The sequence below is a fragment of the Salvelinus namaycush genome, chromosome 1 (assembly GCF_016432855.1).
Source record: "Salvelinus namaycush isolate Seneca chromosome 1, SaNama_1.0, whole genome shotgun sequence".
NCBI lineage: Eukaryota > Metazoa > Chordata > Actinopteri > Salmoniformes > Salmonidae > Salvelinus > Salvelinus namaycush.
In genome coordinates, this window is record NC_052307.1 from 74181993 (window position 1) to 74242840 (window position 60848).

The following is a 60848-nucleotide window of genomic DNA, read 5'->3' on the forward strand; positions in this document are numbered from 1 at the left end:
TTTTTAAATGTGTATCACAATTTATTTAATAAAAACATATGTATCTTGATGAAAGTGGCTATTTTAGGCCTCTTTTAGACCTACAGTATCTGTGAATGGTACATGATACAGTCAGACAACATCTTGGTGTCATTATACTCCTTATAGTGTGCTCTAATCTGATTCTAGACCAAATTTCACACATAACAATACGTTTTTTTGTATTTATTTTTTTACCTTTATTTAACTAGGCAAGTCAGTTACAATGACGGCCTACACCGGCCAAACCCGGACGACGCTGGGCCAATTGTGTGCCGCCCTATTGGAATTCAGTACATTAATCAATAATAACCCTGAAAAGAGTCGACTCAAAAATAACAAGTAGTAGAAGTAATATAAGAGGTAGTGTGCATCGTAATAATGGACTGGATACAAGTATAAAGCGGGTAGTGGAATCAATAGTATATATTAGAACAACAGGGTTGACTGTGTGTGTGTGTGTGTGTGTGTGTGTGTGTGTGTGTGTGTGTGTGTGTGTGTGTGTGTGTGTGTGTGTGTGTGTGTGTGTGTGTGTGTGTGTGTGTGTGTGTGTGTGTGTGTGTGTGTGTGTGTGTGTGTGTGCGTGTGTGTGTAAGTTTGTGTATAAGGGTTGTATGTGTGGGTATTCAGTGCAAGCAATTTCTAAGATACATATAGTCTCTCCGGTGCAAATAGTCTCTAAGCTGCAGGTCTGTGCAGGGAGACAGCTAAGTTTAGCTTTTCAGAAATCTGATGGCCTGGTAGTAGAAGCTGTCTCAGATCCTGTTGGTCCGAGACCCGATACTCTGATACCATTTCCCAGATGGTAACAGAGTGAACAGTCTGTGGCTCGGGTGACTGAAGTCCTTGACGATCTTTCGGGCCTTCCTCAGACACGCCTGGTGTAGATGTCCTGGAGGGCAGGGAGCTCTCCCCCAGTTATGCAGTGGGCCAGCCGCACCACTCTCTGTGGGGCCTTTCGGTTGAGGGCGGTGCAGTTGCCGTTCCAGGCGGTGATGCAGCCAGTCAAGATGCTCTCGATTGTGCAGCTGTAGAACTTATTTAGGATTCAACGGCCCATGCCACATTTCTTCAGGCACCTAGGGTTGAAGAGGCTCTGCTGCACCTTTTTCACCACAATGGTGGTGTGATTGGTCCATGTCTGGTTCTCTGTGATGTGCACACAGAGGAACTGTAAGGTTTTTACCCTCTCCCAGCAGCCCTGTCAATGACAATAGGAGCATGCTCCTCCCCCTGTTTCCTGTAGTCTTGTAGTCCTTGGTTTTGCTGACGTGGAGTGAGAGGCTGTTTCTAACCTCCTCCCTGTATTCTGTCTCGTCGCCGTCGACGATCAGGCTCACCACTTTCGTGTTGTCAGCAAACTTAATGATGTTGTTGCAAACGTAATGTGTGGCCACGCAGTTGTGGGTGTACATGTTTATGTGTAACTCTGTGTTGTTGTTTTTGTCGCACTGCTTTGCTTTATCTTGGCCAGGTCACAGTTGTAAATGAGAACTTGTTCTCAACTGGCCTGCCTGGTTAAATAAAGGTGAAATAAAATAAATCCAATAAACATGGCGTTTACCCTGTAGAACCACGACTGCGTGACCTCACACAGTTCCAACTCCATCATCAAGTTTGCTGACGACACAACAGTAGTAGGCCTGATTACCAACAACGACGAGATGGCCTACAGGGAGGAGGTAGGCACTCTGACAGTGTGGTGCCAGGTAAACAACCTCTCCCTCAACGTCAGCAAAACAAAGGAATTGATCGTGGACTTCAGTAGGAACTAGGCTGGGCATACCCCCATCCTCATCAACGGGGCCATTGAGACAGTTCCTCTGCGTACACATCTCCGAGGAGCTAAAATGGTCAAACCACACGGACACTATGGTGAAGAAGGAACGACAGTGACTCTTCAACTTCAGGAGGCTGAAGAAATGTGGCCTGTCCCCGAGGGCCCTCACAGTGTTCTACAGGAGCACCATCGAGAGCATGCTGTCAGGCTTTATCCCAGCCTGATCCGACAACTCCACCTCAACTCCACCTCTATACACTGATTGTGCAAAACATTAGGAACACCTGCTCCTTTCATGACATACACTGACTAGGTGAATCCAGGTGAAAGTTATGATCCCTTATTCATTTCACCTAAATCCACTTCAATCAGTGTAGATGAAGGGGACTTAGAGTAGGATTTTTAAGCCTTGAGACAATTGAGACATGGATTGTGTATGTGTGCCATTCAGAGGGTGAATGGGCAAGACAAAACATGTAAGTGCCTTTGAACAGGGTATGGTAGTAGGTGCCAGGCGTACCAGTTTGAATGTGTAAAGAACTGCACAGCTCATGCTCACCAGTTTCCCATGTGTATCAAGAATGTTCCACCAACCAAAGGACATCCAGCCAACTTGACACAACTGTGGGAAGCATTCCCTGTGGAATGCTTTTGTCACCTCGTAGAGTCCATGCCCCGACAAATTGAGGCTGTTCTGAGGGCAAAAGGGGGTGCAACTCAATATTAGGAAGGTGTTCCTAATGTTTTGTACACTCAGCGTACAACAGACTATTACAGGTGGCTATATAAAAGTATAAACAAATACGCTACCAGCTTTAGATCTCTTGGACTTGAATCATTTCCCATTATAACCAATTTCCCTAAAACAAATATGTAGTTTGTTACATCGTTGTTTCAATGATGAGACAGTCTAAGTAAATCATTAGATCTGAAGGCAAAAATGTACCAAATCCCATGGTTTTTAAGAGATCCTATAGAATGTTGTTTGTTTGATACAGTCATTTTCAATGAACATGTGAACATTCCAACTTGTCTCAACATTCCTTTATCAGCCTGCGAACATTCTATTGCATAGACTCCCATACAACAAAATATATAAAGATGTGAAAAACATAGAACAATTGAATGCCATCAAACCTTTGACACCCGAAAGTGGACACATTTTTGGTCTGGCCCATTGACTATTCGCTGTAGATATATGAGCCTAAAAGGGAACACACCATGTCCTATTGTAAAATCTTGGTGAACAAAATGTATACATTGGTCTCATATGTCCATCTTTTCTGTAATGTATAGACAAAGGTTTTAGGCTTTAGGTTTTTAATAGAAGTCTGTGGTTTTAGGAGATCAATAATCATGAGGTAAAGGAGACGAGGAGAGGAAGGAAGTAATTTAAGAATGTTGAAACACGCCCCTAAGCATCACGGAAGTGCGTGCAAGTAATGTCATATGACTTGTTCAGAACGAGAAATAAAATGTTGCTAATCCGTGAATAAAAGTGGACCTAAACGGTGAATGATATCCAAAGCAAACACGGTAATATTGACCCTATGTATTTTTTTTAACATATTTTAGTTTTTGTCATTGATCATCGGTTTGCAGGTAATAACTTTGTGAGAGAGCATATCGTACCGTCGTTAGCTAACGTTACAGCTTAAGTATTCGTCACGAGTGGTGACTAACGTTAGCTAGGATGGCTAACGTGAACTAGACATAGACATTCGACAAAGTAGCCAAATAAAATGAATGCAAACTGGTGTTAGCTGACGGTTCTCATCAACCCCACCTCACCTCTTTAGTTACTAAAGAGATAAACAAGCACACGCTGAATGATGGCTAACCAATTTCAGAATCATCTTACTTCCTTCCTTCCTTTAACAGGAGGATATTTAATACCAGCCTATTAGCTGCATACTAGCCTTCGTCTTCTTGTTTCCACAGAAATGGATGAGATAAGAATATCTCCTGATTACAACTGGTTCAGAAGCACAGTGCCACTGAAAAAAGTAAGCAAAAACACCATATCCCACTCCACAATAGCCTAGCTAGCTTTATCACTACAGTTGATTCAGTTGCTGGCCATTCGCATAGCCCGTATGAACTCAATACAGTAAGATTTAATTGAACAGTTATACTATATATCTTCAGTTTGTTGACATTTACGAGTCCAACACCACAGTCTTCTTAAATATCCCTTTCATTGACGTGATCCCATCTAGAAACACAGTTCTTTGTTATAGAATTTGCTATAATATTACATGGAATGTTTTGCATTTATGGGTTGTACGTTCATGTTTCACCTCTGTATCATCTCTCTAGATTATAGTGGACGACGATGACAGCAAGGTGTGGTCCTTGTATGACGCAGGCCCAAAGAGCATCAGGTGTCCCATCATATTCCTTCCCCCTGTGAGTGGGACAGCAGAGGTGTTCTTCCAGCAGGTCTTAGCCCTGACAGGCTGGGGCTACAGAGTCATCTCAGTGAGTCACTGTGAAAGAACACCTTTATGGCTTGTAATATCTTCAATTCATTAAGATATTCATCATCCACAGTCAAATGACCAAGGTACTTCTTTTGGAATATTAGATACACTAGACTGAGTCCACTCTACAGGTTATGTGATGCTTATTTATTCAGTGTAGAGGCAACCAGTGCAAAGCAAACATTTTGGCTGTTAGGCCATCCTCCGTGTTTGGAATTTAAAATAAAAAGCCTTTTATATAAAGAACTTTGGACAAACTGTATTGGGACTGTATGGTGAGAATTTAGAATTGATCAGTGATGGATGAAAGACCACGTCTAACGAATGCTGGTATTTTGATATTTGACCTACACTGTTAATATAACTAATATAACAGTAAGACAAGCAAAACTGAGGAGTGTAATTAAGTCTAATGCTTTTATAAGCATCTTTATGAGGCTGGTATATAGTTTTAATTGCTCTATAGGTTCATAAAGGTGTTTTCAGATTTTTTTTGACCAAATAGTAAGAGAGAATGACAGTGGGGAAAGATAGAGGGAGGTTGTGTGAAAGGGCAGTAGGCTGGATTTGATCCCATGCCGATACTAAAGACGCGTGCTGGAGGCTTTACTTCTAGACCAGCCAGGGTACAATACAAGTCTGATGTAGGAGTAGAAATCTTTCACTAGGCTATATTCCAAGTGATTTTTATTTGACCCAGGCACCATTGAATGTCATGACAGTAACATCACACTGAGTGGCATAGAGTTGATTCTGGTTGCTTGTCTGTAGCTACTAGGTTCATCTAGTGCTTTTAGCTGTTAGAGATTTGGTTTTGTTTCGTTTTAGAACTGTATGCAAAAACAAGGATAAAACACATCCGAAGCGAAGAAGTTTACCCAACACAGGAGCATTTTGATCTGGATTAAATGTTTTAAAACTAGCCCCAGGGGTTCTGGATATATTCTACAAGTTAAGGTTTATGAAAATGACTTGTTTTTTCTCTCTCGCTCAGCTGCAGTATCCTGTGTATTGGGATCTCTTGGAGTTCTGTGATGGATTTCGGAAGCTTCTCGATCACTTGCAATTGGACAAGGTTTGTATTACCATGGAAAACTTGTAACGCTAGTCTTTTATGGTTTTACAATGGTATGACCTGGAATTATGCAAAACCGACAGCTATAATGCGTTTTTAATATAATAATATATGCCATTTAGCAGACGCTTTTCTCCAAAGTGACTTAGTCATGCGTGCATACTGCATACATTTTACGTATGGTTGGCACCGAGAATCAAACCCACAACCCTGGTGGTGCAAGCACCATGATCTACCAACTGAGCCATACAGGACCATATTATTACTATATTAATGTTATTATTACACAATACATTATTACTTGTTATAAACATGTATGAGCCTTTATAATTGTCTTATTATAATTTATGTAGCAAATGTTCAATATAGTCATGATCATTGTGAGACATAAGGGACTTCCATTATAAGGCGTGTCATAAGCATGTATTCTAAGTGCATCGTAATGCATTAAGGCTTTAAGTAAAGTGTCAGACTATTTCTATTGTTATAGGTCCATCTATTTGGTGCTTCTCTGGGCGGCTTCCTGGCCCAGAAGTTTGCCGAGCACACACACAAGTCTCCCAGAGTCCACTCTCTGATCCTGTGCAACTCCTTCAGTGACACCTCCATCTTCAACCAGACATTGACAGCCAACAGGTACAGTCCTGGGTTGTATTCCTTAAGGAACACTGTAGCAAAATGAAAACAAGCATTTCTTATTGGACAAGTCCAAGTAGTCCTGCCCTGTTTGTCTGTTTTGTTCGATTTGGTGCCTAATGAATAAGACCCTGTTTTACCCTTACCGTGCTGTGGAGGAAGAACAGGGTCGTGTTCAGTGGACTAACGTTGTGGAGCGGTGCAGATAGAAATGAATAGAGCTGACACGATTCCTTTCTCTACATGTCAGAAAGGCAACATTTTACCCTGCTGAACGCGACCCAGGTGTTTGTCAAAACGCAAAACATAGCCTTTGTTTATGGTCTGTCATTACAAATGTAATATGTGTGATGTGTAGGCCTCCGTAGTTCATTAAAGTTACATGTTTGCCAGTCTTGTCTTTTTTGGTTTAGCCTTACCATTTAGCTTTGAGCCGCAGAAGTTTCGCTATTCTCTACCTGTTGATCCCTGTTCTGAGTCATTCATACAGGGACGCCATGTTATTTCTTGCCTTCCAGTTTTTGGTTGATGCCCGCCTTCATGTTGAAGAAGATTGTCCTGGGGAACTTCGCTAAAGGACCTGTCGACCCCAAGATGGCCGACGCAATCGACTTTATGGTCGACAGAGTAAGTTCCAGACCTCCACTAAAGGGGTAATCTGAAATTGTTTTGGTAAACAGCTGAGGGATTGTCTAGAGAAATGTAACCACTCAAATTCACAGCAGAGATGCATATTTTGGGTTTTGATGAGGTATGACAGTTACCACCTCTCTCTCTCTCTCTCTCTCTCTCACCCCCCCTTCTCTCTCTTTCGCTCTCTCTCTCTCCCCCTCCCTAGCTGGAGAGCCTGAACCAGGGTGACCTAGCCTCCAGACTAACACTCAACTGTCAGAACTCCTACGTGGAGCCTCACAAGATAAAGGACCTGGCCGTCACCATTATGGATGTAGGAGGAACTGCTGCTCATTTGCAGCATTTTATTTCCATTCTTGTTTACTGTACATCTCACTTTACATATCAGTAGGGATTGGCTGTTTTATGGCTTGTGGGTGGGTCATTGGAGCTGTAACCTGGATGTGTTCTGTGCTTATGCATATGTATGCGACTGTGTATGTGTGTAACTGTGTGTGTGCTACTTGTTTGTGTGCGTGTTTCATTTGGTTTAAAGGTGTTCGACCAGAGTGCCCTGTCACACGAGGCGAAAGAGGAAATGTATAAGCTGTATCCAAATGCCAGACGGGCTCACCTCAAAACGGGTGGAAACTTCCCCTACCTGTGTAGGAGTGCTGAGGTCAACCTATACATACAGGTGAGCACATCAGAGTTGAAAAGACACACTAACTGTACCATTTAAACCACCAGATATGATAAATATTACACAATATATGTCATGTCAGGGGATATATATGTGATGTGACTTTCCCCTTACATTGTATTAGGAACAGAAATTCATAAGAAAGTGATGTCTGTCATCAAAACCTCTTTTGTAGCACAGATGCGGCTGGTTGGCCTGGAGAGGAAGCCGTGGTATTATCTCACCACTTTAGTATGTTTATCTTGTATATTTCAGACTCAGCTGGTGATGATAGTGTCAACTGTTCTACTCTCATACCGCTCTCACCTCAACCTGTTTGGATAATGTGCTATTTTATTTTTTGCCAATATTTGCTGCTGCGCATGTTGTGTATTTTGTGGAATTGCTTTAGTGCGACATTGTTGTAATTTCTCAGCTCTTGTCATTTTATTTTCTCTGGAAATGTGAAGAGTTGATCCCGGCTACCGGTGTTTATTTTTAAAATTGTATTTAACTTGGCAGGTCATTAAAGTCATGACAGAAAGAGAGGTAATCCCACACTGTTGAATGTTCTAACAATTCTCAGACACGTATATCTAGTAGTGTAGCCTCGTTAATGTATTAAACATGTGAGTTTGTGATGAATCCAGCAGTGCAGGCTCCTGCACATTTCTTATTGCCATTTCATTGTGTTACTACTATGGTGCTATTTCTATAGAAACAACCTTAAACAGTCATAGGCCACAAGCATCACTATGTACCAGATAGTTACCAATTGTGCTGACTTCTTTGATGTAAGTCAAGTATCCATTGTTGGTACATACATACTACTGTAGTTAGTTAATACCAATGTACATACCAATGTAAATACCAAGTACTAGCTGGAAATCAGGCTGTAAAATAAAGATTTTTGTATGTATCTACAACCACCAGATAGACAACAATTTTGAATAGCACCACTAAACATAGTCAAACACTTGAATCCACAGCTTCCTCTCCAGGCTAACCCAACCAGCTGCATCTGTGCTACAAAAGAGGTTTTGATCACTGACATCCCTTGTTAATCCCTAGTGTCAAGTGTTTGACTATGTTTTAAGTGGTGCTTTTCAAGATTGTCTGTCTGGTGTTTGGAGATGCAGCCAAAAATATTTATTTCCAGCTAGTACTTGGTATGTACATTGGTATTAACTAACTACAGTAGTAACTATGTACCAACAATGGATACTTGACTTGCATCAAAGAAGTCAGCACAATTGGTAACTATCTGTTACCAAATGGTACATAGTGATGCTTGTGGCCTATGACCATTTAACTTCTCTAGGGTAGGGGGCAGCATTGGGAATTTTGGATGAAAAGCTGCCCAAAATGAAACTGCCTGCTACTCAGCCATAAAAGCTAGAATATGCATATAATTAGTAGATTTAGATAGAAAACACTCTGAGATTTCTAGAACTGTTTGAATGATGTCTGTGAGTATAACAGAACTCATATGGCAGGAAAAAACCTGAGAAAAAATCCAACCAGGAAGTGGGAAATCTGAGGTTTGTAGTTCTTCAACTCATGGCCTATCGAATATACAGTGTCTATGGGGTCATATTGCACTTCCTAAGGCTTCCACTAGATGTCAAGAGTCTTTAGAATCTTGTTTGAGGCTTCTACTGTGAAGTGGGGGCGAATGAGAGGGGATTGAGTAAGGTCTCTACCAGAGTGCCATGAGCTGACCACGCGCGTTCACGTGAGAGTTAGCTTGCGTTCCATTGCAATTCTAAAGACAAAGGAATTCTCCGGTTGGAACATTATTGAAGATTTATGTTAAAAACATCCTAAAGATTGGTTCTATACATCGTTTGATATGTTTCTACAGACTGTAACGGAACTTTTTGACTTTTTGTCTGCAGCTAGTGATCGCGCCTCATGAATTTTGATTACTGGGCTAAACGCGTGAACAAAAAGGAGATATTTGGACATAAATGATGGACTATCGAACAAATCAAACATTTATTGTGGAACTCGGATTCCCGGGAGTGCATTCTGTACTCAGATTATAGCATGGTGTGCTTTTTCCGTAAAGATTTTTTGAAATCTGACAGAGCTGTTGCATTAAGGAGAAGTGGATCTAAAATTCCATGCATAACAGTTGTATCTTTTAGCAATGTTTATTATGAGTATTTCTGTAAATTGATGTGTCTCTCTGCAAAATCACTGGATGTTTTGCAACTACTGAACATAACGCGCCAATGTAAACTCAGATTTTTTTTATATAAATATGAACTTTACTGAACAAAACATACATGTTTTGTGTAACATGAAGTCCTATGAGTGTCATCTGATGAAGATCATCAAAGGTTAGTGATTAATTTTATCTCTATTTCTGCTTTTTGTGACTCCTCTCTTTGGCTGGAGAAATGGCTGTGTTTTTCTGTGACTTGGCTCTGACCTAACATAATCGTTTGGTGTGCTTTCGTTGTAAAGCCTTTTTCAAATCGGACACTGTGGCTGGATTTACAACAAGTGTATCTTTAAAATGGTGTAAAATACTTGTATGTTTGAGGAATTTTAATTACGTGATTTCTGTTTTGAATTTGGTGCCCTGCAGTTTCACTGGCTGTTGACGAGGTGGGACGCGTCCCACATACCCTAGTGATTAAGGTTGTTTCTATAGAAATAGCACCATAGTAGTAACACAATGAAATGGCAATAAGAAATGTGCAGGACCCTGCACTGCTGGATTCATCACAAACTCACATGTTTAATACATTAACGAGGCTATACTACTAGATGTACGTGTCTGAGAATTGTTAGAACATTCAACAGTGTGGGGTTACCTCTCCTTCTGTCATGACTTTACTTATTGTACCTGCAAGTTAGCCTTGTACCAACATCCTGATCTCAAGCTTACATTCTGTAAGGGTGGTCATATGAGGCTTCCTGCAAGTAACTTCATATGGACTATTTCTGAACATGTTCTCTCTGTCTCGATCCCTCTCCTCAGATTCACCTGCGGCAGTTCCACGGGACGCGGTACGCCGCCATCAACTCGGACATGGTGAGTGCAGAGGAGCTGGAGGTACAGAAGAGCCACCTGGTGAATAGCGCCAACGACCAATGACGAGACTGTTACCCAGCACCTTCTCCTCTCTCCCAGCTCGGACCGACAGGCCAGAACCATAGAATTGGATTGGCTGATTCTGATTCTGTGGGGCAGAACTATGGGAACTACGTTTCCCTGACCAGCAAAACAGCCAAGAAAATGTCAACCATAGAAATTAGAATGACTCAATTCTATTTCTGTATTTCTATGATCTCAACCATCATCACCACCGTCGCCACGACTGGTCACACACGGATCTATGGATCCACTTGTTAAGAAAGGTCATCTCTTCACCTGATCTCCTTTCTGTTTTTTCTACGATATTGAATACAATCAATCCACAAGTTGAACTGATACTATTTTTACTTTACAGTTAAAAAGACATTTTAATTATCACTGTTACTGTAAATAGAGCGTAATTGGCTACGTTGCTTTGAGAGAAGAAACGCCATACGATGCCATGTTATGAACCTTTTGCCTTATGTGATATAAATCTCATGCATTTAATTGATGTTGCACTTTTGAATTCCATGTTTTTCCTTCTATGTTTATGGTTAACTGCCAACCGTGGCGATACTCAGTAAGCTAGAAAACCTGCACTGATTAGATATACAGCTGAGGATGTTAGTCGGAAGAAATGATGTATAATGTTATATTTCATTTGTAATTGAATAAAGCCTTGAAAACATGCCATGTGGGTTTTTGTGTCATTTCAACCAACTTTCTATGCATTTATATAGGTTGTTATATGCTGTTATGAATGCCTACGTCATATTTGTGCTGGAATGATGTAAAGCACAATAAATGCATTATGCACAAGATGTCATGTTGATAGCACATTTTCCATAATGCTGGGGGTTGGTCTATTGCAGGGATCATCAACTACATCCAGCCACGGGATGATTTATATTTTTTTGAGCGGATGGTCATGGGGGCCGGAACATACACTACCGTTCAAAAGTTTGGGGCTTAGAAATGTCCATGTTTTTGAAAAAAGCACTTTTTTTGTGTCCATTTAAAATAACATCAAATGGATCAGAAATTCGGTGTAGACATTGTTACAGTTATAAATGACTTTTGTAGCTGGAAACTGCTGATTTTTGTAATCTACATAGGTGTACAGAGGCCCATTATCAGCAACCATCACTCCTGTGTTCCAATGGCACGTTGTGTTAGCTAATCCAAGTTTATAATTTTAAAAGGCTAATTGATCATTAGAAAACCCTTTTGCAATTATGTTAGCACAGCTGAAAACTGTTGTGCTGATTAAAGAAGCAATAAAACTGTCCTTTAGACTAGTTGAGTATCTGGAGCATCAGCATTTGTGGGTTTGATTACAGGCTAAAAATGGCCAGAAACAAAGAACTTTCTTCTGAAACTCGTCAGTCTATTTTTCTTCTGAGAAATGACGTCTATTCCATGCGAGAAATTGCCAAGAAACTGAAGATCTGGTACAACGCTGTGTACTACTCCCTTCACAGAACAGCGCAAACTGGCTCTAACCAGAATATAAAGAGGAGTGGGAGGCCTCGGTGTACAACTCAGCAAGAGGACAAGTACATTAGAGTGTATAGTTTGAGAAACAGACACCTCACAAGTCCTCAACTGGCAGCTTTATTAAATAGTACCCTCAAAACACCAGTCTCAACGTTAACAGTGAAGAGGCGACTCTGGGATGCTGGCCTTCTAGGCAGAGTTCCTCTGTCCAGTGTCTGTTCTTTTGCCCATCTTAATATTTTCTTTTTTTTTATTGGCCAGTCTGAGATATGGCTTTTTCTTTGCAACTCTGCTTAGCTGGCCAGCATCCCGGAGTCGCCTCATTAACAATGTCTACACTGTATTTCTGATCAATTTGATGCTATTTTAATGGACAAAAAATTATATTTTCTTTCAAAAACAAGGACATTTCTAAGCGACCCGAAACCTTTGAACGGTAGTGTAATTACAAATAATTTGTAAACTGCAAATGAACTGCAAGAAGCCCAAACAGATATAATATTGGAATATAACGTACTTTCAAACCTTGCTTATCACGTGTCTAGTATTCGTGGAAATAATTGGGAACAGATTTACCAAATTAAAATCAATTGAAGCTGATTTCTTGGTGTTTTACAGTTTGTTATATTCAACAACAAAAAAACATTGTTCAGAAAACTTGGGAGGCCAAAGAAAACCACAGAATTTGGCCCGCAGGCTGCCAGGTGGGGAACCCTGGTCTAGTGGTAGTGCTGCTGCCCCCAGGACCACATGACAGTGAAGGCAGCAGTTTGATCCCCTGTTCCACCACTCACTCTCCACTATAGCCCTGTCATCTATTTCATCTGTTTTAATACGTCAATAAATCTTCAAAAGACACTTCAAATATATATTTTTAAAGAAAGTTTCACAAAAATATTTCTGTATAGAAAGTCAATTAACAAATTCATACCTCATCACAGTTGTTGATCATCAATTGTTTAATTGACTTAAATGTACAAGCCAAACAGTGATCAACTAAATAACAGTCCATTCCAGTGCATTGTCCATCAATACAAGAAAATAGAAAACAGTTAAGCATTTGTTAAAAATAGATCTTTACACAATATGTATGGCATTTTATGGTAAAAATCTACCATGTGGTAGAACCACCCCCTATTTTAGTTATTGAGCTGCATAGTCATGAACAGTTGTAATTTAGTAGACTGAGTTGGCATTGCAGTCCGGTACAGAAGAGAGCAATGTGGAATACTTCACAACACAGCTGAAAGCAGTATAAAACAAGTGGTCTATCGCTAGTAAAACATTGAAAAAAGCATTAAATTACTATGGCAGATGTAGAGAGAAAACATTTTCTACTTCTCAGGTATGAAAAAATTTAAAAAATTAAATGGTAGAATATTTGTTTTCTTTTCAGGCATGAAAAAGCTAGTGATTGTTAATTTATTATGCCCTCTTTGCCTTTTCGGCTAAACAACAAGTGGTTAAATGCATGGTGCCTAGATAGTTATACCTTGCCTTGAATATGGAAATATAATGGCTTAGTAGAACATTTATTTTCATTGCACCTGCACCAGTAGAGCAACAATTGTACGCATTTACAGTGCACCCCCCCACACACAAAAAAACTCTTAACATTTAATTCAGTTGAACTCAGAGAAAAACACTGACTGCTAGAGTTCTCTGTATGACAGACAAACATGGATCCTTGACTGATCCAGGGTTCGAATTACAGGTTGCTGGGCACCATAACATATTAGATATACACTGCTCAAAAAAATAAAGGGAACACTTAAACAACACAATGTAACTCCAAGTCAATCACACTTCTGTGAAATCAAACTGTCCACTTAGGAAGCAACACTGATTGACAATAAATTTCACATGCTGTTGTGCAAATGGAATAGACAAAAGGTGGAAATTATAGGCAATTAGCAAGACACCCCCAATAAAGGAGTGGTATTGCAGGTGGTGACCACAGACCACTTCTCAGTTCCTATGCTTCCTGGCTGATGTTTTGGTCACTTTTGAATGCTGGCGGTGCTTTCACTCTAGTGGTAGCATGAGTCTACAACCCACACAAGTGGCTCAGGTAGTGCAGCTCATCCAGGATGGCACATCAATGCGAGCTGTGGCAAGAAGGTTTGCTGTGTCTGTCAGCGTAGTGTCCAGAGCATGGAGGCGCTACCAGGAGACAGGCCAGTACATCAGGAGACGTGGAGGAGGCCGTAGGAGGGCAACAACCCAGCAGCAGGACCGCTACCTCCGCCTTTGTGCAAGGAGGAGCAGGTGGAGCACTGCCAGAGCCCTGCAAAATGACCTCCAGCAGGCCACAAATGTGCATGTGTCTGCTCAAACGGTCAGAAACAGACTCCATGAGGGTGGTATGAGGGCCCGACGTCCACAGGTGGGGGTTGTGCTTACAGCCCAACACCGTGCAGGACGTTTGGCATTTGCCAGAGAACACCAAGATTGGCAAATTCGCCACTGGCGCCCTGTGCTCTTCACAGATGAAAGCAGGTTCACACTGAGCACATGAGCACATGTGACAGACGTGACAGAGTCTGGAGACGCCGTGGAGAACGTTCTGCTGCCTGCAACATCCTCCAGCATGACCGGTTTGGCGGTGGGTCAGTCATGGTGTGGGGTGGCATTTCTTTGGGGGGCCGCACAGCCCTCCATGTGCTCGCCAGAGGTAGCCTGACTGCCATTAGGTACTGAGATGAGATCCTCAGACCCCTTGTAAGACCATATGCTGGTGCGGTTGGCCCTGGGTTCCTCCTAATGCAAGACAATGCTAGACCTCATGTGGCTGGAGTGTGTCAGCAGTTTCTGCAAGAGGAAGGCATTGATGCTATGGACTGGCCCGCCCGTTCCCCAGACCTGAATCCAATTGAGCACATCTGGGACATCATGTCTCGCTCCATCCACCAACGCCATGTTGCACCACAGACTGTCCAGGAGTTGGCGGATGCTTTAGTCCAGGTCTGGGAGGAGATCCCTCAGGAGACCATCCGCCACCTCATCAGGAGCATGCCCAGGCGTTGTAGGGAGGTCATACAGGCACGTGGAGGCCACACACACTACTGAGCCTCATTTTGACTTGTTTTAATGACATTACATCAAAGTTGGATCAGCCTGTAGTGTGGTTTTCCACTTTAATGTTGAGTGTGACTCCAAATCCAGACCTCCATGGGTTAATAAATTTGATTTCCATTGATCATTTTTGTGTGATTTTGTTGTCAGCACATTCAACTATGTAAAGAAAAAAGTATTTAATAAGAATATTTCATTCATTCAGATCTAGGATGTGTTATTTTAGTGTTCCCTTTATTTTTTTGAGCAGTGTATTAACATGGGTGCCTCCATAAGCATTAAATATATACAGAACAAAAATATAAACGCAACATGCAACAATTTCAAAGATTTTACTGAGTTACAGTTTACATAAGGAAAAAAGTCAATTGAAATGAATGAATTAGGTTCTAATCTATGGATTTCACATGACTGGGAATACAGATATGCAGATACCTTGGATCAGAAAACCAGTCAGTGTCTGGTTTCACCACCATTTGCCTCATGCAGCGCGACAAATCTCCTTCACATAGAATTGATAAGGCTGTGGAATCTTGTCCCACTCCTCTTTAATGGCTGTGCGAAGTTGCTGGATATTGGCGGGAACTGGAACACACTGTCATACACGTCGATCCAGAGCATCCCAAACATGCTCAATGGGTGACATGCCTGGAGAGTATTCAGGCCATGAAAGAACTGGGAAATGTTCAGCTTCCAGGAATTGTGTATAGATCCTTGCGACATGGAGCCGTGCATTATCATGATGAAACATGAGGTGATGGCGGCGGATGAATGGCATGACAATGGGCCTCAGGATCTTGTCACGGTATCTCTGTGCATTCAAATTGCCATCGATAAAATGCAATTGTGTTCGTTGTCTGTAGCTTATACCTGCCCATACCATAACCCCACTGCCACCATGGGGCTTTCTGTTCACAACGTTGGCATCAGCAAACCGCTCGCTCACACAACGCCATACATGTGGTCTGTGGTTGTGAGGCCGGTTGGACAAATTCTCTCAAATGACTTTGGAGGCTTATGGACATTAAATTCTCTGGCAACAGCTCTGGTGGACATTCATGCAGTCAGCATTCCAATTTCATGCTCCCTCAAAACATGAGACATTTGTGGCATTGTGTTGTGTGACAAATCTGCACATTTTGGAGTGGCCTTTTATCGCTCCCAGCACAAGGTACACCTGTGTAATGATCATGCTGTTTAATCAGCTTCTTGATATGCCACACCTGTCAGGCAGATGGATTATCTTGGCAAAGGAGAAATGCTCACTAACAGGGATGTAAACAAATTTGTGCACAAAATTTGAGAGAAATAAGCTTTTTGTGCGTATGGAACATTTCTGGGATAATTTATTTCAGGTCATTAAACATGGGACCAACACTTTACATGTTGCATTTATATTTCTGTTCAGTGTGTTAACTTTATTCAGACACTATTTTTAGTTTTGAACCCTGGAATGGGCATTTATTCCTGCAGTATATCAGTGTGTTTCAGGATGGACTTGTTCACATGGCAGTGCATTTCTTGGGAGAGCTTGTTTCTGCATTTGCCTTCTGTCTGATGCTTTCTGTTGAAAAAGAAAAAGGAAACTTCTTTGTTCATTCAAGTTGACCTACGGGCTACGGACCATTACTGGTAGAGATGATAAAAGATGGTCAAACCAGCATTTAATGTACTTATGTAATTAATAACCACAATATCAGTGGTGGAAAAAGTACTAAATTGTCATTCTTGAGTAAAAGTACAAGTAAATACTATACATCAAATTCCTTATATTAAGCAAACCAGAAGATACAATTTTCTTGTTTTTTAAATTTACGGACAGCCAGGGGAACACTCCAAAACTCAGACATAATTTCTAAAGGCAGAATTTGTGTTTAGTGAGTCGGCCAGAAAAGTGGCAGTAGGGATGAAAACCCGTTATATTGGTACGTGAATTGGATTATATTGCTGTCCTACCTGAGCACTCGAAATGTGACCAGTTCTTTTGGGTGACAGGGAAAATGTATGGGAGTAAAAAGTGCATATTTGCTTTAGGACTGTATTAGAATAAAAGTAAAAGTTGTCAGCAATATAAATAATAAAGTAAAGTACAGATACCCTTTCAAAGTACAGAAATACAGCCGGTATGATGCATTTTGCATCCTATGATGCAAAACGCAAAACACAGCATCATATGATGCAAAATGCATCTTACCGGCTGTATTTCTCTACTTATATATCATGAAAACGTCATTGCTGACATGCAAAACATTTTAGGACTATATCAGCAATGGGCTAATGAAACAAATACCAAAATATATAGTTTAAGTAGTACTTCAAAGTATTTTTACTTAGTTACTTTACACCACTGCATAATATGCTCATAAAGCTTTTGGACAACTACCTCCCCCAGACTAGACAGCAGTGTGGTCTAGAGGGAAGCTGGGCAGTGTTCAGTAGGCATGAAATGAGTGACAATGATTGGACAGTACAGTCCGATAAGAACATCCATTGTTGTTTTTTATTTTTTTTAAATGCTTTTCGCCCATTGTGCCTATTAAAGACAACCCCTGGTGCTCAGGTTCGAATACCTGATGGGTGTTGACTCCCGTCCCCCGTTCCATTGACTCACCAGCTAGGTCGGTCCTGGAGATCCCCGCCAGTCCCTCATACAGGCCTTTGATTGGGTTCTCCCCTGCGATGACTACTCCATGCAGCCAGATCAGCAACATACGGTGCCCATGCTCCTTGAAGCTCTTTGTACCTAACATATGTGAATGTCATAAGAGAGTTATCAAATAAAATAGGTGGGCTACAATAAGGACAGTTCTGGGCTTAAGTGCCTTGCTCAAGGGCACAATGGCAGGAGATGGTACCTGGGATCTGTCAATTAACCCTCTAGGTTGAACCAGCAACCCTCTGGCTACTGGTCAGCCTCTCTAACGTAAAGGCTACCTGCCCGCCCAGGCTGCTAACTCCTTATTCCTTAGGCTCTTTGGTGTTTGCAGATCTGAAGGAATCATATGAATGTAAGCAATATGGCGGAAGCTCCCTTAAAATCAGATAGAAAGCTAGATGGAAAAATCTCATTTTCACTTAGACCTATGTGATTGCTTCAGATCTGAAAATTACAACGAGCTAGGGGCTGGGGGTTATTTCTAGACCAAGCCAATGCTTCACCTGTCCACTGCTGCTCTATGGAGCGTATGTGGGCATCCGTGAAGCCCCAGTGCTGTGCGAGGCTCTTCCACTCCCCGCGGGATAGGTCTTTGGTGGCCAGCCTCCACGTGACAGAGCGCAGGTGCTGGGTCTCCACCTGGTGGTCCTGCTTAAAGCTCAGCTGCTTCCCCAGCCACGAATCACCATCGCTGATCACGTTGTCCTGGTACACAAAGAAAGGGTGTGTGTTTGAGATTGACTGCGAAGCAGACTGCTATTTGATTCTGAAATGCTAAAACACTCATCCCGGAATCGTGATGATCTGGTACAGCTGCTAAGCCCTAAAGTAGTCGATCTCAACATGCACCAAGTAGAGCTGCAAGCACTACCTTGCAGTTCAATGATGGAAAGAGTTTTTACATTTGCGTTTAAATATGAACCTACCTTTTCCCACTTGTAAAACCGGTCTGCTTTGATGATCATGTCCACTAAGATGACATTGTTTCCTCTGGCTGCCACCTCCAGAGAAGTCTTCCCCTGCTGAGAGTACCAACACACAGCCACAACACTGGATTCAATCACACACAGTACATCACCTGGTCCTGGGTCCTGTTCTTTAGCACTAATTCACCTGGGTCCTGTTCTTTAGCACTAATTCACCTGGGTCCTGTTCTTTAACACTAATTCACCTGGGTCCTGTTCTTTAGCACTAATTCACCTGGGTCCTGTTCTTTAGCCCTAATTCACCTGGGTCCTGTTCTTTAGCACTAATTCACCTGGGTCCTGTTCTTTAGCACTAATTCACCTGGGTCCTGTTATGTAGCACTAATTCAGCTGGGTCCCGTTCATTAGCCATAATTCACCTGGGTCCTGTTCTTTAGCACTAATTCACCTGGGTCCTGTTCTTTAGCACTAATTCACCTGGGTCCTGTTCTTTAGCACAAACTCACCTGGGTCCCGTTCTTTAGCCCTAATTCAGCTGGGTCCTGTTCATTAGCACTAATTCACCTGGGTCCCGTTCATTAGCACTAATTTAGCTGGGTCCTGTTCTTTAGCACAAACTCACCTGGGTCCTGTTCTTTAGCACTAATTCACCTGGGTCCTGTTCTTTAGCACTAATTCACCTGGGTCCTGTTCTTTAGCACTAATTCACCTGGGTCCTGGGTCCTGTTCTTTAGCACTAATTCACCTGGGTCCTGGGTCCCGTTCATTAGCACTAATTCACCTGGGTCCTGTTCTTTAGCACTAATTCACCTGGGTCCTGTTCTTTAGCACTAATTCACCTGGGTCCTGTTCTTTAGCACTAATTCACCTGGGTCCTGGGTCCAGTTCATTAGCACTAATTCACCTGGGTCCTGTTCTTTAGCACTAATTCACCTGGGTCCTGTTCTTTAGCACTAATTCACCTGGGTCCTGTTATGTAGCACTAATTCACCTGGGTCCTGTTCTTTAGCACTAATTCACCTGGGTCCTGTTCATTAGCACTAATTCACCTGGGTCCTGTTATGTAGCACTAATTCACCTGGGTCCTGTTCTTTAGCACGAATTCACCTGGGTCCTGTTCATTAGCACTAATTCACCTGGGTCCTGTTCTTTAGCACTAATTCACCTGGGTCCTGTTCTTTAGCACTAATTCACCTGGGTCCTGTGTCCTGTTCATTAGCACTAATTCACCTGGGTCCTGGGTCCCGTTCATTAGCACTAATTCACCTGGGTCCTGTTCATTAGCACTAATTCACCTGGGTCCTGTTCATTAGCACTAATTCACCTGGGTCCCGTTCATTAGCACTAATTCAGCTGGGTCCTGTTCATTAGCACTAATTCACCTGGGTCCCGTTCATTAGCACTAATTTAGCTGGGTCCTGTTCTTTAGCACTAACTCACCTGGGTCCTGTTCTTTAGCACTAATTCACCTGGGTCCTGGGTCCCGTTCATTAGCACTAATTCACCTGGGTCCTGTTCTTTAGCACTAATTCACCTGGGTCCTGTTCTTTAGCACTAATTCACCTGGGTCCAGTTCATTAGCACTAATTCACCTGGGTCCTGGGTCCCATTCATTAACACTAATTCACCTGGTTCCTGTTCTTTAGCACGAATTCACCTGGGTCCTGTTCTTTAGCACTAATTCACCTGGGCCCTGTTCTTTAGCACTAATTCACCTGGGTCCTGTTCTTTAGCACTAATTCACCTGGGTCCTGTTCTTTAGCACTAATTCACCTGGGTCCTGTTCTTTAGCACTAATTCACCTGGGTCCTGTTCTTTAGCACTAACTCACCTGGGTCCCGTTCATTAGCCCTAATTCACCTGGGTCCTGTTCTTTAGCACTAATTCACCTGGGTCCTGTTCATTAGCACTAATTCACCTGGGTCCTGTTCTTTAGCACTAATTCACCTGCGTCCTGTTCTTTAGCACTAATTCACCTGCGTCCTGTTCTTTAGCACTAATTCACCTGGGTCCTGTTATGTAGCACTAATTCACCTGGGTCCTGTTCTTTAGCACTAATTCATCTGGGTCCTGTTCATTAGCACTAATTCACCTGGGTCCTGTTATGTAGCACTAATTCACCTGGGTCCTGTTCTTTAGCAGTAATTCACCTGGGTCCTGTTCATTAGCACTAATTCACCTGGGTCCTGTTCTTTAGCACTAATTCACCTGGGTCCTGTTCTTTAGCACTAATTCACCTGGGTCCTGTGTCCTGTTCATTAGCACTAATTCACCTGGGTCCTGGGTCCCGTTCATTAGCACTAATTCACCTGGGTCCTGTTCATTAGCACTAATTCACCTGGGTCCTGTTCTTTAGCACTAATTCACCTGGGTCCCGTTCATTAGCACTAATTCAGCTTGGTCCTGTTCTTTAGCACTAACTCACCTGGGTCCTGATCTTTAGCACTAATTCAACTGGGTCCTGGGTCCCTTTCATTAGCACTAATTCACCTGGGTCCTGTTCATTAGCACTAATTCACCTGGGTCCTGTTCATTAGCACTAATTCACCTGGGTCCTGTTCTTTAGCACTAATTCACCTGGGTCCTGTGTCCTGTTCTTTAGCACTAACTCACCTGGGTCCTGTTCTTTAGCACTAATTCACCTGGGTCCTGGGTCCCGTTCTTTAGCACTAATTCACCTGGGTCCTGTTCATTAGCACTAATTCACCTGGGTCCTGTTCTTTAGCACTAATTCACCTGGGTCCCGTTCATTAGCACTAACTCACCTGGGTCCTGGGTCCCATTCATTAGCACTAATTCACCTGGGTACTGGGTCCCATTCATTAGCACTAATTCACCTGGGTCCTGTTCTTTAGCACGAATTCACCTGGGTCCTGTTCTTTAGCACTAACTCACCTGGGTCCCGTTCATTAGCCCTAATTCACCTGGGTCCTGTTATGTAGCACTAATTCACCTGGGTCCTGTTCTTTAGCACTAATTCACCTGCGTCCTGTTCATTAGCACTAATTCACCTGCGTCCTGTTCTTTAGCACTAATTCACCTGGGTCCTGTTATGTAGCACTAATTCACCTGGGTCCTGTTCTTTAGCACTAATTCACCTGGGTCCTGTTCATTAGCACTAATTCACCTGGGTCCTGTTCTTTAGCACTAATTCACCTGGGTCCTGTTCTTTAGCACTAATTCACCTGGGTCCTGTGTCCTGTTCATTAGCACTAATTCACCTGGGTCCTGGGTCCCGTTCATTAGCACTAATTCACCTGGGTCCTGTTCATTAGCACTAATTCACCTGGGTCCTGTTCTTTAGCACTAATTCACCTGGGTCCCGTTCATTAGCACTAATTCAGCTTGGTCCTGTTCTTTAGCACTAACTCACCTGGGTCCTGATCTTTAGCACTAATTCAACTGGGTCCTGGGTCCCGTTCATTAGCACTAATTCACCTGGGTCCTGTTCATTAGCACTAATTCACCTGGGTCCTGTTCATTAGCACTAATTCACCTGGGTCCTGTTCTTTAGCACTAATTCACCTGGGTCCTGTGTCCTGTTCTTTAGCACTAACTCACCTGGGTCCTGTTCTTTAGCACTAATTCACCTGGGTCCTGGGTCCCGTTCTTTAGCACTAATTCACCTGGGTCCTGTTCATTAGCACTAATTCACCTGGGTCCTGTTCTTTAGCACTAATTCACCTGGGTCCTGTTCTTTAGCAATAATTCACCTGGGTCCCGTTCATTAGCACTAACTCACCTGGGTCCTGGGTCCCATTCATTAGCACTAATTCACCTGGGTCCTGGGTCCCATTCATTAGCACTAATTCACCTGGGTCCTGTTCTTTAGCACGAATTCACCTGGGTCCTGTTCTTTAGCACTAACTCACCTGGGTCCCGTTCATTAGCCCTAATTCACCTGGGTCCTGTTATGTAGCACTAATTCACCTGGGTCCTGTTCTTTAGCACTAATTCACCTGCGTCCTGTTCATTAGCACTAATTCACCTGGGTCCTGTTATGTAGCACTAATTCACCTGGGTCCTGTTCATTAGCACTAATTCACCTGGGTCCTGTTCTTTAGCACTAATTCACCTGGGTCCTGTGTCCTGTTCATTAGCACTAATTCACCTGGGTCCTGGGTCCCGTTCATTAGCACTAATTCACCTGGGTCCTGTTCTTTAGCACTAATTCACCTGGGTCCTGTTCTTTAGCACTAATTCACCTGGGTCCAGTTCATTAGCACTAATTCACCTGGGTCCTGTTCTTTAGCACAAATTCACCTGGGTCCTGTTCATTAGCACTAACTCACCTGGGTCCCGTTCATTAGCCCTAATTCACCTGGGTCCTGTTCTTTAGCACTAATTCACCTGGGTCCTGTTCTTTAGCACTAATTCACCTGGGTCCTGTTCTTTAGCACTAATTCACCTGGGTCCTGTTCTTTAGCACTAATTCACCTGGGTCCCGTTCATTAGCCCTAATTCTTCTGGGTCCTGTTCTTTAGCACTAATTCACCTGGGTCCTGTTCTTTAGCACTAATTCACCTGGGTCCTGTTCTTTAGCACTAACTCACATGGGTCCCGTTCATTAGCCCTAATTCACCTGGGTCCTGTTCTTTAGCACTAATTCACCTGGGTCCTGTTCATTAGCACTAATTCACCTGGGTCCTGTTCATTAGCACTAATTCACCTGGGTCCTGTTCTTTAGCACTAATTCACCTGGGTCCTGTTATGTAGCACTAATTCACCTGGGTCCTGTTCTTTAGCACTAATTCACCTGGGTCCTGTTCATTAGCACTAATTCACCTGGGTCCTGTTATGTAGCACTAATTCACTTGGGTCCTGTTCTTTAGCACTAATTCACCTGGGTCCTGTTCATTAGCACTAATTCACCTGGGTCCTGTTCTTTAGCACTAATTCACCTGGGTCCTGTTCTTTAGCACTAATTCACCTGGGACCTGTGTCCTGTTCATTAGCACTAATTCACCTGGGTCCTGTTCTTTAGCACTAATTCACCTGGGTCCTGTTCATTAGCACTAACTCACCTGGGTCCTGTTCTTTAGCACTAATTCACCTGGGTCCTGTTCTTTAGCACTAATTCACCTGGGTCCTGTTCTTTAGCACTAATTCACCTGGGTCCCGTTCATTAGCACTAATTCACCTGGGTCCTGGGTCCCATTCATTAGCACTAATTCACCTGGGTCCTGTTCTTTAGCACGAATTCACCTGGGTCCTGTTCTTTAGCACTAATTCACCTGGGTCCCGTTCATTAGCCCTAATTCACCTGGGTCCTGTTCTTTAGCACTAATTCACCTGGGTCCTGTTCATTAGCACTAATTCACCTGGGTCCTGTTCTTTAGCACTAACTCACCTGGGTCCCGATCATTAGCCCTAATTCACCTGGGTCCTGTTCATTAGCACTAATTCACCTGGGTCCTGTTCATTAGCACTAATTCACCTGGGTCCTGTTCTTTAGCACAAATTCACCTGCGTCCTGTTCTTTAGCACTAATTCACCTGGGTCCTGTTATGTAGCACTAATTCACCTGGGTCCTGTTCTGTAGCACTAATTCACCTGGGTCCTGTTCTTTAGCACTAATTCACCTGGGTCCTGTGTCCTGTTCATTAGCACTAATTCACCTGGGTCCTGGGTCCCGTTCATTAGCAGTAATTCACCTGGGGCCTGTTCATTAGCACTAATTCACCTGGGTCCTGTTCATTAGCACTAATTCACCTGGGTCCTGTTCATTAGCACTAATTCACCTGGGTCCCGTTCATTAGCACAAATTCAGCTGGGTCCTGTTCTTTAGCACTAACTCACCTGGGTCCTGTTCTTTAGCACTAATTCACCTGGGTCCTGGGTCCCGTTTATTAGCACTAATTCACCTGGGTCCTGTTCATTAGCACTAATTGACCTGGGTCCTGTTCATTAGCACTAATTGACCTGGGTCCTGTTCTTTAGCACTAATTCACCTGGGTCCTGTTCTTTAGCACTAATTCACCTGGGTCCTGTTCTTTAGCACCAATTCACCTGGGTCCTGGGTCCAGTTCATTAGCACTAATTCAGCTGGGTCCTGTTCTTTAGCACTAATTCACCTGGGTCCTGGGTCCCGTTCATTAGCACTAATTCACCTGGGCCCTGTTCTTTAGCACTAATTCACCTGGGTCCTGTTCTTTAGCACTAATTCACCTGGGTCCAGTTCATTAGCACTAATTCACCTGGGTCCTGGGTCCCATTCATTAGCACTAATTCACCTGGGTCCTGTTCTTTAGCACGAATTCACCTGGGTCCTGTTCTTTAGCACTAATTCACCTGGGTCCCGTTCATTAGCCCTAATTCACCTGGGTCCTGTTCTTTAGCACGAATTCACCTGGGTCCTGTTCTTTAGCACTAATTCACCTGGGTCCTGTTCTTTAGCACTAACTCACCTGGGTCCCGTTCATTAGCCCTAATTAACCTGGGTCCTGTTCTTTAGCACTAATTCACCTGGGTCCTGTTCATTAGCACTAATTCACCTGGGTCCTGTTCATTAGCACTAATTCACCTGGGTCCTGTACTTTAGCACAAATTCACCTGCATCCTGTTCTTTAGCACTAATTCACCTGGGTCCTGTTATGTAGCACTAATTCACCTGGGTCCTGTTCTTTAGCAATAATTCACCTGGGTCCTGTTCATTAGCACTAATTCACCTGGGTCCTGTTCATTAGCACTAATTCACCTGGGTCCTGTTATGTAGCACTAATTCACCTGGGTCCTGTTTATTAGCACTAATTCACCTGGGTCCTGTTCATTAGCACTAATTCACCTGTGTCCTGTTCATTAGCACTAATTCACCTGGGTCCTGGGTCCCGTTCATTAGCACTAATTCACCTGGGTCCTGTTCATTAGCACTAATTCACCTGGGTCCTGTTCATTAGCACTAATTCAACTGGGTCCCGTTCATTAGCACTAATTCAGCTGGGTCCTGTTCTTTAGCACAAATTCACCTGCGTCCTGTTCTTTAGCACTAATTCACCTGGGTCCTGTTATGTAGCACTAATTCACCTGGGTCCTGTTCTGTAGCACTAATTCACCTGGGTCCTGTTCTTTAGCACTAATTCACCTGGGTCCTGTGTCCTGTTCATTAGCACTAATTCACCTGGGTCCTGGGTCCCGTTCATTAGCACTAATTCACCTGGGGCCTGTTCATGAGCACTTATTCACCTGGGTCCTGTTCATTAGCACTAATTCACCTGGGTCCCGTTCATTAGCACTAATTCAGCTGGGTCCTGTTCTTTAGCACTAACTCACCTGGGTCCTGTTCTTTAGCACTAATTCACCTGGGTCCTGGGTCCCGTTTATTAGCACTAATTCACCTGGGTCCTGTTCATTAGCACTAATTCACCTGGGTCCTGTTCATTAGCACTAATTCACCTGGGTCCTGTTCTTTAGCACTAATTCACCTGGGTCCTGTTCTTTAGCACTAATTCACCTGGGTCCTGTTCTTTAGCACTAATTCACCTGGGTCCTGTTCTTTAGCACTAATTCACCTGGGTCCTGGGTCCAGTTCATTAGCACTAATTCACCTGGGCCCTGTTCTTTAGCACTAATTCACCTGGGTCCTGTTCATTAGCACTAATTCAGCTGGGTCCTGTTCTTTAGCACTAACTCACCTGGGTCCTGTTCTTTAGCACTAATTCACCTGGGTCCTGGGTCCCGTTTATTAGCACTAATTCACCTGGGTCCTGTTCATTAGCACTAATTCACCTGGGTCCTGTTCATTAGCACTAATTCACCTGGGTCCTGTTCATTAGCACTAATTCACCTGGGTCCTGGGTCCAGTTCATTAGCACTAATTCACCTGGGCCCTGTTCTTTAGCACTAATTCACCTGGGTCCTGTTCATTAGCACTAATTCACCTGGGTCCTGTTCATTAGCACTAATTCACCTGGATCCTGTTCTTTAGCATTAATTCACCTGGGTCCTGTTCTTTAGCACTAATTCACCTGGGTCCTGTTCTTTAGCACTAATTCACCTGGGTCCAGTTCATTAGCACTAATTCACCTGGGTCCTGGGTCCCATTCATTAGCACTAATTCACCTGGGTCCTGTTCTTTAGCACGAATTCACCTGGGTCCTGTTCTTTAGCACTAATTCACCTGGGTCCCGTTCATTAGCCCTAATTCACCTGGGTCCTGTTCTTTAGCAGTAATTCACCTGGGTCCTGTTCTTTAGCACTAATTCACCTGGGTCCTGTTCTTTAGCACTAATTCACCTGGGTCCTGTTCTTTAGCACTAATTCACCTGGGTCCTGGGTCCAGTTCATTAGCACTAATTCACCTGGGCCCTGTTCTTTAGCACTAATTCACCTGGGTCCCGTTCATTAGCACTAATTCAGCTGGGTCCTGTTCTTTAGCACTAACTCACCTGGGTCCTGTTCTTTAGCACTAATTCACCTGGGTCCTGGGTCCCGTTCATTAGCACTAATTCACCTGGGTCCTGTTCTTTAGCACTAATTCACCTGGGTCCTGTTCTTTAGCACTAATTCACCTGGGTCCTGTGTCCTGTTCATTAGCATTAATTCACCTGGGTCCTGGGTCCCGTTCATTAGCACTAATTCACCTGGGTCCTGTTCATTAGCACTAATTCACCTGGGTCCTGTTCATTAGCACTAATTCACCTGGGTCCCGTTCATTAGCACTAATTCACCTGGGTCCTGTTCTTTAGCACTAACTCACCTGGGTCCTGTTCTTTAGCACTAATTCACCTGGGTCCTGGGTTCTGTTCATTAGCACTAATTCACCTGGGTCCTGTTCTTTAGCACTAATTCACCTGGGTCCTGTTATGTAGCACTAATTCACCTGGGTCCTGTTATGTAGCACTAATTCACCCGGGTCCTGTTCATTAGCACTAATTCACCTGGGTCTTGTTCATTAGCACTAATTCACCTGGGTCCTGTTCTTTAGCACTAATTCACCTGGGTCCTGTTCATTAGCACTAATTCACCTGGGTCCTGTTCTTTAGCACTAATTCACCTGGGTCCTGTTCTTTAGGACTAATTCACCTGGGTCCTGCTCATTAGCACTAATTCACCTGGGTCCTGTTCTTTAGCACTAATTCACCTGGGTCCTGTTCTTTAGCACTAATTCACCTGGGTTCTGTTCTTTAGCACTAATTCACCTGGGTCCTGTGTCCTGTTCATTAGCACTAATTCACCTGGGTCCTGTGTCCTGTTCATTAGCACTAATTCACCTGGGTCCTGTTCATTAGCACTAATTCACCTGGGTTCTGTTCTGTAGCACTAATTCACCTGGGTCCTGTGTCCTGTTCATTAGCACTAATTCACCTGGGTCCTGTGTCCTGTTCATTAGCACTAATTCACCTGGGTCCTGTTCTTTAGCACTAATTCAGCTGGGTCCAGTTCATTAGCACTAATTCACCTGGGTTCTGTTCATTAGCAGTAATTCACCTGGGTTCTGTTCATTAGCAGTAATTCACCTGGGTCCTGTTCATTAGCAGTATTTCACCTGGGTGCTGCTCATTAGCACTAATTCACCTGGGTCCTGTTCATTAGCAGTAATTCACCCTGGTCCTGCTCATTAGCACGAATTTACCTGGGTCCTGTGTCCAGTTCATTAGCATTAATTCACCTCGGTCCTGTTCATTAGCAGTAATTCACCTGGGTCCTGTGTCCTGTTCTTTAGCACTAATTCACCTGGGTCCTGTTCATTAGCACTAATTCACCTGGGTCCTGTTCTTTAGCACTAATTCACCTGGGTCCTGTTCTTTAGGACTAATTCACCTGGGTCCTGCTCATTAGCACTAATTCACCTGGGTCCTGTTCTTTAGCACTAATTCACCTGGGCTCTGTTCTTTAGCACTAATTCACCTGGGTCCTGTGTCCTGTTCATTAGCACTAATTCACCTGGGTCCTGTTCATTAGCACTAATTCACCTGGGTTCTGTTCTGTAGCACTAATTCACCTGGGTCCTGTGTCCTGTTCATTAGCACTAATTCACCTGGGTCCTGTGTCCTGTTCATTAGCACTAATTCACCTGGGTCCTGTTCTTTAGCACTAATTCAGCTGGGTCCAGTTCATTAGCACTAATTCACCTGGGTTCTGTTCATTAGCAGTAATTCACCTGGGTCCTGTGTCCTGTTCTTTAGCACTAATTCACCTGGGTCCTGTTCATTAGCAGTAATTCACCTGGGTCCCGCTCATTAGCACGAATTTACCTGGGTCCTGTGTCCAGTTCATTAGCAGTAATTCACCTGGGTCCTGTTCCTTAGCAGTAATTCACCAGGGTCCTGTGTCCAGTTCTTTAGCACTAATTCACCTGGGTCCTGTGTCCTGTTCATTAGCACTAATTCACCTGGGTCCTGTTCATTAGCACTAATTCACCTGGGTTCTGTTCTGTAGCACTAATTCACCTGGGTCCTGTGTCCTGTTCATTAGCACTAATTCACCTGGGTCCTGTGTCCTGTTCATTAGCACTAATTCACCTGGGTCCTGTTCTTTAGCACTAATTCAGCTGGGTCCAGTTCATTAGCACTAATTCACCTGGGTTCTGTTCATTAGCAGTAATTCACCTGGGTCCTGTGTCCTGTTCTTTAGCACTAATTCACCTGGGTCCTGTTCATTACCAGCAGCATACCACCCTGCATACCACTACTTGCTTGCTTCTGAAGCTAAGCAGGGTCGGTCCTGGTCAGTCCCTGGATGGGAGACCAGATGCTGCTGGAAGTGGTGTTGGAGGGCCAGTAGGAGGCACTCTTTCCTCTGGTCTAAAAAAAAATCTCCCAATGCCCCAGGGCAGTGATTGGGGACACTGCCCTGTGTAGGGTGCTGTCTTTCGGATGGGACGTTAAACGGGTGTCCTGACTCTCTGAGGTCATTAAAGATCCCATGGCACTTATCGTAAGAGTAGGGGTGTTAACCCCGGTGTCCTGGCTAAATTCCCAATCTGGCCCTCAAACCATCATGGTCACCTAATAATCCCCAGTTTACAATTGGCTCATTCATCCCCCTCCTCTCCCCTGTAACTATTCCCCAGGTCGTTGCTGCAAATGAGAACGTGTTCTCAGTCAACTTACCTGGTAAAATAACGGTAAATAAAATAAAATAAAAATTAGCAGTAATTCACCTGGGTCCCGCTCATTAGCACGAATTTACCTGGGTCCTGTGTCCAGTTCATTAGCAGTAATTCACCTGGGTCCTGTTCCTTAGCAGTAATTCACCAGGGTCCTGTGTCCAGTTCTTTAGCACTAATTTACCTGGGTCCTGTGTCCAGTTCATTAGCAGTAATTCACCTGGGTCCTGTTCATTAGCAGTAATTCACCTGTGTCCTGTGTCCTGTTCTTTAGCACTAATTCACCTGGGTCCTGTTCATTAGCACTAATTCACCTGGGTCCTGTTCATTAGCACTAATTCACCTGGGTCGTGGGTCCTGTTCATTAGCAGTAATTCACCTGGGTCGTGGATCCAGTTCATTAGCACTAATTGGGGGGGGAAACAGTGAAATCAGAGGTACTACCTAAACTTGTCTAATAAGAAATACTTGTTATTGTTTTCTGTTGCAAAATGTTTTTCTCCAGTGTGCTCTGATTAACAGGATCCTGGCATAGTCTTCAGACTGGAATTCAATAATGCTTGAGCCCTTTAAACACACGCTAACGGGAATAGGGGAAATGATTTCATTAAACCAGTGAGACACTGGGTGGTCCCATACTACACAAAGAGCCCATGAGATGTTAACCTAGTCTCAGGGCTATTACGCACAGGCCGAAGCGTCTGCTGTGCCAGACTGATGAGATTTGAAAATAGAAGCTTTCTTAAAAATTGTGTTTAAGTGTGTTGGGATGTCTGATGTTAAATGTTTGTATTATATGAGATTAGTTATTTTAAAAACACAGCATTATTTCCAATGCAATTTTACCATCAAGGAAAATGAAGTTGACATAATTGAATCTTTATTGCAAGTGTGACTGTAAGTGAAACACGTTATCTGTATTGATACGATTTAGATACCATTTCTCCAGTGATTGATACCCTCAATGAGTTGTCCAACCACATTGGAAATTAGATAACACATTTGAAGAGGTTTTTATCCACACGTTATTAACAATCCATTACAACTCCCACATACAGGCGCTCTTGTTTGCTCTGCCATGTTTTAATGGATCACTTCACTTCTAAAGGTAAATAAAAAACAAGATAAAAAAATGACCCTTTAAAATTAGATTCAATCAAATACCTTATCCAGTAGTTTGAGGTTAACCCCAGCTATGAGGATCATCTCAGCGATGTCCTGTCTTCCATGCTCTGCTGCAATGTGCAGGGCTGTCTGGAGCCTCTGTAAGGAAGGAGGGAGGGAGAGAGGGAAGGGGGGGAGAAAAAGAAAGGGAGAAAGAACGAGAGAGTGAGACAGAAAAAGAGAGAGGAAAAGAAAGAGATAGGCAAATTAGGTCATTAGTGTTACAAGTGTTATGGCAGTATACTGTACAGTAGCCTTCTGTTCTATGGTCTTTACCTCAATGCTAATGTAAACAACGTCAAACACAGATCCCAGCCAACTCATGATGGGTTATCACGCAACACGATGACTCAGAATCGATACAGACACTTTAAGGTACACGATGCACCGTTGGCCTAACAAATCATCGAATGCATTGCATAGAATGTTTACATACAGTAAGGTGATTACGTAGCGCCCATAGAGAGTGGAAACATTACTCACATTGTCAGATATGTCCAGGTCACATTCAGCGTCTATTAGCAGCCGTACCACCTCAGTGTGATTGTGGAGCACGGCGATGTGAAGAGGGGATGTGTGTTGCTGTTCAAAACACAAGGTAAAATTAGATACACATTGATGGTTACCACATACAACAGATGACACGTAAATAATAATAATTTGTTACATTTGTAAAGCGCTTTTCATTATGCAAGAATAATCTCAAAGTGCATAAAATGAAATATAAACTAGGAAATACAGTAAAATATATTTTTAATGATAATATAACGAACAAGACATTTCAAAATATATAACAATATCATGAAAACAACAATAGGAGTCTAGGAATGAGGGTAGTTCAGCCGACAGAGATGAATCTTAAGGCCTGCTTTAGGAACGAGGCTAGTCCAGCCGATAGAGATGAGTCTTAAGGCCTGCTTTAGGAACGAGGGTAGTTCAGCCGACAGAGATGAGTCTTAAGGCCTGCTTTAGGAACGAGGGTAGTCCAGCCGATAGAGATGAGTCTTAAGGCCTGCTTTAGGAACGAGGCTAGTCCAGCCGATAGAGATGAGTCTTAAGGCCTGCTTTAGGAACGAGGCTAGTCCAGCCGATAGAGATGAGTCTTAAGGCCTGCTTTAGGAACGAGGCTAGTCCAGCCGATAGAGATGAGTCTTAAGGCCTGCTTTAGGAACGAGTGTAGTCCAGCCGATAGAGATGAGTCTTAAGGCCTGCTTTAGGAACGAGTGTTGTCCAGCCGATAGAGATGAGTCTTAAGTCTTAGGGCCCCGTGTGGCTCAGTTGGTAGAGCATGGCGCTTGCAACGTCAGGGTTGTGGGTTCGATTCCCACGGGGGGCCAGTACAAAAAAAAGTATGAATGTATGTACTTGTAAGTCGCTCTGGATAAGAGCGTCTGCTAAATGACTTAAATGTAAATGTAAATGTTAAGGCCTGCTTTAGGAACGAGTGTAGTCCAGCCGATAGAGATGAGTCTTAAGGCCTGCTTTAGGAACGAGTGTAGTCCAGCCGATAGAGATGAGTCTTAAGGCCTGCTTTAGGAACGAGGGTAGTCCAGCCGACTTAAGGCCTGCTTTAAATGCTTTAAACTTAAGGCCTGCTTTAAACTTAAGGCCTGCTTTAAACTTAAGGCCTGCTTTAAACTTAAGGCCTGCTTTAAATGCACCACCAGTCTGAGCAGCTTTGAGATTGTCATTGAGGGAGTTCCAGAGGTGTGGTACGTGGGAGGAACAAAGAGGTGTAATGAGTTTGCACTCAAAAAGACGTTGCATAATGCTTACTTCATGATTCAATGTGTTTTATAATGTTCACTGCATCAGGGACAGCTTACACAGACAGGTATTCAGTAAGAACCCATTACACCTCTCTGTTTGTCTGAATTGGCGAGTTATACGCACCAGCCAAGCTTCTGGCAGAGTGCGATGGTTCTCTTTTGATTAGTGGTACGTGGGAGGAAAAGGCCTGTTGTACTGTAGCTTGTGGTCTTGTTTCAGACACAAACTAAAACAAAGATCTATAGAGAGAACCTATTCTGCACTGAGCCACTGAAAAAACACCTTTTGTGTCTTGGGCGGATCCAGCGGTCTAAGCTGCTGCCTCCAGGACCCTACTGCTGCAGCATGGGTTTAAAACGAGCAAACTAGCATGTCAGAACACCTGTTTACTGACTCTCTCTATCCAATACAACAAACATATGAGAGGAGTGGGACTGCCCTACTCCTTAAATTAAATAAATAAAACACTTTTACTGAAAACGGAAAACATCAATATAGGACATGCACTGAATTATACAAACAAATGTGGCACCAATTCTCTGAGTTGTAAAACGTTAGGAAAAAGAGAAAGTGGAAAGGGGACATGGTGCAGATGCTGAACCCTACTGGTGTATTCTGAGCTGTTGGGCTTAACTAAAAGACCTGGCTGTTCACTATTGTAGTTTGAAAGAGGAGCTAACCAAGTTGCAATAAGTGCTACCAACTATTCGTACAGAGGAGCTAACCGATGCACAAACTAGTGTAGTATGTACAGTATGGTTGAAGGTTGGCTTGTATACTCACGCCATCCACGGTGTCTGTGTTGACGCCCGCCTGCAGCAGCAGACTGGTCTCCCTCTCTAAGCCGTGCTGGGCCACGTAGTGGAGGGCATTCATATTCTTCTGCACAGACAACAACATAGTGGGACAGGTCACAGTTCAGACTCACTGACATACCTCTCAGTCTCACACATTAGTTGGCACTTTGACATTATACCTGTAATGAAATGTGCTATAGAAATATGATCAATGATTATCTATCTATCTATCCATCTCAGATTCAGTCTTAAATGTAAATGTGATAATCAGGTACCACTTTAAACTAATTACAAGCTAATTACAAGTCTTTAGAAACCCTTTCTAAGACATATTTAGATGCTTAAGAAATCATGTATTATCATCCGTGCCTGTCTCTGCAAGAGTTTTAACATCATTGTCTTAGAAGAGAATGTCCCAGTCAGGGCATAGGAAGCACCCACTTCTAGGTGGTCCTCTGCCCATACGTTTACAGCTATATGAATATATAGATGAACGCTCTATAAAGCCTTTATGAGTTATACTTCATTGAAAGTTGACCCTTACGTTTGTCAGCACGTTGACATTACAGCAGGCCTCCAGCAGTAGTTTGACACATTCATAGTGACCTCCGTCAGAGGACAGGTGCAGAGGTGTCAGTCCGTCCTGGAGAACCAAATATCACGTCACAACAAGCCTCCATCAGCTTTACATTCTATCAACAGAATAGAGAATACTCAACCATATAAAATAGAACAAGTAGCAGTAACCCTAATTGTTATTATAGTAAAATAGAATTTGTTATTTCCTGGCAAAATAAAGGTTTAAAAGCAAAACATAAATGAATAGTAAACTTTCATCATTATCCCTATAAAGTGAAGCAGGAACCACGACAGCTAAAATGCATGGAATATAAAATATAGTTTCTGGGCTCCTTTTAACCCCACACCACACCTGACAATATGTTCTTTACTCACTATGTTTCTCTCGTCAATGTCCACTCCTGTCTCAACTAACTTATGCAGGACCTCTTTATGTCCATGCTTGGCTGCTAGATGGATGGCCATGTTTTCATCCTATACAATAAAACACATCAAAGACATCATGTTATATTTACATGATACCATCTTAGTTACACACACACACACACACACACACACACACACACACACACACACACACACACACACACACACACACACACACACACACACACACACACACACACACACACACAGGAAAAGTAATGTAAACGCGTTTTCCAAAGGTGTTTAAAGTTCATGTTGACTCTCTCGCTACTGTAACACTAGCCTAATCATGCATTCACCTATAAGTGTGTGTGTGTGTGTGTGCACATGTGTCAACGTCTGAACCTACCTTATCCTTGAGGCCGTGAGTGCAGCCCATACCGATGAGGAACTCAACCACCTCTAGTTGTCCATGTTCTGCAGCCAGGTGAAACGCTGTCTTCCCAGACTGACAGTAAAACAGGGAGTGAGGGATTAACTATAAGAAGACAGTAACAGTAATGACAACATCACAGTATGACCAAATGACACTAATGACAATATGACCAAATTACAGTATGAAAGTATTGACAGTATGGAATAACAGAGTGTCTTCTGTTCTGCCCCAAGCAGGACTCGAACTCATAACCTCCTGCACAAACACACAAGCCAACCGTTTAGCCAACAGAGCAAGGGACTAGTCTGTCACTCTATAAGCGAGAGTTGGCTGTTGGGGGGGTTGACATCCTAGTAAACACATCTAACATGGCACAGGATAAATAATAGGTAGCATAGTAAACCCTCAAGGTATCTGTTGTGCACAGAGGGTGGTGATACTGCATTAATCAAATTCTTAAAGTAAACAAGATTTCTTTCATTGTGTCATCATCAATTTTCCTTGTAAATCCTGTAACCAGGCAGGGTTGAGAGTAAAGCACACACAGGGAGAGTATAAGGAAAGGAAAGCCCTAGGACAGTACTGGGAAAGTCCTGGGTAAGGAAAGCACTCCCAGGAAAATACAACAAGTTCAAGGAATTTGCTAGGAAAGGTCTTTGAAAGAACTAGGAAAGTGCAGAAAGCGTGCTAGTAAAGAACCAGTAATGTGGTGTGGGGCAGTCACATTGTCCACCCTGTCCAGCAGTACGTCCTCTACTAGGTCCTCCATGATGAACTCCAGCACTCTGCTATGACCCCGCTGGGCGGCACAGTGCAGCAGACCCAGCCCATTCTGACAGAGAGACGGATACATAACATATTATAAGTCTTATTATAATACAAAAATGAATTATAAGACAGAAATGACTGAAAGCCGCCTCAAGTGGTGTGATGTGGAAAAACTTGCCCCGAACCGAGTGAGATGGAGTACATTTGTCAATGGCCTATGCTCCTCATAGGAGCCAAAGGCGTAAGTCAAGTAAGTCAGTCAATTATTAGGACATATAAATCAACTTATAGAGCATTATATTTGCAAGCTTTAAAGGCGCAATATGCAGAAACTGCTCCGCCATTGCCTGGATGCTAAAATTCTAAAATGTTGGTGAATGTTGTTTTTCAAATTAAACTCTTTATGACAATGTATCATTCTTTGAGGGTCTAATTACACCATAACACACTGGTCTGACACAACCCTGCAAAACACATTATGCTGGCTTGCAAAGTGATGTGTACGTTTTTGAGGAATCCAGCCAGAGTAAGGATATCCAAAATTGACTGCTGGGGTAGAGAAGTTTGATTAATGAGACCTAAATCCTCTAAACTGGAACAGCCATCTCAGTAACTGGTGCAATAAGTCCAACTGCTAACAGATTGGGTTAGTTCAGAAAAATGTAGCATAAGATTCATCAACAAACAATTCTGAAAAGCAACCTGCAGGGAAATATGAAGATGATAGGTTTGGTTTTGAGCAAACATGAATTTAATTTTACTCAACAAGCTTGTTCAAATTCAGCCAACTTCGAGCAGTATTTGTTGAGTGATCAAACTTGAACACATGAGCTCAACTTCTTGTCCTTTTGAAGTCCACCCCTCACAGAGTACCCCTGATTAAGCAATTGGTTAAGTTAGCTTTTCTTTTGTGTGCATAGGCGTAAATACAAACAGCATATTGCTTGCCTGAATTCCACAAGCTATGACTAGTTACAATTAGACACAATTGTAACACAATAGACAATTAAAACACTAAAAAAACATTAAGGAAATTGCATGATGTAGTCCTATCCACATTTCTACATCATTAAGGGTAGGATCCGTTCCATTGAATTTGGTCAATTCATGTAATTAATTGAATAACTTACTTTGTTTTCAGAGTTGAGTTTTGCTCCAGAGGCCACGAGGATCTGTAGGATGTTGAGGCGACCAAACCAGGCTGCTAGCAGCAGAGCATTCATACCAAACTGAGAAGGGACAGCATGTTGTACAAATAGAATTAACACACACATCTTCTAAGTAGCTGCTGCTGTTCACTTTACTCCCCCTCTTCTGGACCCGCAGCCAATTTGATCTCCAGGATTATGTAGCCTACATCTCTGCCTCATATATAATATATACAGGATTATGTAGCCTACATCTCTGCCTCATATATAATATATACAGGATTATGTAGCCTAAATCTCTGCCTCATATATAATATATACAGGATTATGTAGCCTACATCTCTGCCTCATATATAATATATACAGGATTATGTAGCCTACATCTCTGCCTCATATATAATATATACAGGATTATGTAGCGTACATCCCTGTATATATTATATAATATATACAGGATTAATTGACAAAGCGCCTTCAGAAAGTATTTACCCCCTTGACTTATTACAAATGTTGTTGTTTTAAAGCCTGATATTCAACATGGATGAAATTGTTGCTTTTTTTCACCCATCTTAACACAATACCCCATAACAACAAAGTGAAAACATGTTTTTAGAAAATGTTGCTAATTTATTGTTAATTAAATACAAAAATATCAAATTAACATAAGTGTTCACACCCATGAGTCAATACATGTATTGACTCAATCCACACCTGGATTGTACAATATTTGCACATTATTATTTGAAAGATTCTTCAAGGTCTGTCAAGTTGGTTGTTGATCATTACTAGACAGCCAGTTTCAAGTCTTTCCATAGATTTTCAAGCTGATTTAAGTCAAAGCTGTAACTACAGTAGGCCACTCAGGAACATTCAATGTTGTCTTGGTAAGCAACTCCAGTGTATATTTGGCCTTGTGTTTTAGGTTATTGTCCTGCTGAAAGGGGAATTTGTCTCTCAGTGTCACGTGTGCTCCCTCTCCGGCCTCTAGGTCACCAGGCTGCTCGTTATGGCGCACACCTGTCACCATTTTATTAAAACACTCACTCCCTGAACTTGCTTCCCGACTCTCAGCGCACATCGTTACACCCAGTGACTTAGCCAGGTTTTCTTCTAGGATGTTGCCTGCGCTTAACTTCATTCTGTTTCTTTTTATTTAAAATAACTCCCCAGTCCTTGCCTATGACAAGCATACAGTGCCTTGCAAAAGTATTCATCCTCCTTGGCATTTTTCATATTTTGTTGCATTACAACCTGTAATTTAAATAGATTTCTATTTGGATATCATGTAATGGACATTCACAAAATAGTCCAAATTGGGGAAGTGAAATTTAAAAAATAACCTGTTTCAAAAAAATACAAAAAAATTAAAAACTGAAAAGTGGTGCGTGCATATGTTTTCACCCCCTTTTCTATGAAGCCCCTAAATATGATCTGGTGCAACCAATTACCTTCAGAAGTCACATAATTAGTTAAATAAAGTCCACCTGTGTGCAATCTAAGTGTCACATGATCTGTCACATGATCTCAGTATATATACACCTGTTCTGAAAGGCCCCAGCGTCTGCAACACCACTAAGCAAGCGGCACCACCAAGCAAGCGGCACCATGAAGACCAAGGAGCTCTCCAAACAGGTCAGGGACAAAGTTGTGGAGAAGTATAGATCAGGGTTGGGTTATAAAAACTATCTGAAACTTTGAACATCCCACGGAGCACCATTAAATCCATTTTTTTTAAATGGAAAGAATATGGCACCACAACAAACCTGCCAAGAGAGGGCCGCCCACCAAAACTCACAGACCAGGCAAGGAGGGCATTAATCAGAGAGGCAACAAAGAGGCCGAAGATAACCCTGAAGGAGCTGCAAAGCTCCACAGCGGAGATTGGAGTATCTGTCCATAGGACCACCTTAAGCCGTGCACTCCACAGAGCTGGCTTTACGGAAGAGTGGCAAAAAAAGCCATTGCTTAAAGAAAAAAATAAGTAAACACGTTTGGTGTTTGCCCAAAAGGCATGTGGGAGACTCCCCAAACCTATGGAAGAAGGTACTCTGGTCGGATGAGACTAAAATTGAGCTTTTTGGCCATCAAGGAAAACGCTATATCTGGCACAAACCCAACACCTCGCATCACTCTGAGATACAAAACGATATCATAACCGCCATCGATAAAAGACAGTACTGTGCAGCCATCTTCATCGACCTGGCCAAGGCTTTCGACTCTGTCACTCACCGTATTCTTATCGGTAGACTCAACAGCCTTGGTTTCTCTAATGATTGCCTCACCTGATTCACCAACTACTTCTCAGATAGAGTTCAGTGTGTCAAATCGGAGGGCCTGTTGTCCAGACCTCTGGCAGTCTCTATGGGGGTACCACAGGGTTAAATTCTCAGGCCGACTCTTTTCTCTGTATTTATCAATGATGTTGCTCTTGCTGCTGGTGTTTCCTTGATCCACCTCTACGCAGACGACACCATTCTGTATACTTCTGGCCCTTCTTTGGACACTGTGTTAACTAACTAACCTTCAAACGAGCTTCAATGCCATACAACACTCCTTCTGTGGCCTCCAACTGCTCTTAAACGCTAGTAAAACTAAATGCATGCTCTTCAACCGATCGCTGCTCGCACCCGCCCGCCCGACTTGCGTCATTACTCTGGACGGTTCTGACTTAGAATATGTGGACAACTACAAATACCTAGGTGTCTGGCTAGACTGTAAACTCTCCTTCCAGACTCATATTAAGCATCTCCAATCCAAAATTAAATCTAGACTCGGCTTCCTTTCTCACAACAAAGCCTCCTTCACTCACACTGCCAAACATACCCTCGTAAAACTGACTATCCTACCGAACCTCGACTTCGGCGATGTAATTTACAAAATAGCCTCCAACACTCTACTCAGAAAATTGGATGCAGTGTATCACAGTGCCATCCGTTTTGTCACCAAAGCCCCATATACCACCCACCACTGCGACCTGTATGCTCTCATCGGCTGGCCATCGCTACATATTCGGCTGACCCACTGGCTCCAGGTCATCTATAAGTCTTTGCTAGGTAAAGCTCTGCCTTATCTCAGCTCACTGGTCACCATAACAACACTCACCCGTAGCACGCGCTCCAGCAGGTATATCTCATTGGTCATCCCCAAAGCCAACAACTCCTTTGGCCGCCTTTCCTTCCAGTTCTCTGCTGCCAATGACTGGAACGAATTGCAAAAATCGCTGAAGTTGGAGACTTAATAACTTCAATAACTTTAAGCATCAGCTATCTGAGGAGCTTACCGATCGCTGCAGCTGTACACAGCCCATCTGTAATAGCCCATCCAACTACCTACCTCATCCCCATATTGTTTTTTATTTACTTTTTTTGCTCTTTTGCACACCAGTATTTCTACTTGCACAACATCATCTGCACATCTATCACTCCAGTGTTAATTTGCTAAATTGTAATTACTTCGATACTATGGCCTATTTATTGCCTTACCTCGCACACACTGTATATAGATTTTTCTATTGTGTTATTGATTGTACTTTTGTTTATCCCATGTGTAACTCTGTGTTTTTTGTCGTACTGCTTTGCTTTATCTTGGCCAGGTCGCAGTTGTAAATGAGAACTTGTTCTCAACTGGCCTACCTGGTTAAATAAAAAATGTTTAAATAACCATCCCCACAGTGAAGCGTAGTGTTGGCAGCATCGTGCTGTGGGGATGTTTTTCATCAACAGTGACTGGGAAACTTGTCAGAATTGAAGGAATGATGGATGGAGCTAAATATAGGGAAAATCTTATATTTCAGTCTTCCAGAGATTTGAGAGGTTCACCATCCAGCAGGACAATGACCCTAAGCATACTGCTAAAGCAACACTCGAGTGGTTTAAGGGGAAACATTTAAATGTCTTGGAATGGCCTAGTCAAAGCCCAGACCTCAATCCAATTGAGAATCTCTGGTATGACGTAAAGATTGCTGTACACCAATGGAACCCAACCGACTTGAAGGATCTGGAGAAGTTTTGCTTTAAAGAATAGGCAAAACTCCCAGTGGCTAGATGTGCCAAGCTTATAGAGACATATCTCAAGAAACTTGCAGCTGTAATTGCTGCAAAAGGTGGCTCTACAAAGTTTTGACTTTGGAGGGGTGAATAGTTATGCACGCTCAAGTTCAGTTTTCTTGTCTTATTTCTTGTTTGTTTCACAATAAAAAATATTTTGCAGCTTCAAAGTGGTAGGCATGTTGTGTTGTGTTCACTCTGTCATTTAGGTTAGTATTGTGGAGTAACTACAATGTTGTTGATCCATCCTCAGTTTTCTATCACAGCCATGAAACGAACTGTTTTAAAGGCTTCCTTCTTTTCACTCTGTCAATTAGGTTAGTATTGTGGAGTAACTACAATGTTGTTGATCCATCCTCAGTTTACTCCTATCACAGCCATTAAACTCTAACTGTAAAGTCACTATTGGCCTCATGATGAAATCCCTGAGCGGTTTCCATCCTCTCCGGCAACTGAGTTAGGAAAGATGCCTGTATCTGCTCAAAAGGATATTCAATGTCTGCTTTTTTTACTCATCTACCAATAGGAGCCCTTCTTTGCAAGGCATTAGAAAATTTCGCTGGTCTTTGTCATTGAATCTGTGTTGGAAATTCACCGCTCGACTGAGGGACCTTACATATAATTGTATGTGTGGGGTAAAGAGAGGAGGTAGTCATTCAGAAATCATGTTCACCACTATTATTGCACACAGAGTGAGTCCATGCAATTGATTATGTGACTTGTTCAGCACATTTTTACTCCTGAACTTATTTAGGCTTGGGGGTTGAATACTTATTGACTTATTTTTTAAATTAATTTGTAAACATTTCTAAAAACATAATTACACTTTGACATTATGAGGTATTGTGTGTAGGCCAGTGACACAAAATCTCAATTTAATACATTTTAAATTCAGGCCGTAACACAACAAAATTTGGAAAAAGTCAAGGGGTGTGAATACTTTTTGAATGTAATGTACACAGTGCATTCGGAAAGTATTCAGACCACTTGATTTTTTCAAAATTTTGTTATGTTACAGCCTTATTCTAAAATGGATAAAATATTTTTTCCATCAATCTACACACAATATCCCATAATGACAAAGAAAAAACAGGGTTTTAGAATTGTTTTCAAGCTATGCGACTCGATATTGAGCTCAGGTGCATCCTGTTTCCATACAACTTGATGGAGTCCACCTGTGGTAAATTCATCTTATTGGACATGATTTGGAAAGGCACACACCTGTCTATATAAGGTCCCACAGTTGACAGTGCATGTCAGAGCAAACATTTTCCATAGCGCTCCAAGACAGGATTGTGTCGAGTCACAGATCTGAGGAAGGGTACACCAAAACAATTCTGCAGCATTGAAGGTCCCCAACAACACAGTGACCTCCATCAATCTTAAATGGAAGAAGTTTGGAACCACCAAGACTCTTCCTAGAGCTGGCCACCCAGCCAAACTGAGCAATCGGGGGAGAAGGGCCTTGGTCAGGGAGGTGACCAAGAACCCGATGGTCACTCTGACAGAGCTTCAGATTTCCTCTGTGGAGATGGGAGAACCTTCCAGAAGAACAACTATCTCTGCAGCACTCCAACAATCTGGCCTTTACGGTAGAGTGGCCAGACGGAAGTCACTCCTCAATAGAAGGTACAAGACAGTTCGCTTAGAGTTTGCAAAAAGGCACCTAAAGGACTCTCAGACCATGAGAAACAAGATTCTCTGGTCTGATGAAAACAAGATTGAACTCTTTGACCTGAATGCCAAGCATCGTGTCTGGAGGAATCATGGCACCATCCCTACGGTGAAGCATGGTGGTGGCAGCATCATGCTGTGGGGATGTTTTCAGCGGCAGGGACTGGGAGACTAGTCAGGATCAAGAGAAAGATTAACGGAGCAAAGTACAGGGAGATCCTTGATGAAAACCTGCTCTATAGCGCTCAGGACCTCAGACTGGGGTGAAGGTTCACCTTCCAACAGCTCAACGACCCCAAGCACATAGCCAAGACAACGCAGGAGTGGCTTCGGGCAAATCTCTGAATGTCCTTGGGTGGCCAAGCCAGAGCCCGGGCTTGAACCTAATCTAACATCTCTGGAGAGACCTGAAAATAGCTGTGTAGCAACGCTCCCCATCCAACCTGACAGATCTTGAGACGATATGCAGAGAAGAATGGGAGAAACTCCCCAAATACAGGTGAGCCAAGCTTGTAGCGTCCTACCCAGAAGTCTCGAGGCAGTAATCGCTGCTAAAGGTGCTTCAACAAAGTACTGAGTAAAGGGTCTGAATACTTATGTAAATGTGATATTTCAGTTTTTTATTTCAAAATGTATAGAAACCTGTTTTTTCTTTGTCATTACAGGCTATTTTGTGTAGATTGAAAAGTGATTAAAACAGTTGAATCCATTTTAGAATAAGGCAGTAACCTAACAAAATGTTGAAAAAGTCAACGGGTCTGAATACTTTGTAGGTTAATTTAGAATGTAGGCTACAATCTTATCTGTCTGTTGTAATTAAGAATATTGTAATGCAGGACGCAGTCCACACATTGCAGTGGCAAAACACATTAAATCACCATTTAGACTGCCTGTCTGTGTCTTGCTTGTGTTTGATGAAATATTCATCATCACAGTCATTATAATGCCAGTGTCCTGAGACAAAGGGTGTTTACTGTGTGTGTGTGTGTGTGTGTGTGTGTGTGTGTGTGTGTGTGTGTGTGTGTGTGTGTGCGTGCGTGTGTGTGCGTGCATACGTGTGAGTGTGTGTGCATGTGCGAGCATGCACTTTTGTGTGTGTCTGTGCAGAGAACCAGACAAGAACAACTGAGTAAGGTCATTTCTAGGACCCCCCACGTCTACGCTGATGAATATGAAGGTGTCTCTAACTGTTACCTCACTGTACACCCAAATGAACTGCATTACAGATACAGACTTGTCTCATGGGCTTATAAACAAAGGTGGGATGTTATGAGCAATTTTACACACAGTTCATTAGAAAATGCAGATCATGGCTGAGTAACTGCAATAAACTTTGTCAGGCCATAGACCACAATAAAATACTGTCTGTATGAGTGTGAGTATGAGTGCGTGCTTGTGATTGTCAGTGTGTGTGTAAGCATGAGTGTGAGTGTGAGTGTGTATTTGTGAGTGTGAGTGTGTGTGTAAGCATGAGTGTGAGTGTGTGTGTGAGTGTGAGTGTGTATGTGAGTGTGTTTGTGAGTGTGAGTGTGTATGTGAGTGTGTGAGTGTAAGTGTGAGTGTGTTTGTGAGTGTGAGTGTGTGTGAGTGTAAGTGTGAGTGTGTGTGTGAGTGTGTGTGTGAGTGTGAGTGTGAGTGTGAGCGTGTGTGTGAGTGTGAGTGTGTTTGTGAGTGTGTGAGTGTGTGTGTGTGTGAGTGTGAGTGTGAGTGTGTGTGTGAGTGTGAGTGTGTTTGTGAGTGTGAGTGTGTACCTACACTGTCCTCCACATCCACCTCATTGTTATGGTCTAGTAACAGACGTAGAGCCTGCTCGTTCCCAGCCCCTGCCGCCCAGTGCAGCGCTGTACGGCCTGCCTGTGGAGAGCGAGAGAGATATGAGGAAAAGAGAGAAAACATAATGAGAATGGTGAGAGAGGGAGAAACAACATGATAGAGGAGAGAAACAACATGATAGAGAGGAGAGAGAGAAACAACATGATAGAGGGAGAAACAACATGATAGAGGAGAGAAACAACATGATAGAGGAGAGAAACAACATGATAGAGAGGAGAGAGAGAAACAACATGATAGAGAGGAGAGAGAAACAACATGAGAGGAGAGAGAGAAACAACATGATAGAGAAGAGAGAAAAACAACATGATAGAGAAGAGAGAGAGAAACAACATGATAGAGAGGAGAGAGAGAAACAACATGATAGAAAGGAGAGAGAGAAACAACATGATAGAAAGGAGAGAGAAACAACATGATAGAGAGGAGAGAGAAACAACATGATAGAGAGGAGAGAGAAACAACATGATAGAGAGGAGAGAGAAACAACATGATAGAGAGGAGAGAGAAACAACATGATAGAGGAGAGAGAGAAACAACATGATAGAGAGGAGAGAGAAACAACATGATAGAGAGGAGAGAAACAACATGATAGAGAGGAGAGAGAAACAACATGATAGAGGAGAGAGAGAAAACACATGATAGAGAGGAGAGAGAAACAACATGATAGAGAGGAGAGAGAAACAACATGATAGAGGAGAGAGAGAAACAACATGATAGAGAGGAGAGAAACAACATGATAGAGAGGAGAGAGAAACAACATGAGAGGAGAGAGAGAAACAACATGATAGAGAAGAGAGAAAAACAACATGATAGAGAGGAGAGAGAAACAACATGATAGAGGAGAGAGAGAAACAACATGATAGAGAGGAGAGAGAAACAACATGATAGAGAGGAGAGAAACAACATGATAGAGAGGAGAGAGAAACAACATGATAGAGAGGAGAGAGAAACAACATGATAGAGAGGAGAGAAACAACATGATAGAGGAGAGAAACAACATGATAGAGAGGAGAGAGAAACAACATGATAGAGGGAGAAACAACATGATAGAGGAGAGAAACAACATGATAGAGGAGAGAAACAACATGATAGAGAGGAGAGAGAGAAACAACATGATAGAGAGGAGAGAGAAACAACATGAGAGGAGAGAGAGAAACAACATGATAGAGAAGAGAGAAAAACAACATGATAGAGAAGAGAGAAAAACAACATGATAGAGAGGAGAGAGAGAAACAACATGATAGAAAGGAGAGAGAGAAACAACATGATAGAAAGGAGAGAGAAACAACATGATAGAGAGGAGAGAGAAACAACATGATAGAGAGGAGAGAGAAACAACATGATAGAGAGGAGAGAGAAACAACATGATAGAGAGGAGAGAGAAACAACATGATAGAGAGGAGAGAGAAACAACATGATAGAGAGGAGAGAGAAACAACATGATAGAGGAGAGAGAGAAACAACATGATAGAGAGGAGAGAGAAACAACATGATAGAGAGGAGAGAGAAACAACATGATAGAGAGGAGAGAGAAACAACATGATAGAGGAGAGAGAGAAAACACATGATAGAGAGGAGAGAGAAACAACATGATAGAGAGGAGAGAGAAACAACATGATAGAGGAGAGAGAGAAACAACATGATAGAGAGGAGAGAAACAACATGATAGAGAGGAGAGAGAAACAACATGAGAGGAGAGAGAGAAACAACATGATAGAGAAGAGAGAAAAACAACATGATAGAGAGGAGAGAGAAACAACATGATAGAGGAGAGAGAGAAACAACATGATAGAGAGGAGAGAGAAACAACATGATAGAGAGGAGAGAAACAACATGATAGAGAGGAGAGAGAAACAACATGATAGAGAGGAGAGAAACAACATGATAGAGAGGAGAGAGAGAAACAACATGATAGAGAGGAGAGAAACAACATGATAGAGGAGAGAAACAACATGATAGAGAGGAGAGAGAGAAACAACATGATAGAGGGAGAAACAACATGATAGAGGAGAGAAACAACATGATAGAGGAGAGAAACAACATGATAGAGAGGAGAGAAACAACATGATAGAGAGGAGAGAGAAACAACATGATAGAGAGGAGAGAAACAACATTATAGAGGAGAGAGAGAAACAACATGATAGAGAGGAGAGAGAAACAACATGATAGAGGAGAGAGAGAAACAACATGATAGAGAGGAGAGAAACAACATGATAGAGAGGAGAGAGAAACAACATGAGAGGAGAGAGAGAAACAACATGATAGAGAAGAGAGAAAAACAAGATGATAGAGAGGAGAGAGAAACAACATGATAGAGAGGAGAGAAACAACATGATAGAGGAGAGAGAGAAACAACATGATAGAGAGGAGAGAAACAACATGATAGAGAGGAGAGAGAAACAACATGATAGAGAGGAGAGAGAAACAACATGATAGAGAGGAGAGAGAGAAACAACATGATAGAGAGGAGAGAGAAACAACATGATAGAGAGGAGAGAGAGAAACAACATGATAGAGAGGAGAGAGAGTAACAACATGATAGAGAGGAGAGAAACAACATGATAGAGAGGAGAGAGAAACAACATGATAGAGAGGAGAGAGAGAAACAACATGATAGAGAGGAGAGAGAGAAACAACATGATAGAGGAGAGAGAGAAACAACATGATAGAGAGGAGAGAGAAACAACATGATAGAGAGGAGAGAGAAACAACATGATAGAGAGGAGAGAGAGAAACAACATGATAGAGAGGAGAGAGAAACAACATGATAGAGAGGAGAGAGAAACAACATGATAGAGAGGAGAGAGAGAAACAACATGATAGAGAGGAGAGAGAGAAACAACATGATAGAGAGGAGAGAGAGAAACAACATGATAGAGAGGAGAGAAACAACATGATAGAGAGGAGAGAGAAACAACATGATAGAGAGGAGAGAGAAACAACATGATAGAGAGGAGAGAGAAACAACATGATAGAGAGGAGAGAGAAACAACATGATAGAGAGGAGAGAGAAACAACATGATAGAGAGGAGAGAGAAACAACATGATAGAGAGGAGAGAGAAACAACATGATAGAGGAGAGAAACAACATGATAGAGAGGAGAGAGAGAAACAACATGATAGAGGGAGAAACAACATGATAGAGGAGAGAAACAACATGATAGAGGAGAGAAACAACATGATAGAGAGGAGAGAAACAACATGATAGAGAGGAGAGAGAAACAACATGATAGAGAGGAGAGAAACAACATTATAGAGGAGAGAGAGAAACAACATGATAGAGAGGAGAGAGAAACAACATGATAGAGGAGAGAGAGAAACAACATGATAGAGAGGAGAGAAACAACATGATAGAGAGGAGAGAGAAACAACATGAGAGGAGAGAGAGAAACAACATGATAGAGAAGAGAGAAAAACAAGATGATAGAGAGGAGAGAGAAACAACATGATAGAGAGGAGAGAAACAACATGATAGAGGAGAGAGAGAAACAACATGATAGAGAGGAGAGAAACAACATGATAGAGAGGAGAGAGAAACAACATGATAGAGAGGAGAGAGAAACAACATGATAGAGAGGAGAGAGAGAAACAACATGATAGAGAGGAGAGAGAAACAACATGATAGAGAGGAGAGAGAGTAACAACATGATAGAGAGGAGAGAAACAACATGATAGAGAGGAGAGAAACAACATGATAGAGAGGAGAGAGAGAAACAACATGATAGAGAGGAGAGAGAGAAACAACATGATAGAGAGGAGAGAGAGAAACAACATGATAGAGAGGAGAGAGAAACAACATGATAGAGAGGAGAGAGAAACAACATGATAGAGAGGAGAGAGAAACAACATGATAGAGAGGAGAGAGAAACAACATGATAGAGAGGAGAGAGAAACAACATGATAGAGAGGAGAGAGAAACAACATGATAGAGAGGAGAGAGAAACAACATGATAGAGGAGAGAGAGAAACAACATGATAGAGAGGAGAGAGAAACAACATGATAGAGGAGAGAAACAACATGATAGAGAGGAGAGAGAAACAACATGATAGAGGAGAGAGAGAAAACACATGATAGAGAGGAGAGAGAAACAACATGATAGAGAGGAGAGAGAGAAACAACATGATAGAGAGGAGAGAGAAACAACATGATAGAGAGGAGAGAGTAACAACATGATAGAGAGGAGAGAGAAACAACATGATAGAGAGGAGAGAGAGAAACAACATGATAGAGAGGAGAGAGAAACAACATGATAGAGAGGAGAGAGAGAAACAACATGATCGAGAGGAGAGAGAAACAACATGATAGAGGAGAGAGAGAAACAACATGATAGAGGAGAGAGAGAAACAACATGATAGAGAGGAGAGAGAAACAACATGATAGAGAGGAGAGAGAGAAACAACATGATAGAGAGGAGAGAGAGAAACAACATGATAGAGAGGAGAGAGAGAAACAACATGATAGAGAGGAGAGAGAGAAACAACATGATAGAGAGGAGAGAGAGAAACAACATGATAGAGGAGAGAGAGAAACAACATGATAGAGAGGAGAGAGAAACAACATGATAGAGAGGAGAGAGAAACAACATGAGAGGAGAGAGAGAAACAACATGATAGAGAAGAGAGAAAAACAAGATGATAGAGAGGAGAGAGAAACAACATGATAGAGGAGAGAGAGAAAACACATGATAGAGAGGAGAGAGAAACAACATGATAGAGAGGAGAGAGAAACAACATGATAGAGGAGAGAGAGAAACAACATGATAGAGAGGAGAGAAACAACATGATAGAGAGGAGAGAGAAACAACATGAGAGGAGAGAGAGAAACAACATGATAGAGAAGAGAGAAAAACAACATGATAGAGAGGAGAGAGAAACAACATGATAGAGGAGAGAGAGAAACAACATGATAGAGAGGAGAGAGAAACAACATGATAGAGAGGAGAGAAACAACATGATAGAGAGGAGAGAGAAACAACATGATAGAGAGGAGAGAGAAACAACATGATAGAGAGGAGAGAAACAACATGATAGAGGAGAGAAACAACATGATAGAGAGGAGAGAGAGAAACAACATGATAGAGGGAGAAACAACATGATAGAGGAGAGAAACAACATGATAGAGGAGAGAAACAACATGATAGAGAGGAGAGAGAGAAACAACATGATAGAGAGGAGAGAGAAACAACATGAGAGGAGAGAGAGAAACAACATGATAGAGAAGAGAGAAAAACAACATGATAGAGGAGAGAGAAACAACATGATAGAGAGGAGAGAGAGAAACAACATGATAGAAAGGAGAGAGAGAAACAACATGATAGAAAGGAGAGAGAAACAACATGATAGAGAGGAGAGAGAAACAACATGATAGAGAGGAGAGAGAAACAACATGATAGAGAGGAGAGAGAAACAACATGATAGAGAGGAGAGAGAAACAACATGATAGAGGAGAGAGAGAAACAACATGATAGAGAGGAGAGAGAAACAACATGATAGAGAGGAGAGAAACAACATGATAGAGAGGAGAGAGAAACAACATGATAGAGGAGAGAGAGAAAACACATGATAGAGAGGAGAGAGAAAACACATGATAGAGAGGAGAGAGAAACAACATGATAGAGAGAGAGAGAAACAACATGATAGAGAGAGAGAGAAACAACATGATAGAGAGGAGAGAACACATGATAGAGAGAGAGAAACAACATGAGAGGAGAGAGAGAAACAACATGATAGAGAAGAGAGAAAAACAACATGATAGAGAGGAGAGAGAAACAACATGATAGAGGAGAGAGAGAAACAACATGATAGAGAGGAGAGAGAAACAACATGATAGAGAGGAGAGAAACAACATGATAGAGAGGAGAGAGAAACAACATGATAGAGAGGAGAGAGAAACAACATGATAGAGAGGAGAGAAACAACATGATAGAGGAGAGAAACAACATGACAGAGAGGAGAGAGAGAAACAACATGATAGAGGGAGAAACAACATGATAGAGGAGAGAAACAACATGATAGAGAGGAGAGAAACAACATGATAGAGAGGAGAGAGAAACAACATGATAGAGAGGAGAGAAACAACATGATAGAGGAGAGAGAGAAACAACATGATAGAGAGGAGAGAAACAACATGATAGAGGAGAGAGAAACAACATGATAGAGGAGAGAGAGAAACAACATGATAGAGAGGAGAGAAACAACATGATAGAGAGGAGAGAGAAACAACATGATAGAGAGAGAGAGAGAAACAACATGATAGAGAGGAGAGAGAAACAACATGATAGAGAGGAGAGAGAAACAACATGATAGAGAGGAGAGAGAAACAACATGATAGAGAGGAGAGAGAAACAACATGATAGAGAGGAGAGAGAGAAACAACATGATAGAGAGGAGAGAGAAACAACATGATAGAGAGGAGAGAGAAACAACATGATAGAGAGGAGAGAGAAACAACATGATAGAGAGGAGAGAGAAACAACATGATAGAGAGGAGAGAGAAACAACATGATAGAGAGAGAGAGAAACAACATGATAGAGAGGAGAGAGAAACAACATGATAGAGAGGAGAGAGAAACAACATGATAGAGAGAGAGAGAGAAACAACATGATAGAGAGGAGAGAGAGTAACAACATGATAGAGAGGAGAGAGAAACAACATGATAGAGAGGAGAGAGAAACAACATGATAGAGAGGAGAGAGAAACAACATGATAGAGAGGAGAGAGAGAAACAACATGATAGAGAGGAGAGAGAAACAACATGATAGAGAGGAGAGAGAAACAACATGATAGAGAGGAGAGAGAAACAACATGATAGAGAGGAGAGAGAAACAACATGATAGAGAGGAGAGAGAAACAACATGATAGAGAGGAGAGAGAAACAACATGATAGAGAGGAGAGAGAAACAACATGATAGAGAGGAGAGAGAAACAACATGATAGAGGAGAGAGAGAAACAACATGATAGAGAGGAGAGAGAAACAACATGATAGAGAGGAGAGAGAAACAACATGATAGAGAGGAGAGAGAGAAACAACATGATAGAGAGGAGAGAGAAACAACATGATAGAGAGGAGAGAGAAACAACATGATAGAGAGGAGAGAGAAACAACATGATAGAGAGGAGAGAGAAACAACATGATAGAGGAGAGAGAGAAACAACATGATAGAGAGGAGAGAGAAACAACATGATAGAGAGGAGAGAGAAACAACATGATAGAGAGGAGAGAGAAACAACATGATAGAGAGGAGAGAGAAACAACATGATAGAGAGGAGAGAGAAACAACATGATAGAGAGGAGAGAGAGAAACAACATGATAGAGAGGAGAGAGAAACAACATGATAGAGAGGAGAGAGAGAAACAACATGATAGAGAGGAGAGAGAAACAACATGATAGAGAGGAGAGAGAAACAACATGATAGAGAGGAGAGAGAAACAACATGATAGAGAGGAGAGAGAGAAACAACATGATAGAGAGGAGAGAGAGAAACAACATGATAGAGAGGAGAGAGAGAAACAACATGATAGAGAGGAGAGAGAAACAACATGATAGAGAGGAGAGAGAAACAACATGATAGAGAGGAGAGAGAAACAACATGATAGAGAGGAGAGAGAAACAACATGATAGAGAGGAGAGAGAAACAACATGATAGAGAGGAGAGAGAGAAACAACATGATAGAGGAGAGAGAGAAACAACATGATAGAGAGGAGAGAGAAACAACATGATAGAGAGGAGAGAAACAACATGATAGAGAGGAGAGAGAAACAACATGATAGAGAGGAGAGAGAAACAACATGATAGAGAGGAGAGAGAAACAACATGATAGAGAGGAGAGAGAGAAACAACATGATAGAGAGGAGAGAGAGAAACAACATGATAGAGAGGAGAGAGAGAAACAACATGATAGAGAGGAGAGAGAGAAACAACATGATAGAGAGGAGAGAGAGAAACAACATGATAGAGAGGAGAGAGAAACAACATGATAGAGAGGAGAGAGAGAAACAACATGATAGAGAGGAGAGAGAGAAACAACATGATAGAGAGGAGAGAGAGAAACAACATGATAGAGGAGAGAGAGAAACAACATGATAGAGAGGAGAGAGAAACAACATGATAGAGAGGAGAGAGAGAAACAACATGATAGAGAGGAGAGAGAGAAACAACATGATAGAGAGGAGAGAGAGAAACAACATGATAGAGAGGAGAGAGAGAAACAACATGATAGAGAGGAGAGAGAGAAACAACATGATAGAGAGGAGAGAGAGAAACAACATGATAGAGGAGAGAGAGAAACAACATGATAGAGAGGAGAGAGAAACAACATGATAGAGAGGAGAGAGAGAAACAACATGATAGAGAGGAGAGAGAGAAACAACATGATAGAGAAGAGAGAAAAACAAGATGATAGAGAGGAGAGAGAAACAACATGATAGAGAGGAGAGAAACAACATGATAGAGGAGAGAGAGAAACAACATGATAGAGAGGAGAGAAACAACATGATAGAGAGGAGAGAGAGAAACAACATGATAGAGAGGAGAGAGAGAAACAACATGAGAGAGGAGAGAGAGAAACAACATGATAGAGGAGAGAGAAACAACATGATAGAGAGGAGAGAAAAACAACATGATAGAGAGGAGAGAGAAACAACATGATAGAGAGGAGAGAGAAACAACATGATAGAGAGGAGAGAGAAACAACATGATAGAGAGGAGAGAGAAACAACATGATAGAGGAGAGAGAGAAACAACATGATAGAGAGGAGAGAGAAAACAACATGATAGAGAGGAGAGAGAAACAACATGATAGAGAGAGAGAGAAACAACATGATAGAGAGGAGAGAGAGAAACAACATGTAGAGGAGAGAGAGAAACAACCATGATAGAGAGGAGAGAGAAACAACATGATAGAGAGGAGAGAGAAACAACATGATCGAGAGGAGAGAGAAACAACATGATAGAGAGGAGAGAGAACAACATGATAGAGGAGAGAGAGAGAAACAACATGATAGAGGGAGAGGAGAAACAACATGATAGAGGGAGAAACAACATGATAGAGGAGAGAAACAAACTGATAGAGAGGAGAGAGAGAAACAACATGATAGAGAGAGAGAGAGAGAAACAACATTAGTAGAGGGAGAGAGAGAAACAACATGGATAGGAGAGAGAAGAAAACAACATGATAGGAGGAGAGAGAGAAAACAAACATAGATAGAAGGAGAGATAGAGAAACAATGATAGAAAGGAGGAGAGAAAAACAACTGATAGAGAGGAGAGAGAAACAACATGATAGAGAGGAGAGAGAAACACATGATAGAGAGGAGAGAGAAAAAACATGATAGAGAGGAGAGAGAAACAACATGATAGAGAGGAGAGAGAAACAACATGATAGAGAGGAGAGAAAAACAACATGATAGAGGAGAGAGAGAAACAACATGATAGAGAGGAGAGAGAAACAACATGATAGAGAGGAGAGAACAACATGATAGAGAGGAGAGAGAAACAACATGATAGAGGAGAGAGAAACAACATGATAGAGAGGAGAGAGAAACAACATGATAGAGAGGAGAGAGAAACAACATGATAGAGAGAGAGAGAAACAACATGATAGAGAGGAAGAGACCGTGACCCTCAGGCCTTTTTTTTTTTTTTTTTTCCCCATACTCTCCTCTCTATCATGTTGTTTCTCTCCTATTCCTCTCTATCATGTTGTTTCTCTCTCTCTCTCTATCATGTTGTTTCTCTCTTCCTTCTATCATGTTGTTTCTCCTCTCTCATCTCGTATGTTGTTTCTTCTCTCTCTATCATGTTGTTCTCTTCTCTTCTCTCTATCATGTTGTTTCTCTCTTCCTCTCTATCATGTTGTTTCTCTCTCTCCTCTCTATCATGTTGTTTCTCTCTCTCCTCTCTATCATGTTGTTTCTCTCTCTCCTCTCTATCATGTTGTTTTCTCTCTCCTCTCTATCATCGTTGTTTCTCTCTCCTCTCTCACTTCTGTATGTTGTTTCTCTCTCCTCTCTATCATGTTGTTTCTCTCTCTCTCTCTATCATGTGTTTCTCTTCTCTCCTCTTCTATCATGTTGTTTCTACTCTCCTCTCTATCATGTTGTTTCTCTCTCCTCCTATCATGGTTGTTTTCTCTCTCTCTATCATGTTTTTCTCTCTCCTCTCTATCATGTGTTTCTCTCTCTCTCCATTCATGTTGTTCTCTCTCTCCTCTCTATCATGTTGTTTCTCTCTCTCCTCTCTATCATGTTGTTCTCTCTCTCCTCTTCTATCATGTTGTTTCTTCTCCCCTCTCTATCATGTTGTTCTTCTCTCCTCTCTATCATGTTGTTTTCTCTCTCTCCCTCTATCATGTTGTTTCTCTTCTCTCTCTATCATGTTGTTTCTCTCTCTCTCTCTATCATGTTGTTTCTCTCTCCTCTATCATGTTGTTTCTCTCTCTCTCTATCATGTTGTTTCTCTCTCTCCTCTCTATCATGTTGTTTCTCTCTCTCCTCTCTATCATGTTGTTTCTCTCTCCTCTCATTACATGTTGTTTCTTCTTCCTCTCTATCATTGTTTTCTCTCTCCTCCTATCATGTTGTTTTCTCTTCTTCTCTCTATCATGTGTTCTCTCTCCTCTCTATCGTGTTGTTTCTCTCTCCTCTCTATCGTGTTGTTTTCTCTCCCTCTCTATCATGTGTTTTCTCTCTCTTCTCTCTCTATCATGTTGTTCTCTCTCCTCTCTATCATGTTGTTTGTTTTCTCTCTCTCTCTATACTGTTGTTTCTCTCTCTCCTCTCTATCATGTTGTTTCTCTCTCCTCTCTATCATGTTGTTTCTCTATCTCTCCTCTCTATCATGTTGTTTCTTCTCTCCTCTCTATCATGTTTTTCTCTCTCCTCTCTATCATGTTGTTTCTCTCTCCTCTCTATCATGTTGTTTCTCTCTCTCCTCTCTATCATGTGTTTTCTCTCTCCTCTCTATCATGTGTTTTCTCTCTCTCCTCTATCATTGTTTCTCTCTCTCTCTCTATCATGTTGTTTCTCTCTCTCTATCATGTTGTGTTTCTCTCTCTCCTCCTATCATGTTGTTTCTCTATCCTCTCTATCATGTTGTTTCTCTCTCCTCTCTATCATGTGTTGCTCTCTCTCTCTCTTCATGTTGTTTCTCTCTCCTCTCTCTTGTTGTTTTTCTCTCCTCTCTATCATGTTGTTTCTCTCTCTCCTCTCTATCATGTTGTTTCTCTCTCTCTCTTCATGTTTGCTTCTCTCTCTCTCCTCTCTATCATGTTGTTCTTCTCTCCTCTCTATCATGTTGTTTCTCTTCTCCTCTCTATCATGTTGTTTCTCTCTCCTCTCTATCATGTTGTTTCTCTCTTCTCTATCATGTTGTTTCTCTCTCTCCTCTCTATATGTTGTTTCTCTCTCCTCTCTATCATGTTGTTTCTCTCTCTCCTCTCTATCATGTTTTTTCTCTCCTCTATATTGTGTTTCCTCTCTCTCTCTATCATGTTGTTTCTCTTCTCTTCTTATCATGTTGTTCTCTCTCCTCCTATCATGTTGTTCTCTCTCTCCTCTCTATCATGTTGTTTTCCTCTCCCTCTATCATGTTGTTTCTCTCTCCTCTCTATCATGTTGTTTTCTCTCTCCTCTCTATCATGTTGTTTCTCTCTCTCCTCTCTATCATGTTGTTTCTCTCTTCCTCTCTATCATGTTTGTTTCTCTCTCTCCTCTCTATCATGTTGTCTCTCTCTCCTCTCTATCATGTTGTTTCTCTCTCCTCTCTATCTGTTGTTTCTCTCTCCTCTCTCATGTTGTTTCTCTCTCTCCTCCTCTTCAGTTGTTTTTCTCTCTCTCCTCTCTATCATGTTGTTCTCTCTCTCTCTATCATGTTGTTTCTCTCTCCTCTCTATCATGTTGTTTTTCTCTCTCCTCTCTATCATGTTGTTCTCTCTTCTCTCTATCATGTGTTTCTCTCTCTCCTCTCATCATGTTGCTTTCTCTCTCTCTCTCTCTATCATGTTGTTTCTCTCTCTCCTCTCTATCATGTTGTTTCTCTCTCCTCTCTATCATGTTGTTTCTCTCTCTTCTCTATCATGTTGTTTCTCTCTCCTCTCTATCATGTTGTTTTTTCTCTCCTCTCTATCATGTTGTTTCTCTCTCTCCTCTCTATCATGTTGTTTTCTCTATTCTCCTCTCTCATTTTGTTTCTCTCTCTCCTCTCTATCATGTTGTTTCTCTCTCTCCTCTCTATCATGTTGTTTCTCTCTCTCTCTCTATCATGTTGTTTCTCTCTCTCCTCTCTATCATGTTGTTTCTCTATCTCCTCTCTATCATGTTGTTTCTCTCTCTCCTCTCTATCATGTTGTTTCTCTCTCTCCTCTCTATCATGTTGTTTCTCTCTCTTCTCTCTATCATGTTGTTTCTCTCTCTCCTCTCTATCATGTTGTTTCTCTCTCCTCTCTATCGTGTTGTTTCTCTCTCCTCTCTATCGTGTTGTTACTCTCTCTCCTCTCGATCGTGTTGTTTCTCTCTCTCCTCTCGATCATGTTGTTTCTTCTCTCCCTCTCTATCATGTTGTCTCTCTCTCCTCTCTATCATGTTGTTTCTCTCTCCTCTCTATCATGTTTTTTCTCTCTCTCTCTATCATGTTGTTTCTCTCTCTCTCTCTATCATGTTGTGTCTCTCTCTCTCTCTCTATTCATGTTGTTCTCTATCTGCTCTCTCTCTATCATGTTGTTTCTCTCTCTCTCTATCATGTTGTTTTCTCTCTCCTCTCTTATCATGTTGTCTCTCTCTCCTCTCTATCATGTGTTTTCTCTCTCTCCTCTCTATCATGTTGTCTCTCTCTCCTCTCTATCATGTTGTTTCTCTCTCTCCCCTCTATCATGTTGTTTCTCTCTCCTCTCTATCATGTTGTTTCTCTCTCTCCTCTCTATCATGTGTTTTCTCTCCTCTCATCATTGTTGTTTCTCTATCTCCTCTCTATCATGTTGTTTCTCTCTCTCCTCTCTATCATGTTGTTTCTCTCTCCTCTCTATCATGTGTTTATCTCTCCTCTCTATCATGTGTTTCTCTCTCTCCTCTCTATCATGTTGTCTCTTCTCCTCTCTATCATGTGTGCTCTCCTCTCTATCATGTTGTTTCTCTCTCCTCTCTATCATGTTGTTTCTCTCTCCCTCTATCATGTTGTTTCTCTTCTCCTCTCTATCATGTTGTTTCTCTCTCCTCTCTATCATGTTGTTTCTCTCTCCTCTCTATCATGTTGTTTCTCTCTCCTCTCTATCATGTGTTTCTCTCTCCTCTCTATCAGTGTTGTTTCAATTCAATTCAATTCAATTCCAATGACTTATTGACCATGGCAAGTTCCTTATTACTACATCTGTCAAAAGTAATACATATCGAAAAATAAAACATCAACTATATATGTTCTCTATATACAAAATATAATATTATTATTATATATAAATGGTGGGACCAACAGTAATACTATAGTAGTTGTGGACATGGGATCACCCATTAACAACAACTACAACAACAAATAGAATCAGAACAATACATTAAATCAATGGTAGTATGACCAGTGTCAACATGACTTGAGAAGACTATAACTTGGTATGAAAGGACAAAACAAACTAAGCTAAATGGGATTTTTTACTGCTGTCCCTCAGGTTATGGCAGGAGGACACATATTGGCTGCCAAAACTGCCACATTCTGGCGTTTCACCCAATAAATATTTGATTTTTCTTCATCTTTTTATAGTTTCAAATTCTGTATTGAGTTATTAATTTGGGATAAAGAAATATTGCTCTTAGGTACTGAGATTTGTCACAGTGAGTAGGAAATGCACCTCTGTTTCTCTACCTCTCCACCGGAGCAGAGTGAGCACAGCCTGTCCTCTATGGGCAGGCCAGGTTTGTTGGGACGACCGCGTTCTATAGCCAGACGGTGCTCACTGAGTCTGACCTAGTCAATGTTTTCCTCAGTTTTCGATCAGTCACAGTGGTCAGATAGTCTGCCACCATGTACGTCTGTTTAGAGCAAATAGCATTGAAGTTTACTTGATTTTTTGTGGTGTCTGCAATAGGTGATAGTATTTTTCTTTTGTTTGTGATGATTTGGTTGCGGGCCGATTTCTGAGAGGATGTCCCGAGGCTCTATGGCGGTTGGTTTGGGTTGGTGAAATGAGACTCAGAACCAGCTGGCTGAGGGGACTCTCCTGGTTTCATCTCTTGACATTGTAGGGGGGGGGGCGGGGGGGGGGGGGGGGGGGGGGGGGGGGGGGGGGGGGGAGGGGGGGGGTGGGTGGGTGGGGGGGGGGCGGGGGGGGTTGGGGGGGGGGTGGGGGGGGGGGGGTGGGGGGGGGGTGGGTGGGGGTGGGGGGGGGGGGGGGGGGGGGGGGGGGGGGGGGGGGGGGGGGGGGGGGGGGGGGGGGGGGGGGTGGGGGGTGGGGGGGGGGGGGGGGGGAGGGGGGGGGGTGGGGGGGGGGGGGGGGGGGGGGGGGGGGGGGGTGGGTGGGGGGGGGGGGGGGGGGGGGGGGGGGGGGGGGGGGGGGGGGGGGGGGGGGGGGGGTGGGGGGGGGGGCGGGGGGGGGGGGGGGGGGGGGGGGGGCGGGGGGGGGGTGGGGGGTGGGGGGGGGGGGGGTTGGTGGGGGGGGGGGGGGAGCTGTTGTGATGGAATGTTTAGGGTCACTTGTTTGTGATGGTTGTAAAAATGTGATGGCTCTTTTTTCTATTCGAATGAGGAGGGGGGGTATTGGCCCAATTTCTGCCCTACATGCGTATTTGGAGTTTTCTTGTACTTGCAAATTAGTCTTGAAAACTCTGCATGCAATATTTCAGTTGGATGTTTGTCCCATTGGTGAATTTCATTATTAGATAGTGGACCCCATACTTCACTGACATATAGGCAATTGGTTCTATAACTGATTGAAAAATTTTGAGCAGATTCTAATTGGAATTTCAATTTTGATGTTCTCTTTAATTGGCATAGAATGCTCTCTTGCTTTGTCTCTCAGCTCATTCACAGCATGGAAAGCTACCTGTGTTGCTCTATTTAGTCTAGATATGTGAGTTTTTTGTGTGTTCTAATAGAACTGTTGTCCAAATAGAATTTATATGTGTTCATCCTATTTCCCGACCTTTTTTGGGGGGGAATATCATATATTAGTTTTTTTTCGGTTAACGGTCGAGCCCAGGTCTGACAGAACAGTGGAAGACGATCTAGGTGCTGCGTAACCCTCCTTTAGTGGGAGACCGCAGACACCAAGGTCATCTGCGTACAGCCAGAAATGATTTTACGGTTGTGTAGGGTGATACCAGGTGCTGCCGATTCTTATACTGTTTGCCAATTCATTAATGAGATGTTAAATAATGTTGGACTTAGGGCAGCCAGTTTCACTCCCGCCCCTGTAGAGAAGACGTCTGTTTGCTGGTTCGCAATTTTTAACCACACATTTTGATTTTTAGTTGTAACATTGATTAATAAAAATATGTTTTCCCTTCAATACCACTTTCTATTCAGGTTATAAAAAAAGGACTTCGTGCCAATAGTGAAATCAAATGGCTTCTGAAATCTACAAAACACGAGTAGATTTTGCCTTTGTTTGGTAACTTGTTTATCAATTAGGTGTGGAGGGTTGTACATTGGTCTGTTGTACGAATAATTTTTTAGAAAATCCAATCTGGCTTCTGCTCCAGGACGTTGTGTGTCAAGAGAAATGATGAGTTGCTATTATAATACTGCAAGAGAATTTCCCAAAGTGCTGTTACGCAAAGTCCTCTGTAATTATTTGGGTCAAATTTGTCTCGTTTTTATAGATGGGGTGATCAATCCATGGTTCCAAATATCGGGGGGAAAATCACATGCAGTGAGGATAAATGTTGAAGGAGTTGAGTATAGCCAATTGGAATTTGTGGTCTGTATCATTTGATCATTTATTTAAGAATACCCATCAGCACCACAGCGCCTTGTTGGGTTGAGATTGATAGTTTTTCCAAAATTTCTTCTGTAATTGGGGTATCTACAGGATTCTGATAGCTTTGAATGCAATCAAGGATTATGTAATTTTTTCGTGTATATCTTTTTGTTCTGGGCTCTTTGTTATTTGCTTGTAGAGGTTTGCAAAGTGATTTCTCCACATATCCCCATATCCTCTCTGTTTCCTCTCCTCTCTATCATGTTTGTTTTCTCTCTCCTCTCACATGTTGTTTCCTCTCTCCTCTCTATCATGTGTTTTTCTCTCTCCTCTCTATCATGTTGGTCTCTTCTTCCTCTCTATCATGTTGTTTCTCTCTCTCCGCTCTATATGTTGTTTCTCTCGCTCTCTATCATTTGTTTCTCTCTCTCCTCTCTATCATGTTGTTTCTCTCTCGCCTCTCTATCATGTTGTTTCTCTCTCTCTCTCTATCATGTTGTTTCTCTTCCTCTCTATAAGTTGTTTCCTCTCTCATCTCTATCATGTTGTTTCTCTCTCTCCTCTCTATCATGTTGTTTCTCTCTCTCCTCTTTATGTTGTTCTCTCGTCTCCTCTCTATCATGTTGTTCCTCTCTCCCTCTCTATCATGTTGTTTCTCTCTCCCTCTCTATCATGTTTTTTTCGACTCCTTCTCATCATGTTGTTTCTCTCTCTCCTCTATCTCATGTGTTTCTCTCTCCTCTCTATAATGTGTTTCTCTCTCTCCTCTCTATCATGTTGTTTCTCTCTCTA

The 60848-nt window shown here is 42.4% G+C and overlaps 2 protein-coding genes across 2 annotated transcripts; one reads left to right on the top strand and one right to left on the bottom strand.

Annotated features, from left to right (window-relative positions):
* The first annotated feature begins 3220 nt into the window (after positions 1–3220).
* On the top strand, positions 3221–11067 carry spg21 (SPG21 abhydrolase domain containing, maspardin). Its single transcript, XM_038994737.1, has 9 exons — positions 3221–3334; positions 3740–3804; positions 4118–4279; positions 5276–5356; positions 5847–5992; positions 6511–6619; positions 6831–6938; positions 7161–7301; positions 10279–11067. Exons 2-9 carry the CDS (start codon positions 3742–3744, stop codon positions 10393–10395), a joined length of 927 nt encoding a protein of 308 aa, XP_038850665.1. The 5' UTR covers positions 3221–3334; positions 3740–3741; the 3' UTR covers positions 10396–11067.
* A 5217-nt stretch (positions 11068–16284) lies between these two features.
* ankdd1a (ankyrin repeat and death domain containing 1A) lies at positions 16285–36681 on the bottom strand. The gene is made up of 12 exons (XM_039000112.1): positions 36589–36681; positions 35415–35522; positions 34664–34762; positions 34264–34362; positions 33854–33952; positions 33296–33394; positions 31226–31324; positions 30743–30841; positions 18532–18627; positions 18109–18310; positions 17561–17692; positions 16285–16513 (listed from the first exon to the last, which is right to left on the bottom strand). Exons 1-12 carry the CDS (start codon positions 36679–36681, stop codon positions 16452–16454), a joined length of 1287 nt encoding a protein of 428 aa, XP_038856040.1. The 3' UTR covers positions 16285–16451.
* Positions 36682–60848: the final 24167 nt, after the last annotated feature.

What these genes read in the sequence shown, in the direction of transcription:
- ankdd1a (XM_039000112.1), bottom strand. Translation starts at nt 36,681, where the DNA reads ATGAATGCTCTGCTGCTAGCAGCCTGGTTTGGTCGCCTCAACATCCTA. An exon ending in ACACAGACACCGTGGATGGC is followed by an intron (nt 31,325 to 33,295) that starts GTGAGTATACAA and finishes TGTTTTGAACAG; the next exon opens with CAACACACATCCCCTCTTCA. An exon ending in CATAGAGCAGCAGTGGACAG is followed by an intron (nt 17,693 to 18,108) that starts GTGAAGCATTGG and finishes CACATATGTTAG; the next exon opens with GTACAAAGAGCTTCAAGGAG.
- spg21 (XM_038994737.1), top strand. Translation starts at nt 3,742, where the DNA reads ATGGATGAGATAAGAATATCTCCTGATTACAACTGGTTCAGAAGCACA. An exon ending in GGGGCTACAGAGTCATCTCA is followed by an intron (nt 4,280 to 5,275) that starts GTGAGTCACTGT and finishes TCTCTCGCTCAG; the next exon opens with CTGCAGTATCCTGTGTATTG. An exon ending in AGGTCAACCTATACATACAG is followed by an intron (nt 7,302 to 10,278) that starts GTGAGCACATCA and finishes CCCTCTCCTCAG; the next exon opens with ATTCACCTGCGGCAGTTCCA.